Here is a 55812-nt window from a genome sequence, read left to right on the forward strand (position 1 = left end):
AAATGTATAACAGCAATTGCTCTCTGTTACCACGTATGCGAAGTGCTTTCGCCCATCCGTCATTATGCAGTTAGCACGTTCACGAACCAATTTTTCTCCCAACTACAGGTACAGCACAGGTAGATTTTCCAATTAAAACTCTTTATCATTACTAATTTACTAAGTCTTCTTTATGGTTGAAAATTTGACCACGTTCGGGCAAACAATTCCACCTTTACATGGCAACCAATTGCGTAGGAGTGAGAAGCCCAAGGCAACTTGATTCTCAAGCTTTTTACCCCTAATAAGCCTCGGTTTTGAAGTGCAAAATTGTAATTTTATCTTGAAAGAGATCAAAAGGAAGTGATGACGAAAAGAATGGCCACTTTTAAGAATTTACTGTAAGAGAAGCTTAGCGTGCAATCATTAGGCATTTTTTTTATTATTAAAAAAGAACCAATTATCACAGGTAACCAAAGCGTACGAGAGGATGGATGACAAGGCGAGGAGAAAGGAGAAACCACCGGGAAAGAAGAACACCACCTGGTGCACGGACAGTGCGAAAGGACGCGCGACGAGACGGAAGACGAAAACACGCGATGACAGCACAGAACAAAAACGGACACAGGAGGAGTCATAACCACCGGAAAAAGGGAAACCAACACAATCGTCTTAGTACATCCATACGCTTTGGTTACCTGTGGTTTTATGATAGAGGCACGCATTTTTAATTGCCACTTATTCAACTTGTTCCTAGCATGCAGTGATCTAGACGCCAAAATTGTATTTTCACGAGCACTGGCTAAGTTCACGTTTCCAATGATTATTTATTTTTCTGCAGTAGAAATTTGTTCATATTTATTTTATAAAAAGAGGGCGATTGACGATTGCTTGACCAGAAAAAGAGGAAAAATTGACAAGTCCCCATACTCGTTTACGAACAAAAGGACGCATTATCTATCTCGCGAGCCAAGCAGTAAGAAAAAACCTGCCGTTTTTCTTAATCTGCGAGCCCTCATTACTCGTAAAACTATATGCGGTAAAGGATGCACAATGCAATAGTAAGTAATCACCTAAAGGAATGGCAAAACGTGGAAACATGTTTGGGGAATCATCGTGGGTCATGCATACAATTGCTCTTGACCTTGGGGACGGGAACGGTTGGCAACATTTTGTAATTATGAACTAGCCCCTCAGAACTTCCCACTTCGCTCTGTACTCCTCTAAACTTTAATCATATTGCCTCATCTCCTCGCCAATGCTGTTGAATGCCAACGACCGCCATATCGTCTTCATATTTTACGCATAAAAGGAACGAACCCACTATTTCTCTTACGCTTTCCTCACTAGGAATTAGAATAAGCACACAAAATTGTTCGTTCTTCGTGTTCTTATTTATGCATATTCCTAGCAACGAAAGCATAGGAAGTGTGTCCGTTCTCCTTATGCACTTATGCCCAGTGCAAACCCAGTCTTGCCATGACGACATTATTATGATCAGTTACTTTAATATTAATCAGAAATATTCCCTAAGAGTGCATATAACACCAGAAAACCTGAGAATAGTAGCGTTTATGTCTCCAAGCCTTTATAACGAACGTTGGAATTTATGGTGAGTGGATGAACCGTACTTCCTTATCCGGAATATCCGAGAATGTATCCCAATCTTTGCGCTACTGAGACCCCAGCGTTTTTCGCCGCGTTGTTGTTCACTTCCTCGCACAACAGTTAGAGGAAATCTTTTCAAGCCTTCTAAACTACATATTAAGTAATTCCGGAAAAAAGAAAGAAAAAATTCTGGCAAGACCTATACCAAACGCAGCTACAGGGCATGAATTTGGGCGCCGCGTAATCATCAACAACTTCTACGAATCGTTCAAACAATGCAAGACGGAAAACGATTGAGAGAAGTTAACTATATATCCATAATATATTTATACATCATTTCAATTTTACACCTATTTTCTCAATAAATAGACACGTTACACTCCGTTTTGCCAAAAACTAGCTCAGGAATGTCTTAATACTTTACAACAAGGCAGCAAAACTGAAAATTGGTACAAATAAACTCACATAATTATTTGAGCTACTTGTATCCCTGCAATATAAGGCTAACTCCTGGTCTTTAAACTGGAGCAGTGTAAGATAAGAAGTGTAAAAGAATAAACGAGAAGCGAATAAAAGAAGAAAAATATACAATCTAATACAACTATATAACCAGGATAATTTTCTTAACTGATGTTTTAAAATGATTTTAAATCCCATCACAAAACGTTATGTAATTAAGTATAAAAGGCCGGTACACACGATAGGAATTGTCCGGGGGACTTGTTGTCCCAGGGGCAAAAAGGTTCTTAGACAAAAGAGCCCATGACCAGGTCCCACTGTGTAAATTACCTTCTGTCACCATAATATCTAGTAGCGGGGACAAAATTGGTCCCTCTGACCTTCCCAATCGAGCCAAACTTTATTTGATTGCTCTCGTGTGTACAGATCGTGGGAAATGCAAGTTAATACGACCAAATAAAAGAGCAAAATAAAATAGCAAATAAATGGCAAAAACAGTGTCCCTGCAATCATTTACGTCTTGTAAACACTATAACGGATTCAAACCTAGGACAATTTTCTCGTGTGCACTGACCTTAAGGAATAAAAAATCAATTTGAATTTAAACGTCGATATCGACGGAAATGAACTCATCATAATAACGTCAATTTATATTTTTTGGCATTACGAATATTTATATACTTTATCAATTATTCTATGTGGATCAAATTTATAACCATAAAGAAACTTTTACTTCTACCCAGAGCTCATCAGTAAAGGGTCTACACATTACACATTTTGCTCATTAAAACGAAGACCGAAATAATCCATCAAAAGCGACGTTTTTTTAAAACAAACCTATGCGCGGAAAAAGGTTTTCGAAACGCAAAAGTTGCGGAATTTACATTTCTTTCTGGTTAGTTCAAGTTGTGAAAGTTATTTCCTGAATTTAATTTTTATCCAGAATTGAAATCTCACATGAAAAGAAGACTTAGGTAAACTTTTAGAGCTGCCAAGGCCAGAAAAGCCAGCTAGGCTTGTTGTTAAGCTGGCTTAGTGTTTTCTTAGCTAAAACGAATCAGGCTAAAATTTCAGGTCAAGAAGCGCTATCCGTGACGAAACTTCTCAATCCCAACGTGGTCAACATCTTGTTTCTCATTATAATATCAATACATAACCACGAACACAGGTCATGAAAATTAACGAAACGATCACCAAATAACGATTGTCTTGCTAGGAAAACAAGTTCTTCCAACTTGTGCCTTAAGAAATGTATGGGACCAGTTAAGAGAATTTGTACACTGTCATACGGGCTAAAACAACACGAGATAGGCAAGTTACGGAAAGACTACCGCGTCTTCACATTTTTTTTATTTCTCCCGATAGTTTGATTTTTTTTACTATTTTTTTTATTGTTTCTGTTTTCAATTTTTTTAATCACGAGGAACATGAAAATGCCCTCTAATTCTGTCATAAACTAGTCGTTTGTTTGCCAACAGTCCATATTCATTCAGTAAACTGATTCCCAGAATCATGTACAACGCAATCGTTAAATAAATTTCAATGCTTATCGACTTGCTCTTGACTCTCTTTTTTTTTCTTTTGTACTGTCAATTGCTCGAAACAGCGTTCCGCTTAACTCGCCTCAAAATCATTTTATTATTATCTGCTGGGATTGATAAGGTAATATGACGCCTGTCTAACTGAAGCTTCGAGCGCAGACTTAAGGCCTGGACACTAGCGACAAACGACAAAGGAGGCACGCAAAGCAAAAAACACCTCAAATTGATGATGTCACCAGTGAAACACATGACAAACGACAAGGGAACAATGACAAGCAAATGAAAAGGAAGAACTGACTCTACGTATGTCATGTTGTTACGGATGTCGTATGTCTCTAGTGTGAACTAGGCCTTATTTAAGAGCCAATGACCTGCTATGAAAACGAGACAACGCTCGAAACGACACTTGTTTGAAATCTACCTTACCAACGCCAGTGATTAAAGGCTTATTAAGCGTTCTGCTGAATCAGTTTGTTTGAGAAATAGATTTCAAAGAATGCGTCATTTTTATGTTATGATGAAGGCATTCCATTCTTTGCCATGTGAATTTCTCTGTCGCCTGTGGCCACAGGTCTGTATACATAGTCGCCATCTTCCTGTGCTTTCTGCCACTTCTCTCTGTTGGACAGAACTGTGTCTAAAACAACTTGAGTCTCTGGCAGCAGTGAAGACAACAGCCTGAAGGGGTACAAGTTCAAACACTTTTAGTACAACAACAATTCAAAGGAAAAATTTCAACAATGCAACATTATTACGTGTCAGTTTGTTAAGTGTGTTCTTCTAATGTAGTATAAAGTTATTCAGCCCTAAATAATGTACAGTTGAACAACGAACTCGGGAATGAGGAACTCCCAATTACCACGAACTCATTTTCCCCTTCCAACAGCTGAATTTGATGAAAATTCACTCTAATTTGACGAACACTGAAGTCCAATGGAAAAAGTGCTCTCGTGATTTACTGCGGACATCTTTTAATATCCAACTAGGCACAACATTACAGCGATAAATTTTTCGACATTTGGTTGTAAAGATAAGTGATCTGATAAAAGCAGGTTTGTAAAGGATTGTGATGTATATTTTACAGTGATTCAATCATCCTTCGGAGCCCAACTGAAAGAGTTGCAAGTTTTAGAACAGCAAGACAACCTGAATAATCACAACTAAATTGTTGATTGCACCAGACGTTCTTTATACCCCAGTTACAGGAACAACGAACATCGAATATATAACGAACCAATTTTTTGACGGCCAGCTTCATTTTTAGTTTATCAGGGTTGCAATAGGGAGAGAAAAATAACTTGAGAAAGGGAAACTGTCAAGAGCTTTAAAGATGATTTCCAGTCCTTACTGCGCAGACTCAGGGTTTGTTTTCATTTTTGTTTTGAATTCGTTGAAACGTTACACTTCGGTGATAGCGTACATGAAGATTTTTAGTTCGCCATTACGGATCGTTTCGTTCAAGAATTCACGATGAGCTCAGTAAAACGTCCGTTTGAAATACCGTCGAGCTTCTTTTACTCGTTATTATTGCTTTGCAAGGATATCTAGCGTTAATAATGAAGAAAAAGGAAAGTTTTGTCCCGGAATTTTTTATTTTTGCTAGTAAACATTCTTCTGTTTGTGAGACTCACAAACATTGCAGGCGGAGATTGCGCAGTACGGACTGGAAATCATCTTTAAGCCCTTACCTGTATACAGGAAGTGCAATTGCATCTAAGAAGTCGATTTGAAGTTTAGGAATACACGCTCGTTCTCTGTCCATCATTTCCATCGGAGTTATTCCCATGTGCTTTTCCTGCAAATACCAAAAGGGCATTAAGCACAATCTCATGAAACATAGCAGTAAAGTTTCCTACTAGAGCAGTTTTCAATTGAGTGTCGTAAAACCAAAACCAAAGTAATCACTCTGGCCAATCACAAAGGACGTAGAGCAACCCATTGTCCAATCAAAACTCGAAGCAACAACACGAAGCGCGGGAAAACTTGAGCGAGCAAGTCACGATTGGTTTTTGTTTTTGTTTTTCTGATTGGTTGGGAAAGTGGCGCGAGATTTTTAAGCCAATCACTAAGCGTAGTAATGCAAAACCAAAGCAAACGCAATTTACTTTCGACACTCAAGTGAAAACCGCTCTAACACTTTATCTTTATCGTGAAGAAAAACGAACTCGTGAAAGCGATGCCAAGTTCTTCATGTAGAAAAATAGCACATAAATCTTTTGAATGAGTTCAAAGAGATCTTACCTTATCGCCTTGCGAGAAGAATTCCGTATATATTAGGTCCTGTGTTTAAGAAAGAAATTAAAAGAATATATGAAAATAGCCATAGGGGTCATGAGTGGTCCCTCAAAATGTCGCAGTGCTCGCAATGCTTGCAAAATTTAAGTGGGTGCTCGTTTGCTCGTGCTCGCACATTTTTGCAAGTGCTCGCATGCTCGGATTTTAGTGGAGGTAGGTTTTTGAAAAGTGCTCGTTGCTCGCAAGGCTAATTTTTGTCAATGCTCGTGCTCGCAAAGAAAAACGCTGTGCTCGCATGCTCGCAAAGACCATTCGATACCCCTAGCCATCATGCCAGATTTCAAACCTGAATCGGAAAGAACAGAATAAACGTAGCCGGCCATGTTTAGCACCTACTAACTGTTGTTTAGTTTTAGATAAGTGGGCGCAGTTGTTCAATGGCATCAGATTATCATACACGTTTTGTCTGGTCTGCTTTTCAAATGGTGGGTGTAAAAAAAGGCTGCGAATACAGCCGCCTCTCCGCGCTCCAACCCGCTTGTTGCATTCGCAGGCTAGTGCAAAAACTGATCGCGAAACAGTCAAACTACACATTTATAGCTTTCGTTGAAACAAAATAAAGGGTTGGAATAGCTAGCACACCGGTTTGGCTTACCGCTGTTCTTCTCGTCCCCTCCCAATTCTTGGTCTGATCCGACAAATCACTGGCCGTCATCATGAGAAAGAGGAGGAGAGTGTGATGATCCTTGGAATTACCATTAAAACCATCTGGAAACAAATGAAGAGAATTAGTAAACAACATTCGGGAAGCAGCCCTCGCAAAGTCTCACACGAATGCCTCACTATCCTTTGAGAGAACATACAGCACCCGGGGGGGGGGGGGGGTCTTTTTTTTTTGTGGGGGGGGGGGGGGGGGGGGGGTGTTGGTTTTTTTTTTTGTGGGTTTATTTTAATTGAAGGGGGGGAAAAAACAATACAGCATCACAAACAATGCCCCTAACCCCCAAAACAATAGGAGGGGGACGTAAGGGTTTGCGGTGATGCGGTCAGTTTGCGGTAATCTTAATTTTAATCTGCGGTATTGCGGTTTTACAAGACTACGCGGTGTGCGGTTATTACAAATTTTAGGTCGTGGTAATCGGTGAGAAAATTGTCTGCGGTAATATGAGTCTCCCATGTTTCCACTAGATCCTTTCACATTCGGTTGTCTTTCTTCAGTTAAACAAGCTTGAGCAAGTGTTTTTCTTTAAATCAGGGTTCTTTGGTTTGTAATTGCAGTCTCTTCCAGTTAGTACTTGTTGTGTTTAACTGTTTCGTTTATCCAATGATACGTTGACTTGATTATCCAGTCTTATCTACCGTTGCTGGTCATTGAAACTGCGGTTTCGGTATTTTGGTAAAATTTGATGCGGTTTGCGGTTTTGTAGCGTATCTCTGTGCGGTTTTGCAGTTTTCGGACCGCCCTTACGCCCCCCTCCAATAGCAACTGCTACACTAGAGGAACAGTAGAGTTACAAGCTTACGAGAGCTGCCATATTACTGTAACAATCACAGTATCTTATTTTGACCGGTTTCTGATAAGAGCCTCGGGCATTATATTAACCACAAACACAGGGGAACATTTGACCTGCCAGCTCACCTTCTGCCATCTTTTTAATGTCTTGAAGGATTCTTAAGTGATGGGCGAGGTCTGTGGCTAGGATGATGTCCCGTACAAGAACGGTCACTTCCTCAAAGTCCTAAAAACAAGCATAAGGAAAACTCAAATAATAATAAAAATTTAGATACATTACCTTTTCAAACGTTAAGGCTAATAGCACAGCTATACGTAATTGGCGAAAAGCATCGTACCTTGCCGGTTAAATTTTTGAAAATATTACATCCTTCTGAGTTGAGTATACACATGGTCTGAGCAAAATGGTGCCTCTGTAAACAAACATACAAACAAACAGAAAAATGTTACAAAAACGAAAGTAATCTTTTGATATTATTTCACAGAACGAGATCATGCTACAAGGTCACCCTTCCTTTGTATTTTGACTCGTTTTACGGGCTCGCCAAAATACTGCAAAACTTGTAAAAATATACAACGATACTACGCACTAAATGTCCAAAAAGTTGTAGGTAGTAAAACAACTGATACTGCGTACCTCCAACACAGATCCTTTTGAACTATACAGCGCCGCAAGCGTGGAACCCTAGTTATACAAGCAAATATAGAAAACAGGTAAACAACACCAAACATTGAACCACGAAATTGCTCAAATAGCAAACGAGAAAACCAGGATGGTCTACCTACTGAGGAAACCTGAAAGGAATTTGTGGTGCCCCTGTGGTCGATATCATGGCACAGGCAGGCCACGAACAATGCCAACATTTCAATGTCTCTGCAGTGATAGAAAAACAAAATGTCAATGAAGAGTAGAAAACGGTAAACAGAAATTTCCGGTGTTTTACAAGTAGGGAGCTGTAGCGAGTCAATATTTAGAAAAGAAAATTCTTGGAAGAGCAAGTGAGAGTTCTCTCGATCAGGTGCATTTCTGGACTAACCTTAAGTAACTGCTAATCTTTGCATTCTTGTACAGAAGGTAACAGAAGTGTGCAACAGTAAATGCGTGACTCCAATTGTGATAAGGAGGGTTTCTGTAACCTTTTCTAACCATCAATGAGAACCTGCAACCAAGGCATGTTATTAGTACATTTTTACAGTCAGTTGTCATAAGAGACTTCCCATAAAGTGTTTTACATTTTGTGCTTTTTAATGTTTTGCGTTCTCTTTTCATTTTAGAAGAGAATTCGACTAGGGAATTAGAATACTAACGGCAACAATTAATACAATCATCTCCTGGAAATCAAGACTTGAATTTTTTGGTTATAGTTATTTTTGTTTTTTTTTTTTTTTTAACTAACACGCCTCTCGCCCCCACCCCCCCCCCCCCCGGATGGGATGCTAGTCCATCGCAGGGTTACTCCCTCCCCGTCCCCTTTGCATTTATACTGCAAGTACCCATTTATAGACCTGGGTGGAGAGAGGCATTCGGAGAGTAAAGTGTCTTGCTAAAAAGTACAACAACCCCAGCCAGAGCTCGAACCCGGACTGCTCGATCTGGAATCCAGCGGGCTATCCATTAGGCCACCGCGTCTCCCTTTCTACGTTGGTAGGGGGTTGTGGGGGGCAAAAAATTACTCAATTACCAATGCAAAAGCCTTACAACAACAAAAAAATCCTTACCTCACTATTACTTCTCGGGGAATTTTCCATTTCTCTATCATTCCAAGGTCTTCAAACATGCAAAGACAGGCCTACAAAGGGAATACATTATAGGATATTAACAGGTTAACCAACTTGCAATTGATCGTTTTGATAAATAAAAAATTCAACCTAGCAACTATAACACCTACCGGAATGGTGGCATCCGGAATAATGGTTCTCGGCGCACACGTGAAAAGAGTAAATTGTGGGTGTATTTCTTCTGTGGTGCAAATCGGTTTATTAACTAGGGGAACCACTTCAGCTTGGGTGACCTTCACGGGAATTAGAAAAAAAAGTAAAGAATCAATAAGAAACCGATGAAAGATATGCATAGAACACAGATGGACAGTCATGTCATTCCAACTCCAAGACAATTTATATGACGGTGTACGTAATACCAAGACTCCTGACATGTACTAAGCACTTAGACATTACTTTTGCATTTCATGTAAGCTTCACTCACAGCTCTCTTACAGTACTAACCGTCATGTGATATATCATCATTTCGCTTGACAGTCGACTTCTGAAAGAGGCATCTGTGGCATTCTTGTACAAAAGTGACTGAAAAGAAACGGAATATGAGATATAAAGGCCACTGTTTCGAGTTCTGTCGCATAAAAGACATGCAACGTCACATGAAGAACGTTTTCGTTCCAAAAAAAACAATTTTATACTATTTTTGTTTATAACTTATCCTGTTCATCCACTAACAACTTGAGAGATATGAACCACTTAGCATAATTCACCTAAACAATGCATTGTAAAAATCAATACTGATCTCAAACATGGCATACCATCTAAAGTGTCAGGAACTTACATGGAAAATGCTCACACCACAGTAGATGGCAAATGCACTGGTGAGGTCTTCGTCAAACTTTGTGAAACAAGAACCTGTGAAACAAAAACGCTTTTAATCGTTTTTTTCATCACTGGTCTCTAAATATTCTGCATTCTGTTTTAAGAAGCAAACATGCTATAACGTGTGCTATTAACCTTTTGGGAGATGAAGGGTTCAAGAGATTTTAGATTCTCCTCGCAGGTTTTTATTAATAGAAATGACCATTTCAGCCTCCTTTAACATGCAATTTTAAGCCTTAGAGGTGTCCACTTTTCACTTAATAGAGTTATAATCTAAATAAGGGAAACAAATTTTGGAACCTTGGATACTGTATTGTGTAGAGTGTCCACTCAATGCAAGTTTCACTGTTCTGGGTAATGGAAAAAAGGTGACGTTTGATGAAAATATATATATAAAAAAAGATTAACATACCGTTTATCTTGTTGCATAACTGGGCTACTCCAATCACCTCTGCAACGACAACGAAGGTAAATGAAAACCGACGTTAATAGATAAAGTCACAGGACCATTTCCCAACCCTAATGGTATAATACTAGTTTCATTTGGACTGGGACAAACACAACTCACCCTCTTCATCTTTAATTGGAAAGCACAATATATTTCTGAAAACAAAATTGAGGAATAAAAATAGTAAGTACCGGTACTTCTTGCTGAAGAAAATAGAACTATTTTATTCAGTTAAATGATGGTTAGCATGTTCTAATTGTTTGACTGCCATTCAAAATTTTGCAAAACAAGATTAAGTGTAAGACAAGTTGTGGTAAACGTCTACACGAATTAGTGATGTGAACATTAACTTCTACCTTGTTCTGAAGCCGGTTTTCTCATCGAGACCTTTATAGAACAATGGATGACCATATGCGTCTTTTATATTGAGCATCTTTCCTAATAACAACGCAAAAACGTTACTGAAACAAATGGCAAAACAGAACACATTTCCCTTCCTTTTTTGATGCCTTACAAATGGAACATGGCCAATTAGCAATACTGATGAATAAGCCAAACCAATAAACAGTGAAATTAAATTGGGGGAGGTGGGGGGGGGGGGGGGGAGGGTTGGAAAAGCTTCATTCTATATAGCCCACCCTTTTGGCTTTTCGGTCGTGTATTATTGTTTTGAAGTGATAATCTAGGCGCAAGTGTATTAAAACAATTAGAAACGGCGCAAAGCCAAGCGGGTGAATATGGGCCTTTAAAAAAGAATGGCGTACATTGTGTATTACTGTATTATAGACGGCATAATCATACCTGTTGTGGCAACATGTCCCACTATTCCTTGTGTAACAGGAATTCTTACTTCCGGCTCCTGCGTAATATGATATAAGTCAAATTTAAAATTGTGTCTTGGTTGTGGTTTTTTGGTTTGACAGAGAGAAAAGAGGTTTCTCCCATCATCTCTGTTCGCGTGTTTTTCCAGGGAGCAGTCTGACCATTAGTACAATGATAATTTCTGTGATAAAATTACAGATGGCTAACTACGTCGCCCACGTGTGTTTGTTAGCAGCTCATGCCATGTTACATTTACTTCCATCAGTTTACCAAACGTCAACCTAAAACGTTCCAGCGACAATTCAAATAGCGAACAAAACCAAACTAATGCCCACCTACATTGTACTAATGCCGATCTGCAGGTGAGCGTTTTTACCCATAAATACCAGGTTTCACAGTGGAACCAGTGTGCGTTTAGGACAAACTCCTAACATTACAAAAAAATATATATACCTTTGCGTCTTTGAAGATGTTTGTGGCCCTTTTATCCGGAACAAGTAGATTTTCCAGGTATAGACAATAGAAGCGTTTAACGGTAACTAATATAATAGTAAGGTGCCTGGCCTCAAAGAGATTTCTTATTCCCACAAACCTTTCCCTTGTCTCCATCTGAAGGAATTTCTCCATCAAACACCTTTGCAACAAGTTCATCTCTTTCTTTGTCCCACAGAAACAAGGAACACCTTCATTTATGAAAGAAAAGTCGGTATTAATTGGCACAATTATTTAATTACAGTACAAAACGGTTACTGACAATCGAGGTTTGGCGGATGTTACAAGTCAAACCTATTTACATGCTATTTACGATTAATTCAGGATTAGTTTACACTGCCTTTCAACAAAGCGATTTTCGATTGTCTTAAAACCAAATTCAAAGTAATCACTCTGGCCAATCAAAAAAGATGCAGCAAAATTAAAATTTGAAACAAATACACGTAGCCGACAAGAAGCACGGGAAAACTTGTGTATTTGAATCTCGATTGGTTTTGGTTTTGGTTTTATTTCTCATTGGTCGAGAAAGTGGCGCGAGTGTTTTTAGCCAATCAGTAAACGTAGTAACGCAAAACCAAAGTAAACGCGACTTACTTTCGACACTCAAGTGAAAATTGCTCAGACTCTGAAAGTCAAAGCCCAGTTAACGATAGCGCTTGGCACTACTGGCACTGTTTCCTGACAAGTCCGCACGATAATTGACGGTACAATGTAGCGTGAAACATAACCATTGGTTGTTGTTGTTTTTTAACTTCAGATTTCGTACAGTATGTTAGTAAAAGGCCCGGGAAAGGCATACTCGTGTTCAGTTTACCTTTCAGCATTAGTCAAATTGCGGGCTTCTGTCATGATTTCACTTAGTAAGACACTTACATCATCTGCAACGAACAACAGTATATTAATATGTAAATAGTTACTATGTGATGGTCTTAAAATGAAAGAAATTGGAGTAAAAAGAAGTAATCCGCCCAGTCATTTAGTACACTATTTTTTTATTTAAATGCCCCTTTTTTAAGAACGTCGAGGCTGAAAAAAGGCCAAAATTTAACAACATGTAAAGAACGTGCCCAACGCTGCAATTTGGTTAAGAACAAATTGTATTTTCCTATTTGTTGTAAGTGACAATATGTGTATCTTTATTCATATCCTGACATGAAACCAACATTGTCATCACTCATTGGTAAGGTGAACATGTACATTAGGTAAGGAATGAATCTACTGCAATACCACTTTGTTTTTTTAAAATTTTAAGAACAATTTAGGTTCAAATCTTCGTAAAAGGTAAGAACTTTCAGCCTCGGCCGAAAATTAGACGTTCTTATATAAAAAAGAGTGTAAACAAGTAATTTTTCATCTTGCCCGACCTTTCAAGTTAAGAAGTACTAATTAGTATAACTCTTTTTAGAATGTATTCTCTCACCTACAAGAGTAAACAGGTTCTTGGCAACCTTTAGTAAATGCTAGATGGTAGAAGGAAAACAATGGATCTTAATACAAGTATTTAAATTTCCCGGGAGACAACGGCGCCGTTTTGTAGACAAATGTACTTAAAATTAAAAACACGATAACAGATTTCCTAAATCTCATCAGAAAATCATTTACTCTCATCAGAAAATTATTTACTCAATACGTAAAGTTTGAAATTTAATTTTATGAAAGTTATTTGACATCGAAATCACTGAAATTACAATACATTCGCCTTTTTCAAAATGGCGTAATTTACTGGCACTCTGACTTATCTATGGGGGCCATGTTGCAGCAAAACGTCCCCTCGTGTGTAATAACCCCACTCCCTCCCCCCCCCCCCCCCCCCGCGCTTAAACTAGAGAACAGACGTTTTTGATCCATAAACGGCAGGAGGAAGGCGAATGTTCACATTGTTACTTACAAAAAAAAAGTTAGAAAGCCTTCGTCTAAGCGCTCACAACTTAAATTTATGAACAAAAAGTCGCTAATACGCGCCAAAGACGAGAACGTTCCACTTTCGGTTGCCATCCGTAGTTAAAAAACGTCTACTAATACTTTTTAGGGGAAGTTTCGCTGCAAATGTCGCTTTTACATTTTCCTGTGCGTGTAGACGTTGGGACTATGTTCCATTTTCATGTACATGTAGCTGTTAAATGTCCCTGAAACATGTCCTTTCGTGTTTCAGCACGGTGAAAGTGGAGACATTTTGCAAAGGCTTAGACATAAATATCCCGAAAAATGCTCTAAAAAAATCTATCCGGAAATTCCCAGTTTTTCCCCTAAAAATCCCTCAAAAACTTTCTAAATATCCCAAAAATTTGCTAAAAATCCCTAAATATCCCAAAATTTTGTCTTTCTCGAGTGACACTGGGCTCATCTTCAATAGAAATGGCCTCACTTAGGGCCTGTTTACATGGAAGGCGGGTGCCCCGGCTAACCGAGTTACCCGGCTAACCGAGCTACCCTGGGCGAGCCAACTTTTCATACGTTTCCTAAGAAAATGTATTGAAGCCTTTACATGCTAGAAGGGTAACCCGCCTTGCCGGGGCACTCGGTCTACTTGCCCGGGGCACCCTTCTAGGCGGGATAGCTTTTTGCCATGTAAACGGTTATGCCCGAGCTATCCCGGCTTGCCGGGATAAGTTTTCGCGCGTGTTTTTAAACAAAATTTGAAGTTAATGGCATAAAATGTATAAATTCTGGCCTCAAACAGTGTTATTTGATCAAAATTAGTTTTATCAGTCGGCTGGAAATATTTCTTTGAGCAACAGCTAATTAATTCGAAATTTACGTGGAAATGATTATCCTAATTCACGACACAACAAATTTAATTTCAATTTGGTGGCCAAATACTGTTGAATTTCGATTGAATTTCGTCACAAATGAACGCCGTAAATTTCTGAGAACTTGTACATCAAATTAAAATAAGTTTGAAGACGAAAAGCCTTGATTATTCAGTAAAAAGTCATATTTTTCTTCAATCATTTGGAGCTACATTTTTCCATGCCGTGACACGCTTCAATGACGCTGTCTCATCTCGGGTAGAAGGGTTGTGAATTCTGCATGTAAAGGCGGGCTAGGTTTAATCCCTTCTAGCCGGGTAACTCGGTTAGCCGGGGCACCCTCCCTCCATGTAAACAGGCCCTTAGGGTGCATTAGAAATAGGAAACACCGCTGCACAGTTATATTACAGTCTAGCAGTCACTTATAAGTAAAGGAGGGGACAAAAATTTTATTTCATAGGAATTTTAAATAAAGCGGCGAAGTAAATAGAACAATTTTTCTCTTAAACCATCTACAGTAAAAATCCCCCACAAATCCCATTTGTTTCTAAAAGTCTCCAAAAAAAAAATCCCCCACAAATCCCTTTTTTTTTAAATCTCCAAAAGTTCTAAAAATTTCATGATGCTCTAAAAATCCTAAAAAATATCCGGCTTTTTGTGTCTTGGCCCGGGTGAATTTGGCAGGGGCAGTTTTTGGCGGGAACTGCGCGCGCAGTGCGATTGGCCACTGTGAGACTGGTCACGATCTTCATGTTTCAAATCTCTACGTGAACATGAACGAACAATGTGGTTTTGACATGTTTTAAGCTTCAATTCACCAAATCATGAAAGTAATGAAAGATAGAGTCCCTCTCAGGTAATTTTAAAACAAGATAGAGGCAATAACTGCAGTTAGAGTCAAGCGATCATACGATATGTAGACACATTATTTTCTGCAGCGAATGCCGCACGTGGATGTACATGTACTTCTGTTTCATGTTACTTTTGTTGTTTTGTCGGGAGTAAGGTGCGTCTGCCTCTTATTTTTATCACGTTTTGTATGTATACAATGTAGTTGATGGAGATATCTAAATCTAAATCACCTCTTGTTGCCTTTTAATCACCATTTCTCTTTCCCATTCTAAAGTGTGTTCTACATTTGCCGCAATATTCTCGCAGCAAAAGCAGACATTTTCTTCGTCAAAGGAGGAAAACCTACGAAACAAAGGAGAAACAGTCGGCACAGAATTCTTCCTTCACTTTATAATATCTTTGTTGTGAAAATGAAGAACTTAGCAACAGATACTATGCATGTTGTTTGGCTATAAGCAAAAGCTGCATGCTACATGTACATGCTACTAATTAAATGGTTTAGAGTACTGGTGTAGTAATAAGGAGGTCCTGGGCTCAAGACCTCTACCCTATCACTAGCTGTAATTGATCTCAGTACATAACAACGATAAACATGCATTTTTAGCAGGGCTGCAAATATTTTTTTTTCACTTGAAAGGACACACGTCCTACTAAGACACCATCTTGGCGAAACAAAACAAAATTGTGGTCGGACAAATTTTTATTCATGATTGCCGTAAAATGATTTACGATCAAGAAATTCTCCGGACATCATGTCCAACCACACTTGGAATTTCGTCAGACATTAGCAAATTTTGGTCGGCCAATGAATGATGACCGACTGTTATTTGCAGCCCTGCATTTACATTTAACAATATCTATTATTTTATTTTTGTTACAAAAGTACCTTTTTTCAGGAAGATTTTTGTTGAAAACACACGCTACAGCTATAACAACCCCTGTCTTGAGGCTGACTATTGGAACACACAGCATTGACTGAACATAACAATCTGCAACAAATCAAATAAACAACAAATTCAACTTTTATACAAGAACATGCATGTCCCTCTCCCCCTACGCTCCCCATTTCTATCAAACAATGCCACTCCCTCGACCCCATTCCTCTCGACCTCCCTAGAAAATCAGGGATATATATTATTTTTTAAAATTAATATTCACCTGTTATTCTCTGTAAATCGTATCTGTACTTTGTGTCCTAGAACCAAAGAGAACAAACATAAAATACTGTAGATATTAAACATAATTTATGTTTTATCATACACCCTACATGTACTTTGAATCGGTATGAGTAAAATGTACAGTGGTCATACATGCCGTTCTACTAACATATCTCTACAGGAACAATTTAATTTGCTGCATGGGTTGTAATCTTGCAATTTTTTTCACTTTAATATTTTCTTCAGTTAAACACAAGTGAGAGTATGGCCTCTACTACTCAACTGCAAGTCCACTCATCAAATGGTTTCTGATTTCAGTACACAAGAGAAACTGCATCTTTAAACCAAAAATTTATATTATTTTTTAGTGTTCAGTTGTCTGTCAGACTCACTGTGCAACTTACCTTTTCTATATTACAAACATTTAATTTTCTCCTAGATTCAATGACATCCTCAAAAACGCTTCCAGAAACCTTGAAAAAAAATAAGACACGTTAAATTTTAAAAATTTTTATTTTATATTTTAAAATCTGACGGGATAAAATTATACCGATAACCTCATTGACTTAGTCCTTTGTGATTCATAAAACACCACCATTACTATAATTTTTGTTTTGTTTTGTTTTGTTTTTTCTTTTCACCCCTACATCTTTCTAGCACCTTCCTTCGGCTTTATGTACTGGGGAAGAGGAGGGGGGGGGGGGGGGGAGGGATTTGATGCAGCAACACTGGGAAATTATCATATGCATGCACTTGTAACACTTTCCTTGTCAAAGCTACATGTATTGGAATTTCTTTACATAAATGTTAAATAAATTAAATTCAGTAAATTGTTGGGAGTTCCCATGCAGATTGTCACAAAATAATAAAATTATTTACCGTACATGATTAACTGAAAAGAAATTTCTGAGTACTTTCAAAAAATCTTTACTTCTACATGTACCTCAATTCTCTTCTCGTCCATGTGATCTCTGCTTTCTTGCTATTGATTAGGAAATGAAATAGATAATTATTTTATTAATTCTCATAACCGCTTCTCTTGATTAAGTGTTCATATTGTGAGGAGAAATTTGATGTTGGTCACTCTTGGGACAAAGCGAATCACATGGAGGTGCAAAGTAACACTGTGGGATAAGCAGCTGCAGACTATTCTTTCACTTTGGAAACAGTGGGAGGGTGTAGATTATTAAGAATAAATTCTTGTTATTTTTGAAAAGTTTATCAGGATGGTTAACCAAAATAATAAATAACTGTTACTAAACATTTCTGAAATGTGCACAGCAAAAAGTTTATCAAAGCTTGTAAGTTTGACTTTACACCATGAGTGTTACAACTGGTCATCAGTACGTCGATTTGCCAGTGGAGCCTCTCACAGCCAACAGTTAATTTGGCTGCACTGATACCGGTACTTGGCAAAAATCATAAATAAAATAGACTAGATAAATTCTAAATGATTTAAATGACTTTTTTAATGATTTTTTTTTTGAAAATGATTTTCACTTTTATTTGTATATGTTTAATTAATTTAAATTATTTTCTTTTAAATAATATTTGTACATGCATGTAAATGCATGGAGCTTAAACTGAGAATAACATAAATTCTTTTACGGTAACCATGATTTTATGTACCTTGTTGTGAAGTTCCCCTGCTGTGTGATCTAGTATAAGAATTGCACTGCCTTCAGCATTGGTCTGTGTTTGAAGCTGAAATAACAGATACATGTACACATGTACAAACATGTCCTTTTATATGACAACAGTACATTATGAAATGTAATAACCACAACATAATTAGGTACATGTAAATGATTATAAAACACATTTGTAACAAAACTTTTGGAAAATCAGCAAATTAGTACTTGCCCACTGCAAGTCACTTGCAAATGTTTTTTTCTATATTTTGAATGATTTGACCAATCAAAATTCAGTAGTTTAAAGGGCCTGGTGGGTTTGGTGGCATTGGAGGGTGAAAGATTCCATGCTGGGGGCATGTTGTCAAAACAACTCTGCAGACTGCTTCCACACCCTGATTGATTGTTCTAAATCAAACAGCACTTAAGGGGTGGTGAATGGTCCTTCAAAATATGTGTGTCGCACAAAATTTTAGCCAAATTTCAGGGGTCTTGTGATCTTGAATTTTCTAAATGGGTCTTGGGCTTGCAGTCTTGCCATCTCGCAAAGTCTTGCATTTACCATTCGACACCCCTCACTTACATTAATTAAAAAAAGGTTGATTGGCAATGAAACAATAAACAAGTACTTACAAATTCGCCTATTTTGCGTGACAAAGGTCCCACTTCCTTTTCATAAGACCTACCTATTGAAAAGCAGCACCAAGATAAATACAGTGTATTAAAATAAAGAACTGATTATTTTTATCAGATTATTAAAGTATTGTACACTTTTGCTCAGACTCCAGCCTAGGCACGTTCTACTGTACAGTGTAGCTTTTCAAAGACATTTTGTCCCATTAGGAGCTATATGTACATTTTAATATACTCAACAATGATACTGAATAGTTCTGTAGTGTACATGTCAACTGTACTCTCAACATTACAAACACAGTGTAGCTACTCAGGAATTCAACAATTTTCATTACTTGTCTTTCATCTTCATGTAGTTTATGAATTCCACATGGCATTTTTGTTTAGCTAGATCAAGTAAACAAAATTCATGGTGATTACATTCCTACTGTAAGACTAAACAATGGGTACAATAAATTATTTCAATTAACTCACTAAAGAACTCTAAAAAAGTCTTCTGCCTTTCAAATTCATGTATATATTTGCTTCTCTCAATTATATGATGATAGCTTTGAAGCATCTAGGGTGAAAAGAATTAAGATACATGCAATGATAAATATAATTTTGCTGCAAGGTATTATAGTCACTAATATCAATATACATATTGTACAATGTAGAATACCGTATATAAAATTGGCATTACTTGAAATGATTAAACTACTGCTAATCCAAGCTTTAAGTGTTTTCCAAACACAATTTTTATCTTTGTGCTGAGAAAGAGGGGTTCATTGAAAATTAAAAAAATATTAATTAACAAAAACTATTGACAGCAAGTTATGCAGCGGAGCCTAGTACATGTAAAAAAATGTAATGATAATCATATTAACATTGTAATTTTCTTTTTCTTTGCCAATGATTGGTCATACAGTCACTTAACACTGTGTACCAGCTTTCCCAGTTTTGGCAATTCATCATGAAATCATTATGGTTTCATTATTTACACAGACAGTCACTTCAATGCAAACCTGTTGTTCAGTGTAATCCAGAATGGATAGGGTGTCCTCTAAGAATCCACAAACAATCTAGTAGACAGATATGAACGTCAAATAAAATACGGTCAGTTTTAAGTTTAATGGTCACTGCAATTGGTATGAATTCTACAAATTGCATCACGTTTAATTACAGAAAATCTAATAAGTTATAAAGTTTAAAGAAAAATATAACAAATATGTGTGAAATAGCTTGGTACCTAAAACAGGCCAGGGTTATATTGTCAACATAATAAGAGAGGAAGTTGCATTTATTAAGTCAGAGAGTGCAGGAAGGCGCAATTCTAACCACAATGTTGCAGTTGTCTGCATGCTGCATAATTGACAGATTTTGCAATCTGAGATCTAAATTGAGTTGGGCACCTGCATGACAGTTAACTGTACATGTCGCAAAATACTGCTCATTATAAGGTTGCCAAAGGCACTATTATAACCAATCACATTAATTTGAGAATTCTGCACCAACAGACATGAGAATTATAAATCATAATTTAACACAGTCAGTAGTCCAGAACAAATACACACAAATAAAACAGAAGACTTACTTTAGGTGAGGCCCTGCCAGGGGGGGCTTCCGTATCGCTTGTCTAAATTTAAAAATGCCCCGTGTCACTCTTTTATCAAACTTCGCATCGCTGTCAGTAGTAAAATTGCAGGAAATCACCTTTCTCCTTGTCGGAATTTAAGTTTTTTCCAAAAGGGTTGTTGTTTGTTGCTATTTTATTTTATGCGCTGTCGGCTATCGCTACTTTTTGGGCCATGTCACTTGCCGGAACTTGCCCTGGCCGGGCCTCTTAGGTGCATTAAACAATAATCAAGTGTAGCTAGGCACCTACCGTGAAAAATGCAACTAGTTTATCATCTGTATACAGTGGTGACAATATTACTAGAAAAAAAAAGTTTAAACTGCGATAATTACATGTATATACATGTATTCTGTCATATAATTCTTTATTAACAGTGACAGTCATGTAAATGTAAACAACACAAATCAAAAGATTAAAATCTCCGAGACTCTACATGTATGTAGGTGTACAAGTAAATAAACCTATGTTTCTAAAAGAAACCTTGTGGCACGTACATGTAAGAACATGAACATCAGTAAAACGTAGGTACATGTACAGTACGTACATCTGCTACAGCCATGAAACAAGCTGAGCTATACAACACTGGGAAGTTAAAGTACCGGTAATTATTAAAACTAACCTTTTTGACCGCTTTCTGAAAGTACTCCTGCTGATGGAAGAAATACCAACAAAGGATCATCTTTGTTGTTTACAGCTGATAAAATTATTCTTTGTCTACTGTCTATTGCCTCCCTGATTAGGAATAAAATCATATAACACTGTCACTGTAAAGTAGAAAAATTTTTTTACAGTAATACAAGACCAAAAAGAAAACTAATGAATAGGACTATACAGCACAAAATTTTCAGTGGAATTAAGCTGTCTACAAGCACAGCACAATTTGGAGGTGCCAGCTTGAAGACATCCAAATCTGATGATTGTCAATTTTATGAGAAACAAGACGCCTCTCGAGAGAAACGAGACACGTCTCGCGAGACGGTGGTAACTTACATTTGAGGGGTACTGTACATGTATGTACATGTACCTCTGCTAGGCTTGGGGAATGGCAAATTCATAACTAGCAAGACCACACATTAAATATCTGTTCTAATGAAAGCATTAACACTTCTAGGGGTGGTGAATGGTCCTTCAAAAAATGCGTGTCTCGCAAAATTTTAGCCAAATTTTAGGGTCTCGTCGTCTCAAATTTTTCTTTGACACCTTCTCGCAGTCTCGATTTCTTTTGCAAGGTTAAAAAGGTCTCGAGCTCGCAGAAAAGAAATCAGTCTCCCCGTCTCGCAAAGTCTCGCACTTACCATTCAACACCCCTTCTTCTGTGGCCTCGCTAAAGAAATTGAGACTCGGAAGATGCCAAAGAAAAATTAATTTGAGATGGTGCAATAATTTTTTGAGAAGAAAAAAGCGAAGGAAAAAGAACGACGTCGAGACGCCATGAAATTTGCCTTACATACTGTAAGACATACATGTAATTTTTGAAAGGCCACAAAAATAGCCAACTAGAGTTAGTTACAGAGTTGTAACCTTCATGATCAGTACAGTGTCCGAGGCAATCTTGTTTACCGGGAAGAATCAGTTTCACTGTTATTATACATTATAAACTACCTGGAAACTCCGCTTTGAGGAATCTTAGGTGTGTTGATGCCAGCCTTTCCAAGAGCTTCAAGCTCATCTGAAATAGGACTCAAGACAAATACCATTACATCCACCTGCAAGCAGAAAAAACAACCATTTACAAAAAAATGCATTACAAGCAATATATGAATGAGTATGACAACATAGTCAGTAACTGTTAGAATCATAGAAAAATGAGTGTAAATGATCATGTCGATCATAAGGGTACCTACTGTATGATTATGCCTCTAGATTTACATTCCCGTTTCAACAATAGGACAGCATTATATCCGATCTGGACGCCTGGGTACTAGGACTAAGTGATTGATCTCTTAGCACATCCATCCATTGTAATTTGTTTTTTAATCTTATAATAATATTAGGTAATTAGCACTGAAAAGCCCCACTGGAGAGTTTTAATAAAAATTTGTATTGTATTATATCCACAAATGACCTGGAGTTGGGCATTAAGATTTGTACAGAAAATCACAGCAAGGTTCAAATGTCTTACTTTTGCCCAGCCTCTCTCCTCCCCCCTCCCTCCCCCAGTAGCTTAATATTGATGGGGGCATTAGAATGTATATCGACAAAAAATTGCACTTGCCACTAAATTGTTTTGTTGTGACATACAGGTCCTTGATTTTAGCTAATTCACAGTTAAAAAAAACTTGGCATGTAAAACAAATTTTCATCAAAATCTGTACTTTACAGTGTACTTGTAAATTGAAGAAAATTAATTACATGTTTGAAAGACTAAAATCAGTTAACAAAGAACTGGATAAAATTTTCTTTGTACAATTGTTTCTCCTATAAAATTTAAGACAGTACATTTCCAAGAGAACATGTTTTGGTGTTTTTGTCAACTCCAAACGGCATTAATTATTTAAAGTTCAAAACCCGATGGGGATATTAAAGATAATGCCGATATTGGTGATTTTTGTAGCAAATGACAATTAACAAAGATGACAGCGACATTTTTTTATTTTACAAGTCTTTTAATCCGTTTCCTCAAGCACTTCCAATTGTACAAATCCGTTTAATTGCTTCGACACATAATTAAAGACAGTAGCCTAATCCTTCCCGAATTTTAGAACAATGTCATGGCATGTTGACAATAGAAACTTTTTGTAAGCCACATACACATGCAGATTTCGTGAAAATGTTTCACAGCAACATGTGTACAGTATAGACAAAAAGTTCCGAACACACAGGTTATTTCGTTAAATTGGCCAGATTGCAATTTAAGCTCATTTAGGTGACCTATTAAAGAATATCAAAACATCTTTCGGCATCAGGCGCCTTCAAGCGAAATCTGTCTGTTCTTTTGTGAACGTTTGAAAATCGCAATTAAAAAACAAGATGGCTTGCAATTCGTGGCCAAAAGACCCCTAAGGAACGAAACTAATTGCTTATTCTATATGAATTTGCATGTCCTCGAGGACTTTTGTTTTCACAGGTTAGTTTTCGCCCTCCTGACTTCAAAGAAATATACGCGACGACGAACGCTTTTAAAAGTAATAAAACTAATCTATCTCAAGCCATCTGGAATGCAAATATCCATTTAACCGGAGGCTAACAAGACTTGAATATTTTTTTCGTTTTAATTCGAGTGTAAGCTGTTTTGACGCCTTCAAAATGTAAATTCAAAGTTCGCGTGCACGACCAAGGACAAAACATAAATCTACAGTTCTCAAATTACAATCCCGCCAAGTCGGGTATGTTTCACTGTAAATAGAAATGGCACCATTTATATAGCTTAACCAGCGTCAAAATAATGAAATTTCTGCGGCGGCCTAGGGGCGTAAACTGAGATACAATATGTAAGTTTACATAAATTACACAATCGCATTGAAAGCACTGTTCTTGCATTTTACAGAAGCGAGGCCCGTTCGCCGGCTTACGTGACGGTTCGCTTTGTTGTGAAGTGTCTGGTGAAAGGTTTTCAAATTCACGGTTTCACTGGTCTTCTTTATGTCATTTCTTTACTTTAGGATGGGTCACGAAGAAAGGAAAATTTGTTCAGCGATTGTTTTTCTAAGAGAAGCCCTCAACAGTAAGGTGCATTTCGCCCATAGGTCAAGCAATAATTTTTACAACGACCACTAATGAACGGCGCGCTTCAAGAGGAAATAAAATTTGGAAGATGAAACGATTTTGAAGGGTTTCGCAAGCCTTTAACTTTATAAAAAGGTAAGCATGAACGGAAATTTGATGAATTTACAAGTGCAGTGCCGTCTTTCAAAACGTAAACAAACTATATATTGCGGCTAGAACGCGGTGTGCGAGTTATTAACTTACCACTCGCGGTAGAAGCAGATGGATCGCTCTTTCAGCGCTTTCTTTCAACGACTTCATGTCGATCGCTAGGGTCAGGCAAGAGAGAACGTCCTGAAAAAAAATCAAAACAAACAAAAGGGTTCACTTTGAATTTCAGTCACCTAGCAATATCACGTTCGATCAGTGTAACATCACTAGAAGAGCTACAACGTTGAAATGAAAGGTATTCATTCAGAAAATGGCAAACTGACATTTATAACGGGTTGATTGCACGAGATCGCACGAAACAGCTTTCAATTTCTCCGTTTAACTCACAATTTGCGCCTGTGGAAATCTGTTACCACCAAAATACCAATGTGATGACAACCTTACAGCTGGAGTGTCTAAATAATATTCCTATCTAGGCTTAGTTTGCATTTCGGAGGTCTACTTACTTGCGCGGCTACGGACAAATGCAACGTACATCGTGTCGCTTCGCCTCTGTCACCTTCCGCGAGTTTTTTCAACATGTTTGTCAGCGACAACAAAGCTGAAACTACCATATGGAAGAGCGCAAGAACCATTCTTGGCTCAGTGTAAAATTTAAAGCCGATTTAGGCAGCCACATCGCTTTAACGCTCTCCGGTCAAGTTAATACCTATGCAAATCAACTGTAGCGGCTCATTTTCGCAAAAATATACGAGTTGAGCATATGCCAAATATGGTAAATAGCTCGCGAGTGCCCGCATGTGATTGGTTGGAGAAATTCGCGCTAAATTTTCTGTCAAGGTTTCTCCGACGGATTGTTTTTCTTTTCAATTTCCCTTCTCTGGACTTATTCGGTCTGAAGGTTTCCTTTCTTTTACGAAATTTAGTTTCTTTCGATGGCGTTAGAGAAGCTTGTACCGACCGCCACCAGAACATTGCGACTTATTCTCGCAAAACGCGCGCTTTTTATGGCTAATAACCACTTCGCACCGAGTAAATTAGAGAAGATATTTTTAACAGTTCTGCACTCCACATATTTCATAAGTTGATGCGAAACTAGAATAATATATTTGTACTGTAATTTAATATATTCAAAATCTTGATTGGTAGATTTTAGGCCTAATTTTAAATTATAAGTTCTCTTTTTTCCCTTTCTTTTTTACTGTTATTGTCTGCGGACACTGGCTGAAAGGGTATTTTAACTTTTTTCCCCCTTTTTTTAATTTTTTTTATTAATGATTTTAAGATTTTATTCTAGATTTTTCGTACATTTCCCGCATAGGTTTACAGCAACAAAAAATAAAAGCTTTGACGGGCTGCATATTAATTGCAATAAAGTTAGGACTAAGCTATTAACGAATGATGATTGATTCTGCCATTACATCTTTTTTAAAAAAATGCAAATCTCTTTTTATTCGTGAAATAGTCCAGGTGAGGTTAATGACATGTTTTCATGATCGGGAAAATTTTAGCTTCTCTCATCTGACTGATTAAAGCTTTTTACGCGATAGCGTCATGCCTTTTTTCGCTTATATTGAATAAACACATAAACCACATTTGCGTTTTATTGCCTCGATGTTTTTATTTATTCACCTGAATTGGATGTTCGGCGCTAAAAAACAGAAAACAAAGATGATTTTGCCGATTCCAATCTTGATCTTAAACCCAAACTGCAACGAATCCTCGAATAAAGCATTTAGGGGTCTCAAATAGACCGCGAAAAATTCGTCGCATGAAAATGTAACTTTACGCGCTGCGTGTAAACTGGGGATAAAAACCACACGAGAAGTATCATTGTTTATCTTTCTGTTAGAATATCGATGTTTAATAATGAAGCTTCCTTCTGACAGGGCATCTGTTTTAGCTTTGGCATATGATAATTTGCATCGAGAGTTAACTGAAAAATAAGCAAGCGGAAACTCATCATTTTTTGATCTTATTGCGAAAGTCAGCTTGGATAACAAAAAATCTCTAAAATTATCCGATTGAAAGAAAACCTCGCTGATTAAAAATTAATGCGAGTACTCTAACTTTTGACCGTTACACGCTGTAGATTGAAAAATCAAATCGGTTCTACATGATTGCAATTGAATTGTGGAGTAAATTCGCTTCAATTTTACAGAGTTAGGTTTGTATGGCGAAGGTTTTTGTGGTGCATGGATCGATCAGTGCTTTGTGTGTTCTTGCAATTAAAAGACGATTTACATGTAATATATGCAACATTTGACTATAAAAACATGCGAATAACACTAATTTTATAAAGAGGCAATGACGGACCGTCTTCGTCAACTTATGTCTCTTTTCTATTCTATTCTAGCTAAGCCAGTTTTCAACGAACTGCTTTTTCTTTTCATTTTTTTTTCTCTATACATTAACAATATCTTCATTAGTTTTCGTTTATAGATTCTAATTTATTTTTTCGTTTTTTTAATAGTTTAAGGTATAATTGAGTTGTTTAGCATAAGTTCAGGGATGACGTGTCAACACGACCCAGTCTACCAAATTCCCAGTCCATGTTTGGCTTTCATGATTTCACCCCCTCCCCTCCCCCGCCCATGTATTTCCCGCCCAAACAGTTTCCCGCCCCCATAATTCTTCACTTAACATATCTGATCTTAGCTACACTCCAACCACGCCAGTAACTATTCATTTCATGATCGTGAAACGGATACAAATAAACCAGATAAACAATTTAACTATCAAATTCTAGTTAACCGTACCATGACGTCATGCACTGCATATAACAGATAAAAAAGCAGGAGACCGGAATAAGCTGCGATATCGAGTTACACCGCAGCTGTTTTTGGCGTCATACAGGGGGTTTGTTTAACAAAACAAAATTGACACAATGTTTTTCTTTTTTTTTGTTGTTTACTTTATTTTCGCAGTCCGTCCGATTAACTGCATTATGACACTGTCATTCGCGCTTCCCCACACTTGACGCATGTTTGACGTGATGCCAATTTGCCTTTTGAAGGTGAAACAGGATCAGGAATGAACAAACGAGTGGGCAGAGCGCTGGACACGTCTCATCTGACTTCTTGTTAACGAAAATAATGATATTCATTAATTTAACGAAATAGCTGGGGCTATATTGAGGAAATTATGGTTACAACCCATGACTTGCCATCATTAAGAGTGAATTACCAAGTTAAAACTATCGTATGATTACAGTATTTTTTTATTTGTCTCTTAAGGGGGGCATTTAACCTGAATTTGTACTCGGAAATTTTAAGAGGTTTAAAGAAGGGATTGAAGAAAGAAAAATTTGAAACACCACCAGACAGTTGACCAACACGCAAGAGCATTCCAGTCCAGGTTGTAAAGGTACGATCTGGCGTCCGTCTACCAATTTTTAACTAAAAATCTTTACTTTTAAAAACACAATTACCTTCGGGTATAATTCCCCCTTATGCTATCTGTTTGATATTTTCCTCGAGTTTATCCTACAAGGGAAAAAATTCTTTAATTCGGTTTCGATTGAATATGCCACAGAAACCTTCACAAAGCGAAAAACCTTCCATTCCCTAGTAGTTCAAAACTTGCATTGGGCTGTCATAAGCGACGACAATGAGCCTGCGTATTTCTGAACAGTGAATATGCACCATTGCATTGACATGGTTGCAGATTGCCCGTAGATTTTAAATTTCTTGCTGGATACATTCTTACATAAATTGCGTGAATTTACTTCAAGAAGTTTATATCTGTTTGTACTCCCACCCATTCGTCGGGGTTTTAAAACGTTGGAAAATCAAACTTCGGAATGCATAACTGAACATGATAAAATGCACGTACTACTTTTAAAAGTCAAGATAAAATCTAATTGCTCCAATGTTGGGGTTTTTCATTTTCCATTACCTATAAGACCTCAGTTATATTACTATGGGCTTGTACTCATATTCTCTCTCTTCTCCCTTTTTTTCTTTCTATAGTCTGTTTGTCGCTTTAGTTTCATTTACTTATGCATGCAGAGTTTTGCCTATTGCACTATGCTTTTGAGGCTGGTTTTGACTGGAAATAAGCACAAGTTTGAGCGCATAAGAAGAACAAACAAATCCATTCTCCTTATATAATTTCTTGCTAGAAAAAGGCACAAATGGACGAGTCAAAGTCAATTTATAAACGAAAACAAACTTGCTATTAACCATTACTTTATTTCGACAACTTCAGAGAAGGCCATTTCTTTTTGGTTTGAAAAATTAACCTAAATGATCATAATTTTACATTAAGTTCGGCACATAAGAAGGTACTTTATCTAGCACCTTACTTCACCCACAAAGTTCCGTCAATAATGCCGAGGAATATTGCGTCATCAAGGTGCTTGCCGACTAAGTGTACTTAGACAGTACGCAGCCAGCGAGTGGGCATAAATGTACGTTCCATTAGCTAGTGTGTGTTTCACAGCATCTTTTTAAAATTACAAAGAAAAGAAAAACAAACGATAAAATGGCGGTAAAGCGTAAGATAAGATGAGGACTTTCCGCAATTCGAAATATTTGAAAACAAATCTTTAATAGAAGAGAAATATTTCATAGTTTTAGCCAGAAGCCTGAAGAGAATGCAGAGTGAATGTTATCTTTTTAGATCATACACTTAATTATTGCTCTAATTGAGTGTAATCCACCATTAGTATAAATTTTGGTAAGTCGTGATTGAAGATAGCGCCTTTGAGTCGAAATCCGTGAATTTGTCTGTCGCTGTTATCATTGAAATAATACTGTTAAGTTCTATAAACATTTTTCTTGCGAATAGGAGCCGCTCCAGACTGTTTTAATTCCATTCGGCGGACGCATTTAAGCTCAATTAAAAGAATGTTTTTTTTTTTATGATATAACTGAATATTTAACACCACCAAGCTGTAAATAGTACGTGCGATTTGCTTACTACACTATCTTGAACATTCACACTGCACATATATATTACCGTCAAACGATCGCCAGTGGGAGATTAAAGCGTCACAACAACTCGTTTCACATGCTACTGTGATGAAGATTTTGTACTTTCGTTTCCATTTTATTTTTCTAATGTCAATTTACTACTTAGACCTTAGACCCAAAAAAGACCCCGCAAATCCGTAAAAATTAAGTCCGCCATTGCTGAAGAAGAGAGAAAATGTAAGCAGCGAATACCATGTGTGACGTCATAGCCGCACAAGCTCTATCGTGCAAGGGACGGACCATTAATTTTTAGAGGGGGGGATATGAAAAATGTTGAAAAAAATTGTTTGCAGAGCCTAGAAAGACAAAACATAGTTTGCATATCGAAAAACAAATTTTCCGGAGGAATTTTTCATACCGCTTTCCAAGAAAATAATGGTCCGTCCCTAACACGAAAGTCTTGCGAAATTCCAAGTATAAGATCATGACATGCGCCAATCGATTAGCGAATACCTTTTGTGACTTTTTGAATACCGCATGACATCACAAGGTGGTCGTCAACGTGTACTGACTGCTTTAAAAAAAAAAAAAAAATTGAAACAAAGCTGCTCATACCTAAAGGCTGGTTCTCATATAATCTCCCCGCTCGTTTGTATCGCCTCTGTCACTTCAAAACGTTTCTTGCGATCGGAGCGATATTGTGAGAACATTGACGATCGCAACGTCTGCGCGATCGGGGCGATCACGATCGCTTGGATCATCCGTGTTCTATCCTTCTAGATTCTCTTTCCCTTCTTCGCCGCAAAAACTACAATAGCTAAGAAGATAGGAGGCCACGAGTTTTGCTCTTTCATTGAAGGCTGTCATTGCGTTGCACTGTATTTAGGGCTAAAATTTTTTTTTTTTCGTAGATCTTCGCTCATACCAGGCGATCGGGACGATCAAATGAGAACCCCCTCGATTGCTTCCACTCGCTTCGATGGCCTACCATCGTCTCAGTTTGCAAACGATCGGGGTGATCAAATGAGAACCCCCTCGATTGCTTCCACTCGCTTCGATGGCCTACCATCGTCTCAGTTTGCAAACGATCGATGCGATAGAAACGATCGGGGTGATCAAATAAGAACCCCCTCGATTGCTTCCACTCGCTTCGATGGCCTACCATCGTCTCAGTTTGCAAACGATCGATGCGATAGAAACGATCGGGGTGATCAAATGAGAACCCCCTCGATTGCTTCCACTCGCTTCGATGGCCTACCATCGTCTCAGTTTGCAAACGATCGATGCGATAGAAACGATCGGGGTGATCAAATGAGAACCCCCTCGATTGCTTCCACTCGCTTCGATGGCCTACCATCGTCTCAGTTTGCAAACGATCGATGCGATAGAAACGATCGGGGTGATCAAATGAGAACCCCCTCGATTGCTTCCACTCGCTTCGATGGCCTACCATCGTCTCAGTTTGCAAACGATCGATGCGATAGAAACGATCGGGGTGATCAAATGAGAACCCCCTCGATTGCTTCCACTCGCTTCGATGGCCTACCATCGTCTCAGTTTGCAAACGATCGATGCGATAGAAACGATCGGGGTGATCAAATAAGAACCCCCTCGATTGCTTCCACTCGCTTCGATGGCCTACCATCGTCTCAGTTTGCAAACGATCGATGCGATAGAAACGATCGGGGTGATCAAATGAGAACCAGTCTTTTATAGTGTGCATTATCGAGTTATGGTGCACACAGGAAGTTTGGAGAGCACGATAGAGTCTAGTTTCTTGAGTGTTCAACAAACTTCCCTCGTGCACCATAACACGACATTGCACAGCTAAAAGCCTGAACCAGTTGTTTTATATCACAACCCGCGAATTGCTCACCCTGTCAGCGTGCACTACTGGTAATACTGAAAAGAGGCAATGTTTGGAGATATTCCTCTCATAGATCCTTTCATGATCAATCTATTTTGACAGACAGGCAATGAATAGTCTGATAAGTAATCCTATATTCAATTTATTAATTTATTATAATTTGTATGAAATGAGATTCTGATGACATACATATATGTTTATATATGCTACTTATTGGTCTCATTATTTGCAAAATTCATTAGAAATTATTTTATCTTTTCATATGAGAACAGAAATGACTAAAAGAAACGTTTTCGTACATACAACAAATGTCATCATATAGTCCTATAATAATCAAATAATCAAGTCTTTAGCCTTTCCATGTATATGTATATGCATATGTATATAAACAGATTGGATTTTATATGATTTAGGAACACCCATCTTTAGACAGTTTTTTTTTTCGAGCGAAAGACTTGGAATGCTGCGCTAAAGCGATATTGTTATCTCGCCAAAAGCGACAGGCTTTACATCTTCATTAACCGTTTAATCCGAATATCTTAGCTGAGTATAGGCCGAACAGATAGGGCAGTTTTCAATTAAGTGTTGCAAAACCAAAACCAAACCACTCTGGCCAGTCACACAGAACGCAAACAATCCAGTGAACCAATCAACACTCGAAGCGAAAGACGTAGGCGGTGCGAAGCGCGGGAAAAATATGCGGCGCGAGTCACGATTGGTTTTGGTTTTGGATAAAAGAAAGGCGCGAATTTTTTAAACTAATGACTATGTAAAATAATACAAAACCAAAGCAGATGCGCATTGCTTTCTACACTCGAGTGAAAAACCGCTCAATGTCACCGAAATGAGCCATTGGGTGCTCTTGATGTATACAATCTCCTGTACATAACAACAGAGTTCTAGACCTGATCTTGCTATACAGAAAAAAGTCCTTACTCTATTAGGACCAAAGAGGCTCATGCCAGATGAAGGCTTCAGCATTAAGTCGAAACGTCTTTAGGGAATAAAAAAAAAGAGTGAAACCTAGTTCACACTAGCGACATAACAAAATAACGCAAACACACAAAAAATACTTTCTACTGATACTGTATAGTACCATGTTATGTGTCAACTGCATAACATGACAACATACGAAAATAACTTGGCTTTTCTTTCTTCCCCATTTTGTATTGTTGTTATGTCGCTAGTGTGAGACCCCCTCCCCCCGTGTGAACCAGGTTTCAGCTCCAAATCAAACTTTTTTGTATTTGAACAGACTCGGGCGTTTCTCTGTGTTTGTCATGTAAACTCGCGCAATGATTTACTGGTATTAAAGGTGAAATGACTTTTCACCATGGCCAGTTACATATGTGCTTGTTCCAAGTCCTGATTAGAGCTCTAATAGTACACTGATTGGTTAATACACTGTTTATATCCGTATTGACTGCTCCTGTGGGTGCCTTCGATGTTTTTGAATTGTATCTGTTCCTCATGAGATACTAACATTTTCCACTGCGGAGCGAGTTCCAGAACAGATGATGGTGTTTTTTCACTGTCAGGGACGTGCTTGCTCATGCCATATTCAGCTAGCTACAGCACGCCTTCGATTTTCCTCCAACAGCTCTGCCTTCATCCTGACTTGACTGGCTGCCCGTCTGCGTTCTTGACTTCTCAATTATAGGGGGCAATGTCTGATTTGAGCGGATGTTGCGAGAATATGCTGGAATGGAGTTGGCCACTTGGCTTGCAGATTTGGCATACCTATGTGATTTTTTGGTGGTACGACGACAACAAAGAGACTTGATTATAGTTGCGTATCGGTCGTCCAAAGCACCATAACATATAGGATTCAACGCATTTGGAAACCACATAAGCAGGTAGATGTAATGATAAAATATTGTCAAATACCTCCATTGTAAGGGTGCCTGGTAGTATGCAACCACGAGGAAAAACGTCGTGTAAGGGACGTAACAGACAACAAAAACTATAACAACAACTGCCAGCATCCGCAAAAATTTCCTCTCCAGTTCGGTTCTTTTCCTGGCGGAAGTTTCGTCTATACTCATTTTCCTCGAGCTTCGCGATCGTACGCTAAAATATGAAACTGAGCCTTCGCTTGCTCGTCTCTCTTTTGGAGCTGGGCCACAACCCAGCGCTTGCGACATCTTTCGAAGTTTGTGAGCAATCACAATGTACATGATAACGATGGCAACAACAGGCAAGAAGATGTTAATGGTGTACTGGAATATGGTGTATATATTTTGGTAGTATATCTGTTCTTCATATGTCCTACCAGGGAATATCTCAGTGCAACGATATACTGTTTCATTGTTTCTCACTCCAAGGGCTTCAAGCTGACGAGCACCGAATGAAGGCAGCACGCAGAAAAATGCAGTAAGCCAAGTCAGTAAGATAACTAACGCTATTTTAGACTTCCCGAGTTTGGATCTGAACGGAAATACGACAACCACGAATCGATGGAAAGCGATGGCTACCAGCGTGTTCGTAGTAACAAGATAAAACATTGTCAAGCTGGGATTAACCAGTTTGCACATGACTGCCCCCATGGTCCATTCTCCATGGTTCCACTCCATCATAATCAGTATAGAAGGCAAGCACAACATGGTGCCAATGTCAGACACGGCCAGGTTCGTGATCAAAAAGTACGTGCACGTGCGCATGCGTTTATGACGGAAAGGAATGATACACACGGTGATGTTGCCGCATATCGCGAAGGCGAATAACACAGAGTACGTCACGTAGCGAATTATACGCGAAAATTGAGGCTCCTCCACGTAATCATATGGTGATTGTGCACCCGGGATTTGGCTTGAATTACCATCAAATGTTGAGTTTGTTTGGCTGAAATTCATTGCAGACTCTAATATTTGATCCCTTCAGTGGTTTTTCGAAGGCCGCTGTCGCTATCTTGCTTTGAACGGGAACCTGTTATAACGAGAACAAGATGTGTAAGTTATACAGATGACATAAAAAAGCTTCCTGCAAAAAGCAATTTTTCGCAAAAAGCAATGTTTGGTAAGAATTCTGGTGCATTTTTTGGTTATTTTATTACCAATAACAGTCAAACAGGTGGGATAAGTTTGAGAACTCTGTACTGTTCAGTGCAGTGCATTGCATTGCATTGCATTGCAGTGCATTGCAGTACAGAACAGTGCAGTTCAGTGCAGTGCAGTGCGTCAGTTTCTTGAATACAATAAGATTGTTTTACAATTGATCGCAAGTAAAGGGCATAGCTTTACATGTAACAGCTGAGTGTAGTATACATGCAATAATACATGTACTTCATGTATCAGTACATGTAGAATGCACGTATTTTATAGAAAAAACTTTTGGAACTTTGGTCGATGTAATCCGGCATTGATATTCATTTCCTCAATTGTCCTTATCTTCATTGCTAACTTTGTACTGATATCCGTAAAGTGAAACCACATGAATGACACGATTAACTAGTCTCTTATTAGCCTTTCGTCAAAACGGAATTCTATAATGTTTTGATGAGATCTTAAGGACCACGTGATCGGAAATAAGCACTTTCATGTGTTAAAACGGTCTTGCATTCATTGAATCTTGTATGGCAGTAATTTATCATATACTCAAGTGGAATATCCGTTTAAGTAAAAGGATCAGTGGCACGTATTTTCTGAATTTGTCTGATATGATACTGCACTAAAGCTTTTATAGCATTTAGAGTATCCGTAACCAGCTCAGGGTTGAAAGAACTAATATTAACACTATTAAAGTTCGCCTGTATGCATGGATATTTCTAAAAATCTATTGTATGTTCAACATTTATAGACAGTTTCAGCACTTCTTTTAAAGTAAAGTAAACTCCACGAACATTAGCAAACATTTTTCAATTCCATTAAGTCTCAACCGTAATTGTCATTCGCTCATATGAATAGCTGTAACGGTAACATGGCGCCAGGCTTTTGACTCACCGTGTAGGTTTACTTGTAGGTTTCCGTCTTTACAAGAAAATTCTCTCCACTGAACAGCAGGGAGCCTATTGAAGACTGATCCAATTTCTTTTCAAATGTAATCTAATTTGAACAAGATAAATGGCTTTTTAAGAAGCAAACGGACGCGGTAATCCGTTTTGAAAAGTACTCCATTTCAGTAGACATGCACTTCTGCGCAAAGTCGCACCAAAATATTCTAATAAAAGAATTTGCATGAATGACTAAGAGAGTTCTATGACGTCGTCTTAATAAATTGCTTGTCAGTTTCATTTTAGCTTTTAATAGAATGATTGATCGATTTCAATACGCCTACAGACTTCAAGGTAACAAGGTCAGGCAGCTAATTTTAACAGCGTCACTAGTTATGCCCAGATGTAAATATTGAGCAGTAGTTAGCTAGGTTTTATTTGAGGAAATGCATAATAAATCACTCTTCCTCTCTCATCCTCAGGGCTAATTTTTACTGATTGCGTCATTTTTAGTCTGAATGTAGTAAGTGTGTGATTTTGGACCGTGAACTGCTGGGCTCTGCTGTCAAGTCAATTAACGTTAATCCGGTATAAAACAAGCAAACCGATGTTTTAGTTTCTCTACATTGCTTTGTGGAGTTTGAGATTAGTCAGAAAGCTGAATGACAAAAATAAACAGTAAACTGGGCCGAAAGGTTACAAACAAGAACTAGCCTAGACGTGTTTGGACAAACGAGCCCTGAACTATGAAAGCATTGTAAATTAGTTTTGTTTTTGTCTTGGCTCTTTCGGAGCCAGGTGTGGTGGGCTCCTGCTTTTGTTGTTGTTGATTTATTTTATTTACATTCGGTGATGATCAGTTGATGACAAGTTCAGAACATTTTATATTAATTTTATTTTCGTTTGAAATAGAGTATTGACCCCGCCTTTCATTTATTGGTGCACACAGGAAAAAGAGCAGCTGCCAGCTACGAGCTAAACGAGTTGTAAGGCCGATCAAGATATAAATCAGGTAAACAAGACCGTTCTTACGATGTTAGTGGGCTTAGGGTATGATCCTAGAGATTAGGTTAGTCAACCTGATTAAATTTTCAATTAAATCCATGATACTGGCTATATTAATCATAGTATAGCATTTCGAATTTTAATCTAATTTGATCTTGAAAAATCGAATTTGATGAACACCGATCAGTATAGCCTTGGTTACGAATACTATGCCCCCCCCCCCCCCCAAAAAAAAAAAAAGAAAGAAAATAAAATATGTGACAAATACAAACACTATTAAAAGTAAATACAAAACAAAGGAGACAAGGTATAAAATATTTATAATAATAAAAAATCGTAATTATAATAATTATCACATTATCAGTATTATAACTACAACTCAACAAGCCAGCCATATCCGAGTATTATTTCTTTCGCTATTTTTAAAATTTTGATCAATTGCTTTAAGTTCTTCAACGACAACTGATGAATATTATGCTTCAGACGTGTATTTTTTAAGCATATTATTGGTATTTCTTAACGAATACTAAGTAAATCGATTTTTTTTCTCAGTTCAAAAATAACAGTTGGTTTAGTGGACACCATATTGTACAAGGTGTTTCTAACTTATTTAAAAGGAAGTCCCTGAATATAATCAAGTGTCGAGGAAAGTAAACCAAACCAAAAAAATATAAGAACAAAAAGCTTTCATGCTCGAAAGCTAAAATATATGGGTTTTCTATTTTTAAACATAATGTTATTACAATGAATTTTAAATTAGTTAATTTAAATTTTCACAAACCGATAGCAGTGCACTTTTAGTTGAAAGTCTTAACACAGAAGACAAGAACCTTTTGGACGATCAATATACACAGATTGAGTAATGTAGACTGATTGCGTTTTAATCAGATGTGGAACTCATTTCGTTCTCATCATTATATTAAAAGACACGGGCTATTAACAGATATTGTCCGTTATCTTTCAATCTGGGACGCCTCTAGCGTTTTTTCTCTCGCCTGTTTAACACTTCAACTAAAATTGTATTTTAAACGTTCTCTTGGCTCGCCTCGAATAGATAACTCACAAGTTACATTTAATACTGTACTTATTTGTTGAAGCAATTGCCATGTAATACTTGTAGTTATTGCACAGATATAGGTGACGTATCGTCGGCGAGTCGCATCTAATTAACTGACTAGAAACTTCGGCAAACCCTGAGGCATGAAATAGCATGCATTTTAAGTTCATTGCATGCAGGGAAACCTAATGTTTTATGCGCGAGTTTGAGCACTTCAATTTGTATCGGATATCAGAATATCTCAACACCAAGTCGTGAAAATGGGGTCAGTAACATTACATATCCACCAGCAGTCAATACAAGATGAGTGATTCATTCCGTGAATGCCGCGCACAATCATTTGATTTCATTTCATTTATTTTAAGACGGAACGGTCTTTGTTTAAAGTAGCAGTCACGACTCATTTATTGCGGCCTTGTTATCTATTCCAAAACGAAAATATCTTAAGTTAAGTGTCTATTGTTGTCCGCGAGATATTTTTGAAATTTGGATAGCGTTGTAAAAATTTCCCTTGATGTACACTTATTTACCAGGTAAATTATAATTTAGCATAGTAATAACGATTAACTCTGCAAGAGGAATAATTGGAAATAAATTAAAAATATGTCTGAATCAGAGATAGGAAAGTAAAAAATTAATCCACTTTGTTTATCGAGGGAAACACATGACAGTCAAAACTAACGAACTAGTGGCCCTATATCTAAAATTAAAATGGTCCATAATATAATTTATAAAGTTAAAAAAATAGTTTTAAATATGTTACAATTAAGAATATATAAAAATAGCTCAATATTGGTTAAAAATGGCTAAAACAATTAAGAATTTGTATTAAAATCTAGGTAAAAAAAAGCAATATGAAAGTAATAAGATAGACTATCTTTACGAGTAAAAGTGTTTTCGAGCGTATCTTGGAATGTTTCAGGGAGAAAATATAGAACATAGGATTATAGAAAGTAAATTACAGTAAATTTCATGAGGCAAAAATTCTCAAAACAAGAGAACTTTGTCCGGTATATTACAAATGCTGTACTCATTGGAAAGGTTCAAGAATGAGTCTCTGAGAGATTTAAGTTGAGACACAAGTAATACTGTAGCAAAATCAATAATGATCCTTGAAGCATTAATGAGCTTAGGCAGAAAGAATGTTAGGATTATCTCTTTTGAAAAAAAAAACTTACTTACTTACTTTCTATGTTAGCTCGAGCTCAGTCAACTTTCTTACAATCATGCAAATTTCGGATCAAAAAGGTTACTTTGACAAAAGAAAAGAGAAAAAAGTTCCGACTCGGTCGCACAATCAAATATACAGTTTCAGCTCCATGAACTCAATGGTTTTGTTCTATACGTCACTTTAAGTTAAAATTAAATTGTCACTGAATCCTAGCTTGGAAATATACCGTGCACTTAATCATTATTCAATTTATCAACCTGGGATTGCACGTCCGGCGCCAGCAAAGCTTTCTTTCTACTTGCAATTGCACCCCATTAAGACTAACTGAATTTATGGAAGAACCCCTCCTAAATGGCTTTGTTTTTACTCTTTAAATCACACTGCGATGTAACTGCGACAGGTTTTAACGCCAACATCCGTTTACAAGGCATTATCCAGCGAAAAAGGGAATCAACAAAATTATTCCGGTAGGATATATACTAATCTTAAAAGAAAGCTCAAACGTTTTTTAGAACTAAAATCTAATCACTCAAAAAGAGTTTACAGATGCGGAGTTGTTGTTTACTACAAGACCTGTTATTTTTCGTAGCCTTCGGCATGATCGAGGTCTAGGTCACTTGCAAACGAGATCTCAGCATTTCAAAAGTAAGTAATCAAATCTTACTGCTTACCTGTAGAAAAACACTGTATCTGCACAGCAATCAAAGTCGCCCACATAACAAACGAAAACTTCAGCGTGTCTCTAATCTATCCGCTTTGAACATGAAAAACCTAATCGATCAGCTTATTGTATGACACGGGAGTAAATAAGTGAATATTGCGTACGCCGAAAACGACCTCCCGCAGTGCCAGGCATGCCGATAAAAAATGGTATGCATTTCCTAACTGCCGCGCTGGTCGACAATAGGAAATAATATCAAACAGACTTCATTGTACTTATAGAAACTTAAACAAATGGTTCAGCTCTCACAGGGTAATAACATTTGTTATTTAATGTTTTCATGCTGTTTTCGATAACTTTTTTCCTGTTCGGCTGACCAGCTTTATGAATAGCACCGTAACCTGTTATAGAATAAATATGTATAAGTAGCCTTTGTTCTTTTTGACAATCTTTATACCCTGACATAAAAAGAAACCTAAGTCTATTGAGAAGATAACAAAGCGTTTTTTAATGTAATAAGATTTAGTTGGATAATTTATTGAGATATGAAGAGGTATGGTGTTATGTTAAGGAATAGTGGCTTTCACTCTGTCGGCGGGTTCTTAAAACTTAAGCTATGTGGTGCAATAATCCAATTGTACTTGATAAGTGCCTCTTAAGTACTGTAAAAACTTTAAATATAATAACCGGCAAACCACGTGCAATGTTCTGTTTGAGTTGTAATGAAAATGATAATGAATGCCTTGCCGTGAAAGCTTGCGTAAATAACTTACAGCCATTGTGCTCCTGAAAAGAATTGACAGTACCTTATTGACCCCTCTTGGCGTTAATCTGTGCTAATTCACCTCAATTCGCTTATTTATGATCCTTCATTTCGTACACAAAGACTTTGAACACTGTGCTACTTTGCGAAGGCGGACAAAAGCCGTTTCGGTCATCCATCATCTTTTCTCGTTTTATTAATCTCTTGACAGCTTTCGTTCAACATAAAGGTAAATATTTCACGAGACTAACGCCGAAACCTGCTATTATTGTTCGTTTTTTCTATTATGTCAAAAGAAAATGAATTTTTTAATGACTTTTAATAGCCGTGTAATCCACTAAATATACCAAAACAAAATGTAATTACCTGGTAATGCCTATATCATTATCTAGCAGTCAGGATACTCCTTAAAATTGCAATATAAACCGGCCAATAAAAGATGCTCGTAAACAAAAAAGATAATCTTCTGTAATTATTGTGTCTTCCAACAGCAAGGCTTCTATTCTAAGATTCAAACGCTCATTTGAATTTTTGTACTTTTATAATTGTTACTAGACGATATCAATTATAGGATGAGCGTAAAGGAGTTTAATCTAAAACTCAAGTTCCTTGTAGCGCTCACTTTTTTTACAATATCGAGCTGACATCTCATAAATGGTAATTGTACTTTGTTACTTGCCGTTTAAATTCTTGGTTTAATCTAATTTTCAATTTATTTCTCGTTGTTAACTTTTTACATTTCTTAAGATAAAATATAGAAAGCCAAAAATGAGGACTCAAACTGAAAAAGGCCATGGCCGTAATAGAACAAGTGCTTATGTTAGTCTTAAAATTGTCAACAATGATCCTTGTTTAAACTCTGTAGCTTAATTTTATATACATGAATCAACAATTTGGATATACATTTTTTTTTAATTTAGCTTAAAAATGATCAGATATATTATTTTTTTAATGATTATGTGAAGATTATTAAAAATTATCACTGCGTCAGTCACTGAATTTCAACCAATCAGAGCATGAAGTAGACACACGCAATCGGAAAAGCGCGGGGAAAGTGGCGCACTTCAATAGGCCTTATGCGTGATAAGTCTGATAACGTCATATGCTCAAAATTCACCACCAAGCCTGGTTTACGCGAATTAGTTTTCACGTGGGTATTCTTTTCATCTTTGCTGCTTTGGGAATTCGTTCCTGATAAAATTTACATGTTTGCACTTCGAAAGCGAGGCTTGGTGGTGAAGCTAGCCAGTCTGACGTAAACATGCATAAGGGCTATTGATGATGTTCTTGAGAAAATACTTTGCATTTAGCATGTGTGCTCTTTTTTTGCATAACGAAAAGCAGGATAAGTAATGGAAAAGATACCAAACAATGCACTATTTTTAACACCTCCCTGGAGGTGTCTATCCCGTTATTAACTTGATTCTTTTAGCTCTTCCGCAGAATGACAACTTTAACAAAGCAATTGCTTTAACAAGACAAACCGCTGTTTACTCTTTGTTCTGCATTAGAACTACTCCGCGGGGTAGCAATGACCCCCTGGGATTGGTTTCCGTACCCGGCTATGATGTTCATGACATTTGCATCCGAGCTTTGAATTGAAATTTTTGCTATAAAACTGTTTAAAATATAAGTACCTGTAGATGGACTCTACCTAAACAACACTTTGCTCATGCAAAGGACTTCACGCCTAGTGTAATTTAAAACTTCATAAGTCACGTGACGCCACGTATATGTTACTTTGCTGGTGAGAACGCTTCTAGGTGACTTCAAGTATCTTTCTTCACATGTCAGTTCACAGGTCGCCATTATCAAAATCACAGGTCGCCATTATTTGGTATAGTTCTGAGTTCATTCCTGAGCTTGCTGACAGTTTTCATTTTCTAGGAAAAGTCGAGCACTTACGGAAAACTTGTCATTGGCATACAACTGAATATCCTTTGAATACCAAACTATAACTTTAAACTTTAACGCAAAAATTTATGTCTTTTGCTTAAATCCTTGGCCCATTAGAGCATGCGTGGTTTAACCAAGATGGAGATTAATGTAACACCTCCTCGATTTCATCGAGATTGAAGTTCTTAGGAGCAAGTTATTTGGTTTTCAGAATAATTTCTGAAATATCGAATTATAAATAACAGAGATGGGACTCGTTGTTCGTGCTAAAGGATTAATGTGTTTAATTAATGACGAATGCAACTACGAAGACCTCGATGTAGGAACCTGACACGTGGGAACTTTTTGGCGGGAAACTAACGCGCACAAATGTTGGCCGCTGATCTTGATTGACCCAAAACCAATAGCTCTTCAGAAGTTTGAAACATGTCTTTTTTAAAAGTACGTTAAAACGTAGTTTTAGCAGCGTGATAGCCTAGATTGCATACTAGGCTTCACCAAATCAAACGTTATTTGTGATGGCTGAATTTGTAAGTAACGTGGGTTTTGTACGTACAGTAGAACCCCGGTAACTCGAACTCGGATAACTCGAACAACCCCGCTAACTCGAACTAACTTCCATTTCCCTTAGATGACTTCATTTTTCAGTCATTTTTACTCGGTTAACTCGAACTCGGATAACTCGAAAACCCCGCTAACTCGAACTAAATTTCGTTTCCCTTGATCAAAATTTGGGTCAAATTTACCCCGATAACTCGAATTTCGGTTCTTGCAACTCACCACGGCTCTCTATTGATTAAAGCAACGAACAGATCAAGTATTTTGGCAGCCATTTTCCACTCATCATAAGAATGTATGGTCGTGTTAGAGTTTCTGACAAGATAAGTTCAATATGGACTGTACTGTATACTAAAGTGCTGAAAATCACTAAACTATCAATTGTTAACTTGGCAAATTGAATATTCAATCGACTCCGATAACTCGAAACCCCGCTAACTCGAACTGTTTTTCGTTTCCCTTCAGAGTTCGAGTTACCGGGGTTCTACTGTACTAACATAAAACGAAGAAAACGAACTTTTGCACGTGATTAATCATTATACATTAATTCCTTATGTGTTTTTCACGTCCAAATTTACGAATGTTTTAGAACACAAAAATTATAATAACTTCCCTTTTCATATCGTTACCAAAACAAATTCGCTTGTGATAAGCCTCTTTGATTGAACGTGATTAAGCCACTTTGTCCTTGGCGAGAATAAGGACATTTACAAGGATTGTTATAATGTAAAGTTTTACCTTCAGAGTGATTCAGCAAAAGAAGTGAATTGGAAATTATAAGCTACTGTAATAACATAACTGATATCAGTGTAATTTAAATGGCAAGAAGGTCACATTTGTTTGCTCTGGAAAAAGCATTCTAGCTAGCTTATCATTACTTTAAATGGAGCTCTTTACTTTAATGAATTCCTTATTTTTTCCTCTCTGTGCTATTTCAGGAAACACTTGAAGCGAAAATCCATATGGTAAAATTATTTTGAATAGAGCACATATGCGGTAGTCTTATCGTACGTCCCAGGCAGCAATAAAATTGTTCCATTTTATAAAGTAAATTACCAACGAGGAATCCGTTGGGAATTGCGCACGTACGTCAGTGAAGGTTGTTTAAGGTCACTACGCTGTATCTCCGTACGAATATAATATTTCAGTCTTGAACTTTGCGTACAGATATCTGTTTTGGAGAATGATCGAGCACTTGCAAGAATTCATTCAGAATAAAATTGCTACGCAAAGAATCAGTTACCCGGAAAGGACATTCAAGTTTGCAACGTATGTTTGTAACCCTGTTTACAACACATTTGTCTTTTGTTAACTTTCCCAGAGTAATAGCCTTTTTATTTTGTGCATAATAAATGTTAAATTTGTGATTTTTTAAGATATTAAGGCTACAATTAGTTTAATAAGATTTTTTTTTATCAAAATAATCTCAGCTGTAATACTTATAGCTAACTTGTATGACATTTGCGGTTAGCAGGCAGTGACAAATGTGACATATTACAAGTGCATAATTTTGATATAAGCCCTGATTTAATGTGCCGTTTGATTGGTTAAGAGCAGTGTATATTTAGTAGCCATGTACAAGCATCGAATTGTTCGGTCAAGTTGCAGCTTTAATATAAAGTGAAATATGATTTTAATTTCAGGTTTTCTTGACCGAATTAAAAACAAACTGACCTTCAGTTTCAACCAATTTACGAAACTTGTCGAACCTCATCCGAGGACAGAGAACTGGGCTACAAGAATTAAAATCAAGTCTGTTTATCTCAAGAGTTTTATTGATCTCGAAGATAAGAGCACTTGCGCCGTAACATTTTGGAGATTTGTTGAAAATTTAATTTATATTATCCGATCTTTGCATAATCATTCTTCTCCCAACTTCTTTCAGTACTTTATACGAACTTTACAGAACAATCAAAAAATGTCTTGCCATTTTACTCCCTCATGTTCTCAAATCCTTTATGCCCCTGGCATTTCACGACATGGCGAAGTCATCTATATCTACTTTTAACCAAACTCTTAAGAGAAAAAATAACAAAACAATGACACTTACAAAGCCTGGCACTTCGGAGACTTTCCTTCTGTCATACGAGCTGTAGCAATAGCAGCTAGCACCAACAACGAACTAAAGACACCGCATGTTTGGCTTGCGTATTTATAATTAAAGAGTACGCTGAAAGGAAATATGTAAGATACATTTCCATTCCACCGCGCTGATTGAAATTAAATTAACAAACACCATTCTTTTTAAATCTGAAACATGTTTTTCGGATCGACATTCCCTTCCTGTTCGGATTTGTAACATAAAAGATATACTATAATGAAAATAACACAGCAACTCCAAGAACGCGCGCTATCTTTGACTTCAAGAAATATACCGGACGCTTTCACGTTCATATTTATTTTGTCAACAAGAACAAATTGGGTTAAAAATACTTCTCTCTTTATCCACTGAGATAGGAAGTATGTTCTTTGTATCAATAAGTGGGCAAAAGGACCGTCAATCAGTCGCGTGCATGTTCAGCTAAGAAAACTAATACATCACTCAAGAGGTATTAGAGGTCAAATCTAGAAAGTTTGGTCGCTTTGATAAAAATCTACTCATCAATGACTGGGGAATTGCGAACTGTTATTTTGAGTCCCACACTATGCCTTTTGTTGCTGTTGATATCAATTTTTCAGTAACAATTTGTATCATTAAAGCTTTCATCATTTTAGTTATGTTAATTTAGGTCTCCTTTGAGGACACAACGTTCAATCAGTAGTAACAGCTCAATTAGAAAACTAAGTAGAATATATAGACGAGTCACGTTTCGGTTATTTTTATTTCACCGTTGACTAATGCAATACCATCTGCACTTTTTTTTATCCACGCGGAATTAATTCTCCATATTTACCTTGACCCATTAATCTGAAAACACGTAGAAAAAGACGTAAAGAAAATTGATATTTCCATTGTATCAGAAAGTTCTCGGCTTTGTACATTAAGGCCCGGTTCAGACGCCGTTCTTTTCATGAGCCGAACTCAATTCGAATTTGGACCGACCCAAATTGACAAAAGTACGCCTCTTGATTCAGACGCCGTACTTTTTGGCCGTTCCGAGGCCGTTCCTAATACAGTTCCGATAAAAATAAATACATTATAATAAAATACATTATAGTAATTTATGAATTAGGATCGGCACATGAAAAGTACGACGTCTGAATCAAAGCCGTTCCAAAGGCGTTCCAAGCCAAGCCAGGCGGGAAGAACGGGTGAGCCGTTCCAAATTGAAATAGCCGTTCTAATTTGATTCAGACGCCGATCTTTTCATGTACTTAATTCAAGGAATTAAGTTCGGCTCATAAAAAGATCGGCGTCTGAACCGGGCCTAACCGTTCATACTCACGCGATGGGCGCGGTTTTATACAGCGTTCTCTCATTTCTTATTAGTGAAGTTAGAAAAACGATAGAGACGAGGACATGGCGTGATATTCCCATGCACAACTCAGTCAACCAGCTAATTAACTCTTAGGCCATAAAAATGCACGTGTGATAGATAAAACACAGATACAGTATTTAACTTGATGCTAATTGTTGTATCACCCATAAATGTAATAAAAACCATAAATGTAATACCAACCATAAATGTAATACAAATTGACCATAAATGTAATACCGGAACCATAAATGTAATAACTTTTAACCACAAATGTAATAAATCCACTAACCATAAATGTAATGAAATTTTGCCCATAAATGTAACAAACTGACCAACCATAAATGTAATAAACTGGCTACGACTTCCAAGTAAGGGGCCACAAACTTGTCATTCTCTTTGTGCACTTCTTACTTCAGGACACGGGACTCGTTCATCAAGTTAGTATTTTAAGGGTCCACTGACGGATTTCTCGCGCGTTGCTAAGGTGCTAAAAGAGCGCGCGCTGCATTGCGTGTACGGGTTACTCACGCTATCTGTACGCGCCAGATGTGCAAAAAAATTTCCTTTCGAGCACTTCTTCAAACTCGCTAAATAAGATGAAACAATAAGAACTACCGAAAAACTTCCTGACTAATAGTTGACTTCACATCTGAGAATCAGTCAGATTAAATTGAACCAGGAAAAGCAGTTTTTTTTTACACATGCAAATAATCTCAAAAGCGTGCGCGTACAACTAGCGTGCGCTCTGTTCTCTTGTCAGATGAATTACGCATGCGTTAACAAAATGATTTCCGGTTTGCAGAAAAAATCTAAATACTTGGCGGTCTTTAATTTGATTCACTTTTTTTCGACGTTATATTTTTCCGACCTGGGTCGGGAACATAACTAAGTATTTATTTGCTTAAATCATTTTTAATAAAAATTTTATGGACAAATCAATATTTTAAATCTCTCTAAAAAAATTATTTTCCATAATGAAATGAAACCCATACTTACCGAAATACAAAAACAAATAAAGATCATGACACCATAAATGATTTTCTGATAACATGCAAAACATCAAAAATTTTAGACTTTTTCTTTATTGGTCACGTGATCATGGGCGTGGACCGATGACGTCATATTTACGTTATGGACTGAGTAAAAGATTCAGCCATAACTAAACAAGAAAAATTGCTAAAACTATATAACCGTGAATGTCCCTAGCAACGGGTCCAAATATATACGTCAGTGGGCCCTTAACCCAGAGACCAAAACCCAAGAAGCTATAATTATGGTCTGCGAACATTTAGAAAGTACCCAAAGTATGATTAAAAAGTCTATATACCAGAGCGTTTGAAGTACTGGGGGTTTATGACATTCCACCCATTTGAAGGAGCTTGCAGTTCTCTTTGAGTCAAGACGAATTCAGTCAAACATCACATTACAAGGAATACGCCTGTTTTATTTTTTTATATTTTCCCATATATATCCTCCCGGATTTGCAAAATTGTGCTCTCCGCTTCCGCGCGTGCATGCGTCCGCGCCGACGTTATTCGGTCTTCAAGTCAATGTTACGCAAGGTGGTAGGGTGGGGGAAGGGGGAGGGGTTGGATGTTCCCTATTGGAGCCAGAATAATCAACAGAGATAGGAGCCTCGGGCTAGAACTGCTAAACAAAATAATGTTGACCTTTTTGGAGCCGTTTTTGTTTCTTTCTGGATAAAACTTACTGTAACCGTGAATTTTGTAGTGTTAAAATACCTAACAATTAACTGTTTCATGTTACAGAGCCAAAAAATTAAGTGGTTATCGGGGTACCCTCATTCAGACCTTTGAATAACTTTGGCATGAACGCACGGAAACGCGAAGGCACATAAACATTCAAACCGGAGAGTACAATTTCGCAATTCTGAGTAGATATATATACCGCAATATAGTAGAGTCCTCGTTTAGGATTGCACACGAAGAAATGGTATTTTTGTTGCTTTGAGGGGTCACAAAGAGCTTGAGCCAGGCCTTTAGGGATATAATCGAACAGTCAATTTCTCGAAAAGTTTGTGGCCCCTTACTTGGAAGTCGTACGGTCAGTTTATTACATATATGGTTAAGCCTTATTACATTGATGGTTGTTCAGTTTATTACATTTATGGGCAAATTTCATTACATTTATGGTTAGTGGATTTATTACATTTGTGGTTAAAAGTTATTACATTTATGGTTAGTATTACATTTATGGTCAATTTGTATTACATTTATGGTTGGTATTACATTAATGGTTTTTATTACATTTATGGGTGATACAATTGTTTCATTGGGTTCATAATTTTATATCTGATGCGAAACGTTTTTCCTTTTAAACTTATTCCGAGACACCCATTCGACTAACACAGCTTCTGCCTAAGAGAAATAAGCTGTTGCGATATATTATAAGCAATAATAATAATAATAATAATAATAATAATAATAATAATAATAATAATAATAATAATAATAATAATAATAATAATAATAATAATATTGGGGCTAAAACAGGACCAACAATCTCCTCTACCCCCACCCTTCCCGTACTCCTGCCTCCTCAACACCCAACAAGGCCATTTCTTATTAAGGATTTTTTGCTTTGCACGAGCCTTCTGGAAAGCGTATACACATTTTTGAGGTTAGTAAGGTTAATCTATAAATATCTCTCAGAGTTGTTATCCTTGAAATTGTTGCAATAACAAAGCGTACCCGACAAGAGTCTTTTCCGACGATCACAGTGATTGAAGAAGCACATCACCTCTTCATGCAGTTCCTGCCAGTGCTGTGACATCTGTTGTCACATTTTATTGTTTTGGCATAAAAGACCATAAAGATCGAGATAAGAAGGCATATTGACGATATCGGATGTTAAATCACACGAAATAAGCCCATTATAGCGTCTATGAGTCGTTTGAGTTCAGTCTTGAAGATTGACCTCTCAAGTAATCGGCATTCGTCACAGGGTTTGATTCTTATCTTTTGACGCCTTGAAAACTCGGAGAGAATATCCGAGATAAGCAGCAATAACTTAAAGGCCATTTCTTGGGCGCCTTTGTCTGGTTACCGGTTAACCTTCTAGCCACTATCGGCAACTCCGAGACGAGAAATACCTCAAGAAAAATATGAGTCTTGATTATTTCAGCTGACAAATTTGAAACAAATTCTTCTCAAAACATTTAATTTAAATGAAATCCTGTGAACTAGCGTTTTGCTAAATCTATATTAAAACTTTAAAACTAATATAACAAGCTGCTGAAGTCATTTTCTACATACTTGCATGGATTAAACAATTAACGATCATAATGTTAAGACAACTTCATTCCAATCCGACACTGATCAAGCCCGCAAGAGATTTTACTTTAAGAGGTACACAAATCACAACAATTGAGCGCAAATTCTGTTTGTTTAAGAAGTTCTTGCTAATTGGCTTAACCGGGATCGGTAGAGATTTGTCGGGTTGATTTTCTTTTGAACGTGAGCAACCGAGCACTTCAGTACGAAGCACCTGCTAGAATGCGAAGAAAAAGACAAACATACACAATCTCACAAGACGTCCGCTGTATTTATGAAAGACAGAAAAGCTGCCATCACACGTATTTAGAGACTCACAACCGAAATTCTGGATTCCAAGTTAAAATATAGAGTGATACATGTACTTACGTTTGCAGGGAATTTGTCTTGAGTCTAACGTTTCCATGCGAATCCCTGAAGCAAGAATGGAATTTGAAATCACTAAATCTTCCCTTGTTTATGTATTACGACGTTTGCCAATAATGCTATTAACCGTAATAAGAATAAGAAAAACATTCCAAGGTTTTGTTACAAGGTGTATATGCAGCAATTCATGAACACGGTCGACCCACCTACACCTAAAAATTTCTTCCTTCCTGCTTTAACAACGTGGGATAATATTTAAATATTTTTCTCATATCAAGTTAATCCAAGTGGTTCTAAACAATTGAAGTCAAGTTCTGCCTATTTGGACTGGGGAGTTTTAACATATTCGCGAAGAGTAAAGAATGCAATTTGAAACGTCTACATGGGGACATCTTTCTTGCCACAATTGACCCCTTCTCACAGTGTCGAAAGACAGTAAAAGGCAGCTACCATTTTCGAAATTGGGCCTCGAATTATCATATAGGCAAACTGTATTAAGGTATTAAAGCAATGCAGATGAGTTGACCCACGACTGTTTTAATGGCAATAAACGTAGGATATTAATTGCAAATCTCATTTGGGCTGCAAAAGCCAATTTATCCAGCCACTGTATTTCGGAGTGTTATTATACAGGAGATCACGAGTGCTACTTCAATAAATAACTTGAAATACTCAGTATGAAACCGCAAAACAGATAAGGAAGGTCATTTATTGAAGACTCCATTTATGCAAAGACAAGACTACGTGCTGCTGGTTAAAACCAGGCGTCTTTTTATCAACAGCTCCTCTGTTCTTACTCTAACAGTAAAAAAGCGGGAAAGATGTAAATTTAGTTGTCACTAGTATGGGAATGATAAAAATTCAGAGTCTCAGAGAAAAGTTGAACCCAGTACCTGCCGCACCGGTATATATGAAAAAAAATCCTAAAATATGACTGTAATAAAAAATACTCATATACAAAAAAATAACTAATAAAAGTTAAAAATTAATTTATTAAACGACGATGTGACGTTATCTAACTAATTATTCAGTGTAGGTATTGTTTAAGTAATCCAATTTAATTATTCTTAATTGTATCACCAATCAAATTGAGGCATTGTAAAATGAAAACTGTATTTTTAAAGGTCGGACACGGAAAAAACATAAAAAGGCCGGAAAATATATTTATAAGTACGTGATCTGCATTAAATCTCGTGCTAATCTAGGTAAATAGGAAATACCAATCGTTTAAAAAAATTAATTTGTTTATTGTTGGCATAACTTACATTGCACTAAATACTTGCCAACATCAAGGAAAGGCTAAAAGGCATGTTTGGAGTGCTAAAGTGGTTGTTTAATTTTTACATGTTAGTTTTCAGAAACTTTCAGACAACTGCCCCTTGTTAGTGTGCCTTCAGAGTTCAAGAGAACTTTTCTAACTTAAAAATGTCTAGTTTTTGAGTCATTTCGCCTAAAAGACATATCAATCAACAATGAATCAAATGCCTCCCTTACAAAGGCGAAAAAAACTCAAAGTGCTTAGAGCTAAAAGAAATATTCTAGTTAAATATTCTCAGTTCTGGGTGGTAACCTGGCTTCGAACTTGCTTGAAGACGTGACATCTAACGGAAACATTGTTTTTCTGATGGTTATTCGGAATACTACGAAGATTTTCCAACGTCAAAGGCACTCGATAATACGTACTGAACTGCTACTGTGTACGATTTGTCTTTCGGGTTGAAATAACAATAGGTTTTCCAAAGGTCATCAAGTTACACCTGTTTTGTCAAGGTAAAAAATGTTATTGTTTCACCAAATTATAATTGTTTTACCAAATTGTAATCTGTCAAGGATGTCAAGCATTAATAGTAACAAAAATCTATTGGATTCGATTGTTTTGAAATCTTTCGATGATTACACTTTTTTGCAATTATTAATGAGGAGGAGGGGAGGAAGAGGAGAGCATAGGGGTCAACGCCCGAAGAGGGTCCGATTAAGGTTAATTTAGGTGGGGCCTGAATGGTGACATGTTACCAACCCACTCTCCTTAGAATTGGAAAATACAGGACGTAAATGAGCCAAGTTACTGACTATCAATGAAATTGTTTTCTGCACGTGTAAAACAGGAAGCAAAATTTGCTTTATGAGTCATAAACTACATAACAAATTGGTTGTTTCCAAATCAACTGTCCATGTCTGACGATATAAAGCAGGGCCGTAGTCGGGAATAAAATATGACTAAGGCAATGTCCATGGAACTTGCTTTCCCCCTTAAAAAACAAAACAAAACAAGAAACAAGCCAAAAAAAAACAGAAGAAGCGAAAAAATAACCTAGGAAAGTGCTCGGTTTGCCTCAAAGCGGCTAGGGCCCTGTAAAGCCAAACTTGCTCGATGATATACGTTTGAGAAATCTTTTTTGGAAGGAAGATAATAGCTAAAACCCTCAGTCTTTCTAAAAACATCCAATAACTTTGATGCGGCCGAGCATAGTATTCGTACGTTCTTGCTTCATGGCAGGTCAATTTTTCAGTCGTTTATAATCAACTATTAAGAAATTAATAGAAAAATGAAGAATATTGAGTGATCGCTGTCAGGTGTTCTGCTATCTACCATTAAAGCCAATTATTTGGAATTCAAAGTAGGTAATTACATGACAATTGATTTCTTCCAAATGTACAGAAATTAAAATGTTTCTATTGATAGTGAAACCATCTGATTTTGTGACTTTTTAGCCTGGGAACTTCAACTTCGAGTTTCGGGTTGGAGTTTGGATTTAAGATTGTGTTGGATTAAAGTTAAAACTTGTTGAAATTAGGACGTCGAAGGTCAAAAAAACACCGAACATCTTGAAGTGATTTTTTTTTTAGTGTACAAAGTTTTCGATAAACATGTACAGAACGAAATCACCGAATCATAAGATGGACGGTTGCCCAAAATTCCTTCTTGAAGAATGTGACGATCTGACAATGTTCAGATGCAACCTGGCTGAAAAAATAACATTTCTTTGTAATAAATACCACCAAAATAGATTCAATAATGCACCTTTGGACAGACGAAGTGACAATTTGGAAATCGGTTAACAACACTGAGCACCTGCAAGGCCTTTTTTCATATATTTTTCGTCTTTTAAATAAAAATCCTTACGGTATGCAATTAAAAATTGTGAAGAGGAACCAGCACAAAAGCACGGAAATATAAACAAAAATTTAATTAAAAATATATTGATTTGAATATATAATACTACAGAAACAGAAGTCGGCGTGCCTAGTCGCTCTTTTTATGTTGTTGATTACGGTAACACTCTAATGTTTAAATCATCATCGGGCACTGGTATGAAAGACAACATTCTTAACTGTAACGATGAATAAGATAATGGCTAAGTGTGCATCTGACTCTTCGCGAGTTATTAATAACCACATTTTAAACCTAAATTCGATACCAATTTTCCGGTAATGTGGTTGACCGAAAAAATGGGAATTCCTCTGGTTTATAAAACATTTTCAATTAAAGATTTTCCAAGTTAACATTAAATATCACTAAAAAACACACAATGCATGAATCAGTTAACTCTGGGATCTGGCGGCAGTTTGGTGGCTGATTTATGCAGGCGATTGCCATGGAGGTAGAACATCTCCTCTCGAAGAGTAAAAAGAGGCCGCTTAAAGGAGCTGAACGGTTAAAAGGAGATTTGACACTGTTTATATTTCGGAAAGGTGACAATTACACTTCAAGCTTCATCAGTGTACAATGCCTCTTTATATGTAGCGAAACTTGGTTAGGACAGTGCAATTTGCCAAAGAGCTTTCCGCACCAAGACGAATCTTCGAAGGAAACAATTTACGGGCGGCAAACTTATTGATAGCTCCTAATCAAAGGCGGTCACTTCAAGTGTTGGTTTCTGCAGAATTTGAAAGAAGGTATGTATGTTCTGTAGAGCACAATGTCGCGTTAAAACCTACCTCACACACTATCGAAATAAATATATAAGTGAAGGTGTCCCAAAACAGTCCCAAAGTAGTCACCTACCTTTTCACGTTGTTATCTGTGAGCGCAAAGTGACCGATCTAGGTACGTATGGCTCAAGTAGTTAATTAAATACGTTTCTTGCCCATCAATCGTCATGGATAGTCAATCGTCGGCAAATTCATTTTACAGTCTTCCTAATTTGCTATTTGAAAACATCACTTGTCGACTCTATCGCGCTGATCGAAGGCGGCAAGTTGTCCTAAGTTGTTTTGCAAAATTTTGCTCGGAAATCTCTCTTGCATGTTTCAGGAATGATCAATATGGCGAGGTTCTTGTAATGTCAATATATGTATAATTGTAAATCAGTAGGGGTACTAAAAATAAAGACAATCAGCAGCTATAAGGAACATCAAATGTCTTGATGTGTGTTCGAATTCTCATAACGAGTGGATGTTCGGCAACAGCAGCCCAATCTTGGGACTATAAAATATTTCCTCGGCCTGTTGTACAAAAACTACATGTTAAACTGAATTTCAAAACGTTAACCGCACATGCTCATTTTTATACAATTCACAAGTTTACACGACGTAAAAAAAATCAAGATTACTTTAATTATCCATGCACATGTTCTTTTCTTGCTGTGGTCCCTCGCGCAAACTGATAACCAATGCAACTTTAATACATCGTCTGTCAATTGAAAACATTAAAATGCGGTATTTGATCAGCGATCGGCAACTTCCAACGGTGCTGATAGTCGTCATTCAAAGTTGCTTGAGGTCATTTCCTTACATCAAGTGATTAAGTTTGTATCGACCTCTTACTATGGCAGAGCGGCAGAGCGTTTTACAACTGGAATTCAAACAACTTTAATCATTTTTTCACATGGCTTCTTCCCAAAATAAATGACACGCACATGCATTGACTCAAAAGAAAAGCAAAAACAAAAACAAACACAAAAATCATACCAAAAAATGACAAAAATAAATAAATAAACCGTACTGTACCATAAACCATAAACTTGAACCCAACCATAAACTGAGACAGTAAAGGTTGATTTCAAGGTGAATTTGGAGGAAATATGGATCCGCTTAGTGTTAGGCATCGTGTGTATAGTTTTATAATATCAGTCGAATCCCGACTGCTTGTCCCGCACATTCAGTTGTTCATCTCTGTGGCCCGGGGGGGGGGGGGTACTCCCGTATAAGGGCTATATGGGTATGTGCCGATCAACAGGGTATGCTTTTTGCCTCTCTGACTCTGGAACAGGATATATAATTCAGATTTTTGACTCTGGAACAGGGTCGATTGTTTTCCCAGAGTCCTGATTAAACACGATCAAGTTTAGCTATGAAACTACGCTCTTCTCATTGCTTTATCTCCGAGCCGCAGAACTGTCACAGACGAAGTCATGTGAGCGCTTTGTGATATACGCCAGTGTTTTTATATCTATCTACATATATTTACATTGTGGATATTGTCTGGAACAGGGTACTTATTTTGCAATGTTTGTCTGGAACAGAACCGCAAATTCAGCTTATTTTCTCTGGAACAGGTCCAGGGTCTCAGCCCCGTAGTAGATCTTAGGGAGTACCCCCCGGGCTCTGTGGCAATGACAGGCTGAAATTTTCATCACTGAACCGTGATAACTCCCTTCAACCTTACAAATGTTGTTGCAATGGACGTTGCGCCGAATGAATAAAGCATATGGAAATATAGTTTAGTGGCAGTCAAGTGTTATATATGACGTCTCATCTCAACAAAATCCAACAGTTAAAGAATCCGCCAACTTCGCATCGCTATTTCGGATTCCATGATTTTTCAATGTCACGAAATCTCTAAAATTGATTCAAAAACATTTAAAAAAACTTCTGATGATTAAATGGAGAAATTTTTTTAACACCGAAAGTCAAGCTGTAAAAGGATGGTCACAAAGTAAAGAGGAAAAATGAAAAAATGAGTCCTTGGTAATTATTTAAGGAAAGAAATAATCTCGTACCCAGATGTATACTTACCATGGTAGTACAGATGTTCTCTCCCGGGGTTGAGAAGATCTGGGTACGAGACTAGGAAAGAAAGTAAGTTTAGTCATGTAACCTAACGTTTCTCCAGTGGTTTAAACCACCAGTTGCTGAGAATAAAGCTGAGAACTAAAATTCTCAGCAACTGGTGACAAAAACGGTTTGTTAGCCGATGTCTGCTGTCAAAGCCGCGCTAAAACAACTAAAAACCAGGTCACGAATTGACCTTTTGCCGAATATATGCAAAAATAACCAAGGCGATAGCTAACTTTCAAAAGTATATATTCTTTTCTGTCACATACAGGGTTGTATTTCATACCTTAAAAAACAATCCGTGGCTGAAAAGCCGGTGAACATCTAACACTATGTATAAACTTTTTTATATATAAAAAAAGAACGCGTATAGTTTGGCTGAGCCTGGGTATGTTCTTATGAAGTTTTGAACTAAAAAATGTTATATTGCGATAAAGGTGATAAAATTAGGCCATGTACTTTGTTAAGGTAAAGAGTCCACTTCACGATTCCATTGTTACTTTTAGAGAGCAATTTCGTGTTGTTATCTATAAAAACAAATGCATGCGCTTGTATATACAGTTTTCTTTCAAAACATTTAGTAATTTAACAGTTTGTTATTTTCATATTTAACAGGCCAACAGGCAAAGATCCTTTTCTTGCAGGTTTTACAGTATTATCTAAGGCACTTGGGTTGGTAGTTCTAAACATTCAAGTAAACATACATTTTGCGCTTTTATAAATTTTGACCCTGCTCACACTCTTACGTAAATTTATTATTGGCTGA

General features: G+C 37.2%; 2 protein-coding genes across 4 annotated transcripts; both read right to left on the minus strand.

The window, feature by feature from the left end:
- Positions 1-3921: 3921 nt before the first annotated feature.
- Positions 3922-24896, minus strand: LOC144652944 (cGMP-dependent 3',5'-cyclic phosphodiesterase-like). The gene is made up of 34 exons (XM_078512835.1): positions 24656-24896; positions 24243-24332; positions 21936-22039; positions 20953-21065; positions 20583-20632; positions 19723-19779; positions 19193-19277; positions 18719-18771; positions 18084-18158; positions 17398-17436; positions 16859-16927; positions 16456-16492; positions 16184-16286; positions 15528-15639; positions 13116-13155; positions 12510-12573; positions 11796-11886; positions 11183-11240; positions 10738-10819; positions 10502-10536; positions 10346-10384; positions 9893-9966; positions 9559-9636; positions 9225-9347; positions 9055-9125; positions 8373-8495; positions 8122-8209; positions 7973-8020; positions 7674-7748; positions 7462-7561; positions 6478-6590; positions 5829-5867; positions 5276-5382; positions 3922-4265 (listed from the first exon to the last, which is right to left on the minus strand). Exons 1-34 carry the CDS (start codon positions 24782-24784, stop codon positions 4100-4102), a joined length of 2730 nt encoding a protein of 909 aa, XP_078368961.1. The 5' UTR covers positions 24785-24896; the 3' UTR covers positions 3922-4099.
- A 6162-nt stretch (positions 24897-31058) lies between these two features.
- Positions 31059-49433, minus strand: LOC144652945 (RYamide receptor-like). Of its 3 annotated transcripts, XM_078512837.1 has the most exons (3): positions 49256-49433; positions 49053-49097; positions 31059-33857 (listed from the first exon to the last, which is right to left on the minus strand). In XM_078512837.1, the coding sequence occupies exon 3, from the start codon at positions 33782-33784 to the stop codon at positions 32498-32500; it is 1287 nt and encodes a 428-aa protein (XP_078368963.1). In that variant the 5' UTR covers positions 33785-33857; positions 49053-49097; positions 49256-49433; the 3' UTR covers positions 31059-32497. The 3 variants fall into 3 exon arrangements, with proteins under 3 accessions (XP_078368963.1, XP_078368965.1, XP_078368964.1); XM_078512839.1 differs by lacking the exons at positions 49053-49097; positions 49256-49433 and adding an exon at positions 44022-44114; XM_078512838.1 differs by lacking the exons at positions 49053-49097; positions 49256-49433 and adding an exon at positions 34871-34967.
- Between the last annotated feature and the right edge of the window lie 6379 nt (positions 49434-55812).

Source organism: Oculina patagonica, chromosome 5 (assembly GCF_052425735.1).
Source record: "Oculina patagonica isolate OP01 chromosome 5, crgOcupat, whole genome shotgun sequence".
Taxonomy (NCBI): Eukaryota; Metazoa; Cnidaria; class Anthozoa; order Scleractinia; family Oculinidae; genus Oculina; species Oculina patagonica.

Bases quoted from the DNA above. Each gene is read 5' to 3' on its own strand.
- LOC144652945 (XM_078512837.1), bottom strand. From the start codon at position 33,784: ATGAATTTCAGCCAAACAAACTCAACATTTGATGGTAATTCAAGCCAA.
- LOC144652944 (XM_078512835.1), bottom strand. From the start codon at position 24,784: ATGGTTCTTGCGCTCTTCCATATGGTAGTTTCAGCTTTGTTGTCGCTG. The intron at 8,021-8,121 runs GTAGGTAGACCA...TTGTATAACTAG, and splicing joins ATTCCTTTCAGGTTTCCTCA to GGTTCCACGCTTGCGGCGCT. The intron at 7,749-7,972 runs GTACGCAGTATC...GTTTGTTTACAG, and splicing joins CAAAAGGATCTGTGTTGGAG to AGGCACCATTTTGCTCAGAC.